At 42.7% G+C, this 72089-nt stretch overlaps 1 protein-coding gene across 1 annotated transcript; it reads left to right on the top strand.

Annotated features, from left to right (window-relative positions):
- Nucleotides 1-35041: 35041 nt before the first annotated feature.
- On the top strand, nucleotides 35042-70452 carry LOC138663017 (oocyte zinc finger protein XlCOF22-like). The gene is made up of 8 exons (XM_069749066.1): nucleotides 35042-35089; nucleotides 53820-53900; nucleotides 57093-57242; nucleotides 57372-57551; nucleotides 57634-57757; nucleotides 57841-57938; nucleotides 58137-58227; nucleotides 69058-70452. The coding sequence occupies exons 3-8, from the start codon at nucleotides 57165-57167 to the stop codon at nucleotides 70329-70331; spliced, it is 1845 nt and encodes a 614-aa protein (XP_069605167.1). The 5' UTR covers nucleotides 35042-35089; nucleotides 53820-53900; nucleotides 57093-57164; the 3' UTR covers nucleotides 70332-70452.
- Nucleotides 70453-72089: the final 1637 nt, after the last annotated feature.

Below are 72089 nucleotides of genomic sequence, written 5' to 3'. Positions count from 1 at the left end.
CTTGCTGTCAGGGACTGGAGCAATAGACATGCAGGATATTTCAGCTCAGAGAATGAATGATATGTTTACCTGTATGAAGAGAGAAGAGATGCTTGATTATATTCTGCCATGTTATAACTGCCGAGTACTTAGAAAAAAAAGTACTTTGAATAAAAAATACACGAATAACAGTGCACGAATGCACCCCTGCACGAATGCATCCCCAAGCTACATCTACATTTATAGAAGGCTAGCCCTTAGATCTCTTTTTTTTTTTTTTTTTGTGTTAAAGCTCGTTAGCAATCAATCTAACTCAGTTGAGACAACAGGACACATTAAATGTAGTGATCAGATAAACAAATGTCCAGGTCTACATGGATCATAAAGCACTTTGAAACAGTTATGTGATCTCTCTGAGTAAGGACATGCAAAAGTGAGTTAAATATCTATAAACACAAACAAACGCATAATAGGATGACTAACATATATAGATACATGCAGGATTCAATGCCGAAGATAGAATGACTCAGATACCATCCAAGCTGCTTGCTGTCAGGGACTGGAGCAATAGACATGCAGGATATTTCAGCTCAGAGAATGAATGATATGTTTACCATCCAAGCTGCTTGCTGTCAGGGACTGGAGCAATAGACATGCAGGATATTTCAGCTCAGAGAATGAATGATATGTTTACCATCCAAGCTGCTTGCTGTCAGGGACTGGAGCAATAGACATGCAGGATATTTCAGCTCAGAGAATGAATGATATGTTTACCTGTATGAAGAGAGAAGAGATGCTTGATTATATTCTGCCATGTTATAACTGCCGAGTACTTAGAAAAAAAAGTACTTTGAATAAAAAATACACGAATAACAGTGCACGAATGCACCCCTGCACGAATGCATCCCCAAGCTACATCTACATTTATAGAAGGCTAGCCCTTAGATCTCTTTTTTTTTTTTTTTTTTTGTGTTAAAGCTCGTTAGCAATCAATCTAACTCAGTTGAGACAACAGGACACATTAAATGTAGTGATCAGATAAACAAATGTCCAGGTCTACATGGATCATAAAGCACTTTGAAACAGTTATGTGATCTCTCTGAGTAAGGACATGCAAAAGTGAGTTAAATATCTATAAACACAAACAAACGCATAATAGGATGACTAACATATATAGATACATGCAGGATTCAATGCCGAAGATAGAATGACTCAGATACCATCCAAGCTGCTTGCTGTCAGGGACTGGAGCAATAGACATGCAGGATATTTCAGCTCAGAGAATGAATGATATGTTTACCTGTATGAAGAGAGAAGAGATGCTTGATTATATTCTGCCATGTTATAACTGCCGAGTACTTAGAAAAAAAAGTACTTTGAATAAAAAATACACGAATAACAGTGCACGAATGCACCCCTGCACGAATGCATCCCCAAGCTACATCTACATTTATAGAAGGCTAGCCCTTAGATCTCTTTTTTTTTTTTTTTTTTTGTGTTAAAGCTCGTTAGCAATCAATCTAACTCAGTTGAGACAACAGGACACATTAAATGTAGTGATCAGATAAACAAATGTCCAGGTCTACATGGATCATAAAGCACTTTGAAACAGTTATGTGATCTCTCTGAGTAAGGACATGCAAAAGTGAGTTAAATATCTATAAACACAAACAAACGCATAATAGGATGACTAACATATATAGATACATGCAGGATTCAATGCCGAAGATAGAATGACTCAGATACCATCCAAGCTGCTTGCTGTCAGGGACTGGAGCAATAGACATGCAGGATATTTCAGCTCAGAGAATGAATGATATGTTTACCTGTATGAAGAGAGAAGAGATGCTTGATTATATTCTGCCATGTTATAACTGCCGAGTACTTAGAAAAAAAAGTACTTTGAATAAAAAATACACGAATAACAGTGCACGAATGCACCCCTGCACGAATGCATCCCCAAGCTACATCTACATTTATAGAAGGCTAGCCCTTAGATCTCTTTTTTTTTTTTTTTTTTTGTGTTAAAGCTCGTTAGCAATCAATCTAACTCAGTTGAGACAACAGGACACATTAAATGTAGTGATCAGATAAACAAATGTCCAGGTCTACATGGATCATAAAGCACTTTGAAACAGTTATGTGATCTCTCTGAGTAAGGACATGCAAAAGTGAGTTAAATATCTATAAACACAAACAAACGCATAATAGGATGACTAACATATATAGATACATGCAGGATTCAATGCCGAAGATAGAATGACTCAGATACCATCCAAGCTGCTTGCTGTCAGGGACTGGAGCAATAGACATGCAGGATATTTCAGCTCAGAGAATGAATGATATGTTTACCATCCAAGCTGCTTGCTGTCAGGGACTGGAGCAATAGACATGCAGGATATTTCAGCTCAGAGAATGAATGATATGTTTACCATCCAAGCTGCTTGCTGTCAGGGACTGGAGCAATAGACATGCAGGATATTTCAGCTCAGAGAATGAATGATATGTTTACCTGTATGAAGAGAGAAGAGATGCTTGATTATATTCTGCCATGTTATAACTGCCGAGTACTTAGAAAAAAAAGTACTTTGAATAAAAAATACACGAATAACAGTGCACGAATGCACCCCTGCACGAATGCATCCCCAAGCTACATCTACATTTATAGAAGGCTAGCCCTTAGATCTCTTTTTTTTTTTTTTTTTTTTGTGTTAAAGCTCGTTAGCAATCAATCTAACTCAGTTGAGACAACAGGACACATTAAATGTAGTGATCAGATAAACAAATGTCCAGGTCTACATGGATCATAAAGCACTTTGAAACAGTTATGTGATCTCTCTGAGTAAGGACATGCAAAAGTGAGTTAAATATCTATAAACACAAACAAACGCATAATAGGATGACTAACATATATAGATACATGCAGGATTCAATGCCGAAGATAGAATGACTCAGATACCATCCAAGCTGCTTGCTGTCAGGGACTGGAGCAATAGACATGCAGGATATTTCAGCTCAGAGAATGAATGATATGTTTACCTGTATGAAGAGAGAAGAGATGCTTGATTATATTCTGCCATGTTATAACTGCCGAGTACTTAGAAAAAAAAGTACTTTGAATAAAAAATACACGAATAACAGTGCACGAATGCACCCCTGCACGAATGCATCCCCAAGCTACATCTACATTTATAGAAGGCTAGCCCTTAGATCTCTTTTTTTTTTTTTTTTTTTGTGTTAAAGCTCGTTAGCAATCAATCTAACTCAGTTGAGACAACAGGACACATTAAATGTAGTGATCAGATAAACAAATGTCCAGGTCTACATGGATCATAAAGCACTTTGAAACAGTTATGTGATCTCTCTGAGTAAGGACATGCAAAAGTGAGTTAAATATCTATAAACACAAACAAACGCATAATAGGATGACTAACATATATAGATACATGCAGGATTCAATGCCGAAGATAGAATGACTCAGATACCATCCAAGCTGCTTGCTGTCAGGGACTGGAGCAATAGACATGCAGGATATTTCAGCTCAGAGAATGAATGATATGTTTACCATCCAAGCTGCTTGCTGTCAGGGACTGGAGCAATAGACATGCAGGATATTTCAGCTCAGAGAATGAATGATATGTTTACCATCCAAGCTGCTTGCTGTCAGGGACTGGAGCAATAGACATGCAGGATATTTCAGCTCAGAGAATGAATGATATGTTTACCTGTATGAAGAGAGAAGAGATGCTTGATTATATTCTGCCATGTTATAACTGCCGAGTACTTAGAAAAAAAAGTACTTTGAATAAAAAATACACGAATAACAGTGCACGAATGCACCCCTGCACGAATGCATCCCCAAGCTACATCTACATTTATAGAAGGCTAGCCCTTAGATCTCTTTTTTTTTTTTTTTTTTGTGTTAAAGCTCGTTAGCAATCAATCTAACTCAGTTGAGACAACAGGACACATTAAATGTAGTGATCAGATAAACAAATGTCCAGGTCTACATGGATCATAAAGCACTTTGAAACAGTTATGTGATCTCTCTGAGTAAGGACATGCAAAAGTGAGTTAAATATCTATAAACACAAACAAACGCATAATAGGATGACTAACATATATAGATACATGCAGGATTCAATGCCGAAGATAGAATGACTCAGATACCATCCAAGCTGCTTGCTGTCAGGGACTGGAGCAATAGACATGCAGGATATTTCAGCTCAGAGAATGAATGATATGTTTACCATCCAAGCTGCTTGCTGTCAGGGACTGGAGCAATAGACATGCAGGATATTTCAGCTCAGAGAATGAATGATATGTTTACCATCCAAGCTGCTTGCTGTCAGGGACTGGAGCAATAGACATGCAGGATATTTCAGCTCAGAGAATGAATGATATGTTTACCATCCAAGCTGCTTGCTGTTAGGGACTGGAGCAATAGACATGCAGGATATTTCAGCTCAGAGAATGAATGATATGTTTACCATCCAAGCTGCTTGCTGTCAGGGACTGGAGCAATAGACATGCAGGATATTTCAGCTCAGAGAATGAATGATATGTTTACCATCCAAGCTGCTTGCTGTCAGGGACTGGAGCAATAGACATGCAGGATATTTCAGCTCAGAGAATGAATGATATGTTTACCATCCAAGCTGCTTGCTGTCAGGGACTGGAGCAATAGACATGCAGGATATTTCAGCTCAGAGAATGAATGATATGTTTACCTGTATGAAGAGAGAAGAGATGCTTGATTATATTCTGCCATGTTATAACTGCCGAGTACTTAGAAAAAAAAGTACTTTGAATAAAAAATACACGAATAACAGTGCACGAATGCACCCCTGCACGAATGCATCCCCAAGCTACATCTACATTTATAGAAGGCTAGCCCTTAGATCTCTTTTTTTTTTTTTTTTTTTTTGTGTTAAAGCTCGTTAGCAATCAATCTAACTCAGTTGAGACAACAGGACACATTAAATGTAGTGATCAGATAAACAAATGTCCAGGTCTACATGGATCATAAAGCACTTTGAAACAGTTATGTGATCTCTCTGAGTAAGGACATGCAAAAGTGAGTTAAATATCTATAAACACAAACAAACGCATAATAGGATGACTAACATATATAGATACATGCAGGATTCAATGCCGAAGATAGAATGACTCAGATACCATCCAAGCTGCTTGCTGTCAGGGACTGGAGCAATAGACATGCAGGATATTTCAGCTGAGAATGAATGATATGTTTACCATCCAAGCTGCTTGCTGTCAGGGACTGGAGCAATAGACATGCAGGATATTTCAGCTCAGAGAATGAATGATATGTTTACCATCCAAGCTGCTTGCTGTCAGGGACTGGAGCAATAGACATGCAGGATATTTCAGCTCAGAGAATGAATGATATGTTTACCATCCAAGCTGCTTGCTGTCAGGGACTGGAGCAATAGACATGCAGGATATTTCAGCTCAGAGAATGAATGATATGTTTACCATCCAAGCTGCTTGCTGTCAGGGACTGGAGCAATAGACATGCAGGATATTTCAGCTCAGAGAATGAATAATATGTTTACCATCCAAGCTGCTTGCTGTCAGGGACTGGAGCAATAGACATGCAGGATATTTCAGCTCAGAGAATGAATGATATGTTTACCATCCAAGCTGCTTGCTGTCAGGGACTGGAGCAATAGACATGCAGGATATTTCAGCTCAGAGAATGAATGATATGTTTACCATCCAAGCTGCTTGCTGTCAGGGACTGGAGCAATAGACATGCAGGATATTTCAGCTCAGAGAATGAATGATATGTTTACCATCCAAGCTGCTTGCTGTCAGGGACTGGAGCAATAGACATGCAGGATATTTCAGCTCAGAGAATGAATGATATGTTTACCATCCAAGCTGCTTGCTGTCAGGGACTGGAGCAATAGACATGCAGGATATTTCAGCTCAGAGAATGAATGATATGTTTACCATCCAAGCTGCTTGCTGTCAGGGACTGGAGCAATAGACATGCAGGATATTTCAGCTCAGAGAATGAATGATATGTTTACCATCCAAGCTGCTTGCTGTCAGGGACTGGAGCAATAGACATGCAGGATATTTCAGCTCAGAGAATGAATGATATGTTTACCATCCAAGCTGCTTGCTGTCAGGGACTGGAGCAATAGACATGCAGGATATTTCAGCTCAGAGAATGAATGATATGTTTACCATCCAAGCTGCTTGCTGTCAGGGACTGGAGCAATAGACATGCAGGATATTTCAGCTCAGAGAATGAATGATATGTTTACCATCCAAGCTGCTTGCTGTCAGGGACTGGAGCAATAGACATGCAGGATATTTCAGCTCAGAGAATGAATGATATGTTTACCATCCAAGCTGCTTGCTGTCAGGGACTGGAGCAATAGACATGCAGGATATTTCAGCTCAGAGAATGAATGATATGTTTACCATCCAAGCTGCTTGCTGTCAGGGACTGGAGCAATAGACATGCAGGATATTTCAGCTCAGAGAATGAATGATATGTTTACCATCCAAGCTGCTTGCTGTCAGGGACTGGAGCAATAGACATGCAGGATATTTCAGCTCAGAGAATGAATGATATGTTTACCTGTATGAAGAGAGAAGAGATGCTTGATTATATTCTGCCATGTTATAACTGCCGAGTACTTAGAAAAAAAAGTACTTTGAATAAAAAATACACGAATAACAGTGCACGAATGCACCCCTGCACGAATGCATCCCCAAGCTACATCTACATTTATAGAAGGCTAGCCCTTAGATCTCTTTTTTTTTTTTTTTTTTTTTGTGTTAAAGCTCGTTAGCAATCAATCTAACTCAGTTGAGACAACAGGACACATTAAATGTAGTGATCAGATAAACAAATGTCCAGGTCTACATGGATCATAAAGCACTTTGAAACAGTTATGTGATCTCTCTGAGTAAGGACATGCAAAAGTGAGTTAAATATCTATAAACACAAACAAACGCATAATAGGATGACTAACATATATAGATACATGCAGGATTCAATGCCGAAGATAGAATGACTCAGATACCATCCAAGCTGCTTGCTGTCAGGGACTGGAGCAATAGACATGCAGGATATTTCAGCTCAGAGAATGAATGATATGTTTACCATCCAAGCTGCTTGCTGTCAGGGACTGGAGCAATAGACATGCAGGATATTTCAGCTCAGAGAATGAATGATATGTTTACCATCCAAGCTGCTTGCTGTCAGGGACTGGAGCAATAGACATGCAGGATATTTCAGCTCAGAGAATGAATGATATGTTTACCATCCAAGCTGCTTGCTGTCAGGGACTGGAGCAATAGACATGCAGGATATTTCAGCTCAGAGAATGAATGATATGTTTACCATCCAAGCTGCTTGCTGTCAGGGACTGGAGCAATAGACATGCAGGATATTTCAGCTCAGAGAATGAATGATATGTTTACCATCCAAGCTGCTTGCTGTCAGGGACTGGAGCAATAGACATGCAGGATATTTCAGCTCAGAGAATGAATGATATGTTTACCATCCAAGCTGCTTGCTGTCAGGGACTGGAGCAATAGACATGCAGGATATTTCAGCTCAGAGAATGAATGATATGTTTACCATCCAAGCTGCTTGCTGTCAGGGACTGGAGCAATAGACATGCAGGATATTTCAGCTCAGAGAATGAATGATATGTTTACCATCCAAGCTGCTTGCTGTCAGGGACTGGAGCAATAGACATGCAGGATATTTCAGCTCAGAGAATGAATGATATGTTTACCATCCAAGCTGCTTGCTGTCAGGGACTGGAGCAATAGACATGCAGGATATTTCAGCTCAGAGAATGAATGATATGTTTACCTGTATGAAGAGAGAAGAGATGCTTGATTATATTCCGCCATGTTATAACTGCCGAGTACTTAGAAAAAAAAGTACTTTGAATAAAAAATACACGAATAACAGTGCACGAATGCACCCCTGCACGAATGCATCCCCAAGCTACATCTACATTTATAGAAGGCTAGCCCTTAGATCTCTTTTTTTTTTTTTTTTTTTGTGTTAAAGCTCGTTAGCAATCAATCTAACTCAGTTGAGACAACAGGACACATTAAATGTAGTGATCAGATAAACAAATGTCCAGGTCTACATGGATCATAAAGCACTTTGAAACAGTTATGTGATCTCTCTGAGTAAGGACATGCAAAAGTGAGTTAAATATCTATAAACACAAACAAACGCATAATAGGATGACTAACATATATAGATACATGCAGGATTCAATGCCGAAGATAGAATGACTCAGATACCATCCAAGCTGCTTGCTGTCAGGGACTGGAGCAATAGACATGCAGGATATTTCAGCTCAGAGAATGAATGATATGTTTACCTGTATGAAGAGAGAAGAGATGCTTGATTATATTCTGCCATGTTATAACTGCCGAGTACTTAGAAAAAAAAGTACTTTGAATAAAAAATACACGAATAACAGTGCACGAATGCACCCCTGCACGAATGCATCCCCAAGCTACATCTACATTTATAGAAGGCTAGCCCTTAGATCTCTTTTTTTTTTTTTTTTTTTGTGTTAAAGCTCGTTAGCAATCAATCTAACTCAGTTGAGACAACAGGACACATTAAATGTAGTGATCAGATAAACAAATGTCCAGGTCTACATGGATCATAAAGCACTTTGAAACAGTTATGTGATCTCTCTGAGTAAGGACATGCAAAAGTGAGTTAAATATCTATAAACACAAACAAACGCATAATAGGATGACTAACATATATAGATACATGCAGGATTCAATGCCGAAGATAGAATGACTCAGATACCATCCAAGCTGCTTGCTGTCAGGGACTGGAGCAATAGACATGCAGGATATTTCAGCTCAGAGAATGAATGATATGTTTACCATCCAAGCTGCTTGCTGTCAGGGACTGGAGCAATAGACATGCAGGATATTTCAGCTCAGAGAATGAATGATATGTTTACCATCCAAGCTGCTTGCTGTCAGGGACTGGAGCAATAGACATGCAGGATATTTCAGCTCAGAGAATGAATGATATGTTTACCTGTATGAAGAGAGAAGAGATGCTTGATTATATTCTGCCATGTTATAACTGCCGAGTACTTAGAAAAAAAAGTACTTTGAATAAAAAATACACGAATAACAGTGCACGAATGCACCCCTGCACGAATGCATCCCCAAGCTACATCTACATTTATAGAAGGCTAGCCCTTAGATCTCTTTTTTTTTTTTTTTTTTGTGTTAAAGCTCGTTAGCAATCAATCTAACTCAGTTGAGACAACAGGACACATTAAATGTAGTGATCAGATAAACAAATGTCCAGGTCTACATGGATCATAAAGCACTTTGAAACAGTTATGTGATCTCTCTGAGTAAGGACATGCAAAAGTGAGTTAAATATCTATAAACACAAACAAACGCATAATAGGATGACTAACATATATAGATACATGCAGGATTCAATGCCGAAGATAGAATGACTCAGATACCATCCAAGCTGCTTGCTGTCAGGGACTGGAGCAATAGACATGCAGGATATTTCAGCTCAGAGAATGAATGATATGTTTACCATCCAAGCTGCTTGCTGTCAGGGACTGGAGCAATAGACATGCAGGATATTTCAGCTCAGAGAATGAATGATATGTTTACCATCCAAGCTGCTTGCTGTCAGGGACTGGAGCAATAGACATGCAGGATATTTCAGCTCAGAGAATGAATGATATGTTTACCTGTATGAAGAGAGAAGAGATGCTTGATTATATTCTGCCATGTTATAACTGCCGAGTACTTAGAAAAAAAAGTACTTTGAATAAAAAATACACGAATAACAGTGCACGAATGCACCCCTGCACGAATGCATCCCCAAGCTACATCTACATTTATAGAAGGCTAGCCCTTAGATCTCTTTTTTTTTTTTTTTTTTTGTGTTAAAGCTCGTTAGCAATCAATCTAACTCAGTTGAGACAACAGGACACATTAAATGTAGTGATCAGATAAACAAATGTCCAGGTCTACATGGATCATAAAGCACTTTGAAACAGTTATGTGATCTCTCTGAGTAAGGACATGCAAAAGTGAGTTAAATATCTATAAACACAAACAAACGCATAATAGGATGACTAACATATATAGATACATGCAGGATTCAATGCCGAAGATAGAATGACTCAGATACCATCCAAGCTGCTTGCTGTCAGGGACTGGAGCAATAGACATGCAGGATATTTCAGCTCAGAGAATGAATGATATGTTTACCATCCAAGCTGCTTGCTGTCAGGGACTGGAGCAATAGACATGCAGGATATTTCAGCTCAGAGAATGAATGATATGTTTACCATCCAAGCTGCTTGCTGTCAGGGACTGGAGCAATAGACATGCAGGATATTTCAGCTCAGAGAATGAATGATATGTTTACCATCCAAGCTGCTTGCTGTTAGGGACTGGAGCAATAGACATGCAGGATATTTCAGCTCAGAGAATGAATGATATGTTTACCATCCAAGCTGCTTGCTGTCAGGGACTGGAGCAATAGACATGCAGGATATTTCAGCTCAGAGAATGAATGATATGTTTACCATCCAAGCTGCTTGCTGTCAGGGACTGGAGCAATAGACATGCAGGATATTTCAGCTCAGAGAATGAATGATATGTTTACCATCCAAGCTGCTTGCTGTCAGGGACTGGAGCAATAGACATGCAGGATATTTCAGCTCAGAGAATGAATGATATGTTTACCTGTATGAAGAGAGAAGAGATGCTTGATTATATTCTGCCATGTTATAACTGCCGAGTACTTAGAAAAAAAAGTACTTTGAATAAAAAATACACGAATAACAGTGCACGAATGCACCCCTGCATGAATGCATCCCCAAGCTACATCTACATTTATAGAAGGCTAGCCCTTAGATCTCTTTTTTTTTTTTTTTTTTTTGTGTTAAAGCTCGTTAGCAATCAATCTAACTCAGTTGAGACAACAGGACACATTAAATGTAGTGATCAGATAAACAAATGTCCAGGTCTACATGGATCATAAAGCACTTTGAAACAGTTATGTGATCTCTCTGAGTAAGGACATGCAAAAGTGAGTTAAATATCTATAAACACAAACAAACGCATAATAGGATGACTAACATATATAGATACATGCAGGATTCAATGCCGAAGATAGAATGACTCAGATACCATCCAAGCTGCTTGCTGTCAGGGACTGGAGCAATAGACATGCAGGATATTTCAGCTCAGAGAATGAATGATATGTTTACCATCCAAGCTGCTTGCTGTCAGGGACTGGAGCAATAGACATGCAGGATATTTCAGCTCAGAGAATGAATGATATGTTTACCATCCAAGCTGCTTGCTGTCAGGGACTGGAGCAATAGACATGCAGGATATTTCAGCTCAGAGAATGAATGATATGTTTACCTGTATGAAGAGAGAAGAGATGCTTGATTATATTCTGCCATGTTATAACTGCCGAGTACTTAGAAAAAAAAGTACTTTGAATAAAAAATACACGAATAACAGTGCACGAATGCACCCCTGCACGAATGCATCCCCAAGCTACATCTACATTTATAGAAGGCTAGCCCTTAGATCTCTTTTTTTTTTTTTTTTTTTTTGTGTTAAAGCTCGTTAGCAATCAATCTAACTCAGTTGAGACAACAGGACACATTAAATGTAGTGATCAGATAAACAAATGTCCAGGTCTACATGGATCATAAAGCACTTTGAAACAGTTATGTGATCTCTCTGAGTAAGGACATGCAAAAGTGAGTTAAATATCTATAAACACAAACAAACGCATAATAGGATGACTAACATATATAGATACATGCAGGATTCAATGCCGAAGATAGAATGACTCAGATACCATCCAAGCTGCTTGCTGTCAGGGACTGGAGCAATAGACATGCAGGATATTTCAGCTGAGAATGAATGATATGTTTACCATCCAAGCTGCTTGCTGTCAGGGACTGGAGCAATAGACATGCAGGATATTTCAGCTCAGAGAATGAATGATATGTTTACCATCCAAGCTGCTTGCTGTCAGGGACTGGAGCAATAGACATGCAGGATATTTCAGCTCAGAGAATGAATGATATGTTTACCATCCAAGCTGCTTGCTGTCAGGGACTGGAGCAATAGACATGCAGGATATTTCAGCTCAGAGAATGAATGATATGTTTACCATCCAAGCTGCTTGCTGTCAGGGACTGGAGCAATAGACATGCAGGATATTTCAGCTCAGAGAATGAATAATATGTTTACCATCCAAGCTGCTTGCTGTCAGGGACTGGAGCAATAGACATGCAGGATATTTCAGCTCAGAGAATGAATGATATGTTTACCATCCAAGCTGCTTGCTGTCAGGGACTGGAGCAATAGACATGCAGGATATTTCAGCTCAGAGAATGAATGATATGTTTACCATCCAAGCTGCTTGCTGTCAGGGACTGGAGCAATAGACATGCAGGATATTTCAGCTCAGAGAATGAATGATATGTTTACCATCCAAGCTGCTTGCTGTCAGGGACTGGAGCAATAGACATGCAGGATATTTCAGCTCAGAGAATGAATGATATGTTTACCATCCAAGCTGCTTGCTGTCAGGGACTGGAGCAATAGACATGCAGGATATTTCAGCTCAGAGAATGAATGATATGTTTACCATCCAAGCTGCTTGCTGTCAGGGACTGGAGCAATAGACATGCAGGATATTTCAGCTCAGAGAATGAATGATATGTTTACCATCCAAGCTGCTTGCTGTCAGGGACTGGAGCAATAGACATGCAGGATATTTCAGCTCAGAGAATGAATGATATGTTTACCATCCAAGCTGCTTGCTGTCAGGGACTGGAGCAATAGACATGCAGGATATTTCAGCTCAGAGAATGAATGATATGTTTACCATCCAAGCTGCTTGCTGTCAGGGACTGGAGCAATAGACATGCAGGATATTTCAGCTCAGAGAATGAATGATATGTTTACCATCCAAGCTGCTTGCTGTCAGGGACTGGAGCAATAGACATGCAGGATATTTCAGCTCAGAGAATGAATGATATGTTTACCTGTATGAAGAGAGAAGAGATGCTTGATTATATTCTGCCATGTTATAACTGCCGAGTACTTAGAAAAAAAAGTACTTTGAATAAAAAATACACGAATAACAGTGCACGAATGCACCCCTGCACGAATGCATCCCCAAGCTACATCTACATTTATAGAAGGCTAGCCCTTAGATCTCTTTTTTTTTTTTTTTTTTTGTGTTAAAGCTCGTTAGCAATCAATCTAACTCAGTTGAGACAACAGGACACATTAAATGTAGTGATCAGATAAACAAATGTCCAGGTCTACATGGATCATAAAGCACTTTGAAACAGTTATGTGATCTCTCTGAGTAAGGACATGCAAAAGTGAGTTAAATATCTATAAACACAAACAAACGCATAATAGGATGACTAACATATATAGATACATGCAGGATTCAATGCCGAAGATAGAATGACTCAGATACCATCCAAGCTGCTTGCTGTCAGGGACTGGAGCAATAGACATGCAGGATATTTCAGCTCAGAGAATGAATGATATGTTTACCTGTATGAAGAGAGAAGAGATGCTTGATTATATTCTGCCATGTTATAACTGCCGAGTACTTAGAAAAAAAAGTACTTTGAATAAAAAATACACGAATAACAGTGCACGAATGCACCCCTGCACGAATGCATCCCCAAGCTACATCTACATTTATAGAAGGCTAGCCCTTAGATCTCTTTTTTTTTTTTTTTTTTTGTGTTAAAGCTCGTTAGCAATCAATCTAACTCAGTTGAGACAACAGGACACATTAAATGTAGTGATCAGATAAACAAATGTCCAGGTCTACATGGATCATAAAGCACTTTGAAACAGTTATGTGATCTCTCTGAGTAAGGACATGCAAAAGTGAGTTAAATATCTATAAACACAAACAAACGCATAATAGGATGACTAACATATATAGATACATGCAGGATTCAATGCCGAAGATAGAATGACTCAGATACCATCCAAGCTGCTTGCTGTCAGGGACTGGAGCAATAGACATGCAGGATATTTCAGCTCAGAGAATGAATGATATGTTTACCATCCAAGCTGCTTGCTGTCAGGGACTGGAGCAATAGACATGCAGGATATTTCAGCTCAGAGAATGAATGATATGTTTACCTGTATGAAGAGAGAAGAGATGCTTGATTATATTCTGCCATGTTATAACTGCCGAGTACTTAGAAAAAAAAGTACTTTGAATAAAAAATACACGAATAACAGTGCACGAATGCACCCCTGCACGAATGCATCCCCAAGCTACATCTACATTTATAGAAGGCTAGCCCTTAGATCTCTTTTTTTTTTTTTTTTTTTTGTGTTAAAGCTCGTTAGCAATCAATCTAACTCAGTTGAGACAACAGGACACATTAAATGTAGTGATCAGATAAACAAATGTCCAGGTCTACATGGATCATAAAGCACTTTGAAACAGTTATGTGATCTCTCTGAGTAAGGACATGCAAAAGTGAGTTAAATATCTATAAACACAAACAAACGCATAATAGGATGACTAACATATATAGATACATGCAGGATTCAATGCCGAAGATAGAATGACTCAGATACCATCCAAGCTGCTTGCTGTCAGGGACTGGAGCAATAGACATGCAGGATATTTCAGCTCAGAGAATGAATGATATGTTTACCTGTATGAAGAGAGAAGAGATGCTTGATTATATTCTGCCATGTTATAACTGCCGAGTACTTAGAAAAAAAAGTACTTTGAATAAAAAATACACGAATAACAGTGCACGAATGCACCCCTGCACGAATGCATCCCCAAGCTACATCTACATTTATAGAAGGCTAGCCCTTAGATCTCTTTTTTTTTTTTTTTTTTTGTGTTAAAGCTCGTTAGCAATCAATCTAACTCAGTTGAGACAACAGGACACATTAAATGTAGTGATCAGATAAACAAATGTCCAGGTCTACATGGATCATAAAGCACTTTGAAACAGTTATGTGATCTCTCTGAGTAAGGACATGCAAAAGTGAGTTAAATATCTATAAACACAAACAAACGCATAATAGGATGACTAACATATATAGATACATGCAGGATTCAATGCCGAAGATAGAATGACTCAGATACCATCCAAGCTGCTTGCTGTCAGGGACTGGAGCAATAGACATGCAGGATATTTCAGCTCAGAGAATGAATGATATGTTTACCATCCAAGCTGCTTGCTGTCAGGGACTGGAGCAATAGACATGCAGGATATTTCAGCTCAGAGAATGAATGATATGTTTACCATCCAAGCTGCTTGCTGTCAGGGACTGGAGCAATAGACATGCAGGATATTTCAGCTCAGAGAATGAATGATATGTTTACCTGTATGAAGAGAGAAGAGATGCTTGATTATATTCTGCCATGTTATAACTGCCGAGTACTTAGAAAAAAAAGTACTTTGAATAAAAAATACACGAATAACAGTGCACGAATGCACCCCTGCACGAATGCATCCCCAAGCTACATCTACATTTATAGAAGGCTAGCCCTTAGATCTCTTTTTTTTTTTTTTTTTTTTGTGTTAAAGCTCGTTAGCAATCAATCTAACTCAGTTGAGACAACAGGACACATTAAATGTAGTGATCAGATAAACAAATGTCCAGGTCTACATGGATCATAAAGCACTTTGAAACAGTTATGTGATCTCTCTGAGTAAGGACATGCAAAAGTGAGTTAAATATCTATAAACACAAACAAACGCATAATAGGATGACTAACATATATAGATACATGCAGGATTCAATGCCGAAGATAGAATGACTCAGATACCATCCAAGCTGCTTGCTGTCAGGGACTGGAGCAATAGACATGCAGGATATTTCAGCTCAGAGAATGAATGATATGTTTACCTGTATGAAGAGAGAAGAGATGCTTGATTATATTCTGCCATGTTATAACTGCCGAGTACTTAGAAAAAAAAGTACTTTGAATAAAAAATACACGAATAACAGTGCACGAATGCACCCCTGCACGAATGCATCCCCAAGCTACATCTACATTTATAGAAGGCTAGCCCTTAGATCTCTTTTTTTTTTTTTTTTTTTTTTTGTGTTAAAGCTCGTTAGCAATCAATCTAACTCAGTTGAGACAACAGGACACATTAAATGTAGTGATCAGATAAACAAATGTCCAGGTCTACATGGATCATAAAGCACTTTGAAACAGTTATGTGATCTCTCTGAGTAAGGACATGCAAAAGTGAGTTAAATATCTATAAACACAAACAAACGCATAATAGGATGACTAACATATATAGATACATGCAGGATTCAATGCCGAAGATAGAATGACTCAGATACCATCCAAGCTGCTTGCTGTCAGGGACTGGAGCAATAGACATGCAGGATATTTCAGCTCAGAGAATGAATGATATGTTTACCATCCAAGCTGCTTGCTGTCAGGGACTGGAGCAATAGACATGCAGGATATTTCAGCTCAGAGAATGAATGATATGTTTACCATCCAAGCTGCTTGCTGTCAGGGACTGGAGCAATAGACATGCAGGATATTTCAGCTCAGAGAATGAATGATATGTTTACCATCCAAGCTGCTTGCTGTCAGGGACTGGAGCAATAGACATGCAGGATATTTCAGCTCAGAGAATGAATGATATGTTTACCATCCAAGCTGCTTGCTGTCAGGGACTGGAGCAATAGACATGCAGGATATTTCAGCTCAGAGAATGAATGATATGTTTACCTCTATGAAGAGAGAAGAGATGCTTGATTATATTCTGCCATGTTATAACTGCCGAGTACTTAGAAAAAAAAGTACTTTGAATAAAAAATACACGAATAACAGTGCACGAATGCACCCCTGCACGAATGCATCCCCAAGCTACATCTACATTTATAGAAGGCTAGCCCTTAGATCTCTTTTTTTTTTTTTTTTTTTTGTGTTAAAGCTCGTTAGCAATCAATCTAACTCAGTTGAGACAACAGGACACATTAAATGTAGTGATCAGATAAACAAATGTCCAGGTCTACATGGATCATAAAGCACTTTGAAACAGTTATGTGATCTCTCTGAGTAAGGACATGCAAAAGTGAGTTAAATATCTATAAACACAAACAAACGCATAATAGGATGACTAACATATATAGATACATGCAGGATTCAATGCCGAAGATAGAATGACTCAGATACCATCCAAGCTGCTTGCTGTCAGGGACTGGAGCAATAGACATGCAGGATATTTCAGCTCAGAGAATGAATGATATGTTTACCATCCAAGCTGCTTGCTGTCAGGGACTGGAGCAATAGACATGCAGGATATTTCAGCTCAGAGAATGAATGATATGTTTACCATCCAAGCTGCTTGCTGTCAGGGACTGGAGCAATAGACATGCAGGATATTTCAGCTCAGAGAATGAATGATATGTTTACCTGTATGAAGAGAGAAGAGATGCTTGATTATATTCTGCCATGTTATAACTGCCGAGTACTTAGAAAAAAAAGTACTTTGAATAAAAAATACACGAATAACAGTGCACGAATGCACCCCTGCACGAATGCATCCCCAAGCTACATCTACATTTATAGAAGGCTAGCCCTTAGATCTCTTTTTTTTTTTTTTTTTTTTGTGTTAAAGCTCGTTAGCAATCAATCTAACTCAGTTGAGACAACAGGACACATTAAATGTAGTGATCAGATAAACAAATGTCCAGGTCTACATGGATCATAAAGCACTTTGAAACAGTTATGTGATCTCTCTGAGTAAGGACATGCAAAAGTGAGTTAAATATCTATAAACACAAACAAACGCATAATAGGATGACTAACATATATAGATACATGCAGGATTCAATGCCGAAGATAGAATGACTCAGATACCATCCAAGCTGCTTGCTGTCAGGGACTGGAGCAATAGACATGCAGGATATTTCAGCTCAGAGAATGAATGATATGTTTACCATCCAAGCTGCTTGCTGTCAGGGACTGGAGCAATAGACATGCAGGATATTTCAGCTCAGAGAATGAATGATATGTTTACCATCCAAGCTGCTTGCTGTCAGGGACTGGAGCAATAGACATGCAGGATATTTCAGCTCAGAGAATGAATGATATGTTTACCATCCAAGCTGCTTGCTGTCAGGGACTGGAGCAATAGACATGCAGGATATTTCAGCTCAGAGAATGAATGATATGTTTACCATCCAAGCTGCTTGCTGTCAGGGACTGGAGCAATAGACATGCAGGATATTTCAGCTCAGAGAATGAATGATATGTTTACCATCCAAGCTGCTTGCTGTCAGGGACTGGAGCAATAGACATGCAGGATATTTCAGCTCAGAGAATGAATGATATGTTTACCTGTATGAAGAGAGAAGAGATGCTTGATTATATTCTGCCATGTTATAACTGCCGAGTACTTAGAAAAAAAAGTACTTTGAATAAAAAATACACGAATAACAGTGCACGAATGCACCCCTGCACGAATGCATCCCCAAGCTACATCTACATTTATAGAAGGCTAGCCCTTAGATCTCTTTTTTTTTTTTTTTTTTTTGTGTTAAAGCTCGTTAGCAATCAATCTAACTCAGTTGAGACAACAGGACACATTAAATGTAGTGATCAGATAAACAAATGTCCAGGTCTACATGGATCATAAAGCACTTTGAAACAGTTATGTGATCTCTCTGAGTAAGGACATGCAAAAGTGAGTTAAATATCTATAAACACAAACAAACGCATAATAGGATGACTAACATATATAGATACATGCAGGATTCAATGCCGAAGATAGAATGACTCAGATACCATCCAAGCTGCTTGCTGTCAGGGACTGGAGCAATAGACATGCAGGATATTTCAGCTCAGAGAATGAATGATATGTTTACCATCCAAGCTGCTTGCTGTCAGGGACTGGAGCAATAGACATGCAGGATATTTCAGCTCAGAGAATGAATGATATGTTTACCATCCAAGCTGCTTGCTGTCAGGGACTGGAGCAATAGACATGCAGGATATTTCAGCTCAGAGAATGAATGATCTGTTTACCATTCAAGCTGCTTGCTGTCAGGGACTGGAGCAATAGACATGCAGGATATTTCAGCTCAGAGAATGAATGATATGTTTACCATCCAAGCTGCTTGCTGTCAGGGACTGGAGCAATAGACATGCAGGATATTTCAGCTCAGAGAATGAATGATATGTTTACCATCCAAGCTGCTTGCTGTCAGGGACTGGAGCAATAGACATGCAGGATATTTCAGCTCAGAGAATGAATGATATGTTTACCTGTATGAAGAGAGAAGAGATGCTTGATTATATTCTGCCATGTTATAACTGCCGAGTACTTAGAAAAAAAAGTACTTTGAATAAAAAATACACGAATAACAGTGCACGAATGCACCCCTGCACTCTTTTGCATGTGATGCAACTTTTGTGCATGTGGCAATTTTTCCGCGTGTGTAAGGTTTGCGTGTGGCGAGTTTTCCATGAGGTGTGTTTTGCACATGTGGCGAGTTTTGCGTGAGCCTAGTTTTGCGTGGCGAGTTTTGAGCGGCGACTTTTGTGTTTCGACTTTTATGTGGCGAGGTTGGTGTATGCGTGGTGAAATGTGTGCTGAGGGTGGTATATGTGTTCAAGCACGTGGTAGTGTGTGGCGCATTTTGTGTTTGTGTTCATATCCCTGTGTGTGGTGAGTATCCCATGTCGGGGCCCCACCTTAGCAACTGTACGGTATATACTCTTTGGCGCCATCGCTCTCACACTTTAAGTCCCCCTTGTTCACATCTGGCAGCTGTCAATTTGCCTCCAACACTTTTCCTTTCACTTTTTCCCCCATTATGTAGATAGGGGCAAAATGGTTTGGTGAATTGGAACGCGCGAAGTTAAAATTTCGCATCACAACATAGCCTATGACGCTCTCGGGGTCCAGACGTGTGACTGTGCAAAATTTTGTGGCTGTAGCTGCGACGGTGCAGATGGCAATCCTGGACATACACACACACACACACGCACACACATTCAGTTTTATATATTAGATTCCTCTTTAGTAATGTAAGAAGTGTCTTGGGTTAAATTTTGGGGGCTCTAGCTATTAAATTAAAAGGTTAAATCGTGGAAAAAATTGGCGTGGGCTCCCGCACAATTTTCTCCGCCAGAGTGATAAAACCAGTGACTGAGGGCAGCTATTAATAGCCTGGAGAGGGTCCATGGTTATTGCCCCCCCCCCCCGCTAAAAACATCTGCCCCCAGCCACCCCAGAAAAGGCACATCTGGAGGATGCACCTATTCTGGCACTTAGCCACTCTCTTCCCACTCCCGTGTAGCGGTGGGATATGGGGTAATGAAGGGTTAATGCCACCTTGCTATTGTAAGGTGACATTAAGTCAGATTAATAATGGAGAGACGTCAATAAGACACCTATCCATTATTAATCCAATAGTAGTAGTAGTAGATGTGCCTTTTCTGGGGTGGCTGGGGGCAGATGTTTTTAGCCGGGGGGGGCCAATAACCATGGACCCTCTCCAGGCTATTAATATCTGCCCTCAGTCACTGGTTTTACTACTCTGGCGGAGAAAATTGTGCGGGAGCCCACGCCAATTTTTTCAGCGATTTAACCCTTTAATTTAATAGCTAGAGCCCCCAAAATTTAACCCAAGACACTTCTTACATTACTAAAGAGGAATATGTAATAAAAGAAGGGATATGAGATGGTTTACTGTATGTAATCATGTCTCATATCATGTCGGGTTTTGGAAGGAGATAGGAAAAGCCGGCAATTGAATTACCGGCTTTTCTGCTATCTAGCGCTGTATGAAATATTAATATATATATATCTCACTGACGGCCACAGTCCACAGTCCGATTAGCCCCTCCCCTACTCCCCTGCACTCACTGCCCGGCGCCCGCTCCATAATCCCCTCCACTCACCGCTTACACAGGGTTAATGGCAGCGGTAACGGCCCACGGTGTAACGCACTCCGTTACCGCTGCTATTAACCCTGTGTGTCCCCAACTATTTACTATTGATGCTGGATATCATCAATAGTAAAAATATGTCATGTTAAAAATAATAAAAAAAACAAAAAACCTGCTATACTCACCCTCCGCCGCCTTTCCCGCTCCTCGCCACGCTCCCGGGATCGCTCCATTGCAAGCGGCAGCTTCCGGTCCCAGGGCTGGTGTGCGACAAGGACCTGCCGTGACGTCACTGTCATGTGACCGCGACGTAATCATAGGTCCTGCTCACACCAGCCCTGGGAACGGAAGCTGCCGTTTGCAATGCAGCGGTCCCGGGAGCGTGGCGAGGAGCAGGAAAGGCGGCGGATGGTGAGTATAGCAGGACTTCAACGGGCTATAGGTGAGTATATGTTTTTTTTTAAGTCTCTATACTATGTGACTGGGCAATATACTATGTGGCTCTGTGCTGGGCAATATACTACGTGGCTGGGCAGTATACTATGTGGCTGGACAATATACTCCGTCGCTGGGCAATATACTACGTGGCCCTGCTACATACAATGTGGCTGGGCAATATACTACGTGACTGGGCAATATACCGTACTACGTGGCTCTGCTATATACTATGTGGCTGGGCAATATACTACGTCACTGGTCAATATACTACGTGGCTGGGCAATATCCTACGTTACTGGGCAACATACTACGTGACTGGGCAACATACTACGTGACTGGGCAATATACTATGTGGCTGGGCAATATACTACGTGGCTGGGCAACATACTACGTGACTGGGCAACATACTACGTGACTGGGCAACATACTACGTGGCTGGGCAATATACTACGTGGCTGGGCAATATACTACGTGGCTGGGCAATATACTACGTGGCTGGGCAATATACTACGTGGCTGGGCAATATACTACGTGGCTGGGCAATATACTACGTGGCTGGGCAATATACTACGTGACTGAACAATATACTACTTGACTGGGCAATATACTACGTGACTAGGCAATATACTACGTGGCTGGGCAATATACTATGTGACTGGGCAATATACTACGTGACTGGGCAATATACTACGTGACTGGGCAATATACTACGTGGCTGGCGAATATACTACGTGGCTGGGCAATATACTACGTGACTGGGCAATATACTACGTGACTGGGCAATATACTACGTCGCTGGGCAATATACTACGTGGACATGCATATTCTAGAATACCCAATGCGTTAGAATCGGGCCACTATCTAGTATATATATATATAGACAGTATATATGTTTTAACGAATATTTGAGCCCATGGATCTATTGTATGTCTGTTTGTCCATTTTGCAAGCCTGCAAGAAATTCTTGCAGTCCGGATGCCATACGGATTACATACGGATCACTATTTTGGGGACTATTCTGTGTATTACGGCCGTAAATAACGGACCGTATTTTTATACGCTGAGTGTGAGGACGGCCGAAGTCTGTAAAACCATTTATCTCCAGGTAATTGGCTAAACAGGTCAGGTGTAAGGGGTAAAGGATACTCTGAAGTCCCAGCATGGACGCCGCCCTCCATCCTATTATCAAAACCCCACAGCGACTGGAGAGGAGCATGGCCGTATATGACCCTTAGGGTTCATTTCAACTTGAGAGAAAAAAAACAGTCCGATTTACAGACCGAAAAAACGGATGTAACGTATGCGATTGACATGCGAGTGTCATGCGATTTTTTTATCGCAACATCCGTATGACATCCGTATTGCTGTCCAATTTTTACGCACCGGTGTCCTTTGAAAAGCCGGTAATTCAGCGCAGTGTACAGTAAAATCACACTGACAGGTTAGATTAGAGTAGATATATACACATAGAATAGGTATATATACATATATATATACAGTACAGACCAAAACTTTGGTATAGGTGTCTCCCTGACATATACAGTACAGACGTAAAGTTTGGACACACCTTCTCATTTAAAGATTTTTCTATATTTTCATGACAATGAAAATTGTAAATTCACACTGAAGGCATCAAAACTATGAATTAACACATGTGGAATTATATACTTAACAAAAAAGTGTGAAACAACTGAAATTATGTCTTATATTCTAGGTTCTTCAAAGTAGCCACCTTTTGCATTGATGACTGCTTTGCTCTTGGCATTCTCTTGAGGAGCTTCAAGAGGTAGTCACCGGGAATGGTTTTCACTTCACAGGTGTGCCCTGTCAGGTTTAATAAGTGGGATTTCTTGCCTTATAAATGGGGTTGGGACCATCAGTTGTGTTGAGCAGAAGTCTGGTGGATACACAGCTGATAGTCCTACTGAATAGACTGTTAGAATTTGTATTATGGCAAGAAAAAAGCAGCTAAGTAAAGAAAAAGGAGTGGCCATCATTACTTTAACAAATGAAGGTCAGTCCGAAAATTGGGAAAACTTTGAAAGTGTCCCCAAGTGCAGTTGCAAAAACCTTCAAGCGCTACAAAGACACTGGCTCACATGAGGACCGCCCCAGGAAAGGAAGACCAAGAGTCACCTCTGCTTCTGAGGAAAAGTTTATCCGAATCACCAGCCTCAGAAATCGCAGGTTAATAGCAGCTCAGATTAGAAACCAGGTCAATGCCACACAGAGTTCTAGCAGCAGACACATCTCTACAACAACATGGGCAGCACGGTGGCATGGTGGTTAGCACTGCAGCCTTGCAGCGCTGGAGTCCTGGGTTCTAATCCCACCCAGGACAACATCTGCAAAGAGTTTGTATGTTCTCTCCGTGTTTGCGTGGGTTTCCTCCGGGCACTCCGGTTTCCTCCCACATTCCAAAGACATACTGATAGGGATTCTAGATTGTGAGCCCCATCAGGGACAGCGATGATATTGTGTGCAAAACTGTAAAGCGCTGCGGAATATGTTAGCGCTATATAAAAATAAAGATTATTATTATTAAGAGGAGACTTTGTGCAGCAAGCCTTCATGGTAAAATAGCTGCTAGGAAACCACTGCTAAGGACAGGCAACAAGCAGAAGAGACTTTTTTGGGCTAAAGAACGCAAGGAATGGACATTAAACCAGTGGAAATCTGTGCTTTTGTCTGATGAGTCCAAATTTGAGATCTTTGGTTCCAACAACTGTGTCTTTGTGCGATGCAGAAAAGGTGAACGGATGGACTCTACATGCCTGGTTCCCACCGTAAAGCATGGAGGAGGAGGTGTGATGGTGTGGGGGTGTTTTGCTGGTGACACTGTTGGGGATTTATTCAAAATTGAAGACATACTGAACCAGCAGGGCTACCACAGCATCTTGCAGCGGCATGCTATTCCATCTGGTTTGCGTTTAGTTGGACCATCATTTATTTTTCAACAGGACAATGACCCCAAACACACCTCCAGGCTGTGTAAGGGCTATTTCACCAAGAAGGAGAGTGATGGGGTGCTACGCCAGACCTGAACCCAATCTAGATGGTTTGGGGTGAGCTGGACCGCAGAGTGAAGGCAAAAGGGCCAACAAGGGCTAAGCATCTCTGGGAACTCCTTCAGGATTGTTGGAAGACAATTTCCGGTGACTACCTCTTAAAGCTCATCAAGAGAATGCCAAGAGTGTGCAAAAGCAGTCATCAAAGCAAAAGGTGGGTACTTTGAAGAATCTAGAATATAAGACATATTTTCAGTTGTTTCACACTTTTTTTGTTAAGTATATAATTCCACATGTGTTAATTCATAGTTTTGACACCTTCAGTGTGAATGTACAATTTTTATAGTCATGAAAATACAGAAAAATCTTTAAATGAGAAGGTGTGTCCAAACTTTACGTCTGTACTGTATATGTAAGGGAGACACCTATATATATATATTTATATTTAATGCAGCGTGTTATGATCCGGTGACCTTGGAGCCGCATGAATAACTTTCACTGGAGTAGGTGGTAACTGTACTGACCTCAAATCCTGATCTAACACCGCAACTAGAAGTAGCCGTGGGGTGTGCCTAACAAACCCTAGACACCTCGTCACAGCCGGAGGACTAAATACCCCTATAGATGGAAATAGGAATAATAATAATCTTATAATAATAATCTTTATTTATATAGCGCCAACATATTCCGCAGCGCTTTACAGTTTAACAGTTTCAAACACAAAAGTCATAAGTAACAACATTAACAATACAATAATTAAAGCAAAATAAGACGACCCTGCTCGTGAGAGCTTACAATCTACAATGAGGTGGGGGAGATGCAAAGTACAGGTGTGAATTTACATTGATGTTTTTACAATGATGGTCCAGCCATCTTCAGGGGGTGGAGGATAGATGGAGATAGTGAATGGGCTACACACACAAACATAAAATGACTTTGATTAGTGAACGTGATAGGCTGCTCTGAACAAATGTGTTTTGAGCGAGCGCCTAAAACTATGCAAATTATGGATGGTTCTAATACTATCTTACCTCAGAGCAGAACCCCAAAGGATAGGCAGCCCCCCACGAATATTGACTGTGAGTAGGAGAGGAAAGACACACACAGGCAGAAAACAGGATTTAGCAAAAGAGGCCACTCTAGCTAAAATAGGAAAAGATAGGACAGAATACTGTGCGGTCAGTATTAAAACCCTTCCAAAAATATCCACAGCAGAGTATACAAAAAATTCCTCCATTTAACTAAAGACGTGGAACGTATATCTGCAACTCCAGAGAATCCTACACACAGAGCAGAAATACAATCAAAAATCCAGCACACAGCATGTGTGCCATAGAAAAAAAACAGACACTTATCTTTGCTGAATTGGCAGCTAAGCAGGAGAAACCAGACAGAGGTCCAACACCTCCTAAAAACCATTGACAACTGGCAAGGACTAATGAATCCTGCAAACCTAAATACCCCAGTCAGAATTGCAATCAGCAGATACACCTGACCATGACTGCAGCCAAGGGACAACTGCATTACCACCTACCACCACCGGAGGGAGCCCAAAAGCAGAATTCACAACAGTACCCCCCTTGAGGAGGGGTCACCGAACCCTCACCAGAGCCCCCAGGCCGATCAGGACGAGCCAGATGAAAGGCACGAATCAAATCAGCGGCATGGACATCAGAGGCAAAAACCCAAGAATTATGCTCCTGGCCATAACCCTTCCATTTGACAAGGTACTGAAGCCTCCACCTCGAAAAACGGGAATCCAAAATCTTCTCAACAACATATTCCAACTCCCCATCAACCAACACAGGGGCCGGAGGATCAACAGAGGGACCAATGGGCTCCACATATTTCCGCAATAAAGATCTATGGAAGACATTATGGATCGCAAAAGAGGCCGGAAGCGCCAGTCGAAAAGACACCGGATTAATAATCTCAGAAATCCTGCAAGGACCAATGAACCGAGGCTTAAACTTAGGAGAAGAAACCTTCATAGGAACATGACGGGAAGACAACCAGACCAGATCCCCAACCCGAAGCCGGGAACCAACACACCGACGACGGTTAGCAAAATGTTGAGCCTCCTCCTGAGACAACACCAAATTGTCCACCACATGAGCCCAAATCTGCTGCAACCTGTCAACCACAGAATCCACCCCAGGACAGTCAGAAGGCTCAACCTGCCCAGAAGAAAAACGAGGATGAAAACCAAAATTACAAAAGAAAGGCGAAACCAAAGTAGCCGAACTAGCCCGATTATTAGGGGCAAACTCGGCCAATGGCAAGAAAGCCACCCAATCATCCTGATCAGCAGACACAAAGCATCTCAAATAAGTCTCCAAAGTCTGATTAGTTCGCTCTGTCTGACCATTTGTCTGAGGATGAAACGCAGAAGAAAAAGACAAATCAATGCCCAGCCTAGCACAAAAGGCCCGCCAAAACCTAGAAACAAACTGGGAACCTCTGTCGGACACAATATTCTCCGGAATACCATGCAAATGAACCACATGCTGAAAAAACAACGGAACCAAATCTGAAGAGGAAGGCAATTTAGGCAAAGGCACCAAATGACATATCTTAGAGAACCGGTCACAAACAACCCAGATAACCAACATCCTCTGGGAAACCGGAAGATCAGAAATAAAATCCATAGAAATATGCGTCCAGGGCCTCTCAGGGACCGGCAATGGCAAAAACAACCCACTAGCACGGGAACAACAAGGCTTGGCCCGCGCACAAGTCCCACAGGACTGCACAAAAGAACGCACATCACGCGACAAAGAAGGCCACCAAAAGGACCTACCAACCAAGTCTCTGGTACCAAAAATGCCAGGATGACCAGCCAACACGGAACAGTGAACCTCAGAAATTACTCTACTAGTCCATCTGTCAGGAACAAACAGTTTCCCCACAGGACAGCGGTCAGGTTTGTCAGCCTGAAATTCCTGAAGAACCCGTCGTAAATCAGGGGAAATGGCAGAAAGGACCACCCCTTCTTTCAGAATACCGACCGGTTCCAAGACCTCAGGAGAATCAGGCAAAAAACTCCTAGAGAGGGCATCAGCCTTAATGTTCTTAGATCTTGGAAGGTACGAGACCACGAAATCAAAACGGGAAAAAAACAAGGACCATCGAGCCTGTCTAGGATTCAGCCGTTTGGCAGACTCGAGGTAAATCAAATTCTTATGATTGGTCAAGACCACAATACGATGCTTAGCTCCCTCAAGCCAATGTCGCCACTCCTCAAACGCCCACTTCATAGCCAACAATTCCCGATTGCCGACATCATAATTGCGTTCAGCAGGCGAAAACTTACGGGAAAAGAAGGCACATGGTTTCATTAAGGAACCAATAGGATCCCTCTGAGACAAAACGGCCCCTGCCCCAATCTCAGAAGCGTCAACCTCAACCTGAAACAAAAGAGAAACATCCAGTTGGCGCAACACCGGAGCAGAAGTAAATCGACGTTTAAGCTCCTGAAAGGCAGAGACAGCCGCAGAGGACCAATTCGCCACATCAGCGCCTTTCTTCGTCAAATCGGTCAAGGGTTTAACCACGCTGGAAAAATTAGCAATGAAACGGCGATAAAAATTTGCAAAACCCAAAAATTTCTGAAGGCTCTTCACGGATGTGGGCTGAATCCAATCATGAATGGCCTGAACCTTAACCGGATCCATCTCTATAGACAAGGGAGAAAAAATGAAGCCCAAAAAAGAAATCTTCTGCACCCCAAAGAGACACTTAGACCCTTTCACAAACAGGGCATTGTCACGAAGGATCTGAAATACCATCCTGACCTGTTCCACATGAGACTCCCAATCATTGGAAAAAATCAAAATATCGTCCAAATATACAATCAAGAACTTATCAATATAAGTCCGGAAGATATCATGCATGAAGGACTGAAAAACTGATGGAGCATTAGTGAGCCCGAATGGCATCACAAGGTATTCAAAATGGCCTTCGGGCGTGTTAAACCCAGTTTTCCATTTATCACCCTGCTTAATACGAACAAGATTATATGCCCCCCCGAAGGTCAATCTTCGTAAACCAACTAGCTCCCTTAATCCTAGCAAATAAATCGGTAAGCAAAGGTAAAGGGTATTGAAACTTGACCGTGATCTTATTCAAGAGGCGATAATCAATACAGGGTCTCAAGGAACCATCTTTTTTAGCAACAAAAAAGAACCCCGCTCCCAACGGTGAAGAAGATGGCCGAATATGCCTTTTCTCCAAAGACTCCTTAATATAGCTCCGCATGGCGGTATGTTCAGGCACAGACAGGTTGAAAAGTCGACCATTAGGAAACTTACAGCCTGGAATCAAGTCAATCGCACAATCGCAGTCCCTGTGTGGTGGAAGGAAGCTGGACTTGGGCTCATCGAATACATCCTGAAAATCAGACAAAAACTCTGGAATTTCAGAAGAGGAAGAAGAGGAGATTGACATCAAAGGAACATCATTATGAACCCCCTGACAACCCCAACTAGTCACAGACATGGACTTCCAATCCAACACAGGATTATGTACCTGCAACCACGGAAAACCCAGCACGATAACATCATGCAAATTATGCAACACCAGAAATCGACAATCTTCCTGATGGGCTGGCGCAATGTGCATGGTCACCTGTGTCCAAAACTGGGGCTTATTTTTAGCCAAGGGCGTAGCATCAATGCCCCTTAAAGGAATAGGGTTCTGCAACGGCTGCAAGGGAAAACCACAACGCCTTGCAAACTCAAAGTCCATTAAGTTCAAGGCGGCGCCTGAATCCACAAACGCCATGACAGAAAATGATGACAATGAGCAGATCAAGGACACAGATAACAGAAATTTAGGTTGTACAGTGCTGATGGTAAATGAACTAGCGATCCTCTTTGTCCGCTTAGGGCAGACTGAAATTACATGAGAAGCGTCGCCACAATAGTAACACAACCCCTTTTGACGTCTGAATCCTTGTCGTTCCATTCTAGACAGAATCCTATCACACTGCATTGGCTCAGGAATCTGCTCTGAGGACAACGCCACAGCGCGCACAGTTCTGCGCTCCCGCAAGCGCCGGTCAATCTGAATGGCCAGAGACATAGAATCACTCAGACCGGAAGGCGTGGGAAACCCCACCATAACATCTTTAACGGATTCCGAAAGACCCTTTCTGAAAATTGCCGCCAAAGCATCATTATTCCATTTAGTCAACACAGACCATTTTCTGAATTTCTGACAATACAATTCTGCTGCCTCTTGACCCTGAGACAGGGCCAACAAGGTCTTCTCAGCTTGATCCACAGAATTAGGTTCATCATATAATAATCCCAAAACCTGAAAAAAGGAGTCTACATTAAGCAAAGCCGGATTCCCAGATTCCAGGGAAAACGCCCAATCCTGCGGATCACCACGCAGCAGGGAGATGACGATTTTAAACTGCTGAATGGAATCACCGGAGGATCGAGGTCTCAGAGCAAAAAACAGTTTACAGTTGTTTTTAAAACTCAAAAATTTGGACCTGTCACCAAAAAACAAATCAGGAGTAGGAATCTTCGGTTCTAAAACAGGAGTCTGAACAATATAATCAGAAATACCCTATACACTAGCAGCAAGCTGGTCTACACGAGAAGCTAATTCCTGAACATCCATGCTAGCACAAGACTCCTCAGCCACCCAGAGATAAAGAGGGAAGAGAAGATGAAGAAGACTGCAGAGAAAAAAAAATGGCTCAACACCTTTCTTCCCTTCTTCTGAGATGCATTTAACTCATTATGGGCCAGTTGTACTGTTATGATCCGGTGACCTTGGAGCCGCATGAATAACTTTCACTGGAGTAGGTGGTAACTGTACTGACCGCAAATCCTGATCTAACACCGCAAATCCTGATCTAACACCGCAACTAGAAGTAGCCGTGGGGTGTACCTAACAAACCCTAGACACCTCGTCACAGCCGGAGGACTAAATACTCCTATAGATGGAAATAGGAATACTATCTTACCTCAGAGCAGAACCCCAAAGGATAGGCAGCCCCCCACGAATATTGACTGTGAGTAGGAGAAAAAAGACACACACATGCAGAATACAGGATTTAGCAAAAGAGGCCACTCTAGCTAAAATAGGAAAGGATAGGACAGAATTCTGTGCGGTCAGTATTAAAACCCTTCCAAAAATATCCACAGCAAATTATACAAAAAATTCCTCCATCTAACTAAAGACGTGGAACGTATATCTGCAACTCCAGAGAATCCTACACACAGAGCAGAAATACAATCAAAAATCCAGCACACAGCATGTGTGCCATAGAAAAAAAAACCAGACACTTATCTTTGCTGAATTGGCAGCTAAGCAGGAGAAACCAGACAGAATTCCAACACCTCCCAAAAACCATTGACAACTGGCAAGGACTAATGAATCCTGCAAACCTAAATACCCCAGTCAGAATTGCAATCAGCAGATACACCTGACCATGACTGCAGCCCAGGGACAACTGCATTACCACCTACCACCACCGGAGGGAGCCCAAAAGCAGAATTCACAACAGCAGTGCTACATAGCAGAAAAGCCAGTAATTCAATTGCCAATTTTTCCTATCTCCTTCACAAACCCGACATGATATGAGACATGATTGCATACAGTAAACCACCTCATATCCCCTTTTTTTTGCATATTCCACACTACTAATGTTAGTAGTGTGTATGTGCAAAATTTGGGCACTCTAGCTATTAAATTTAAGCGTTTAATCGCTGAAAAAATTGGCGTGGGCTCCCGCACAATTTTCTCTGCCAGAATGGTAAAGCCAGTGACTGAGGGCAGATATTATTAACCTGGAGAGGATCCATTGTTATTGCTCCCCCGGCTAAAAACATCTGCCCCCAGCCACCCCAGAAAAGGCACATCTGGAAGATGTGCCTATTCTGGCACTTGGCCACTCTCTTCCCATTCCTGTGTAGCGGTGGGATATGGGGTAATGAAGGGTTAATGTCACCTTGCTATTGTAAGGTGACATTAAGCCAGATTAATAATGGAGAGGCGTCAATTATGACACCTATCCATTATTAATCCAATAGTAGGAAATGGTTAATCACACACACACATTATTACAAAGTCTTTTAATGAAATAAATACACAGGTTGTTGGAATAATTTATTATACTGGTAATCCACCTGAAGACCCTCGTTCTGTAAAAAAGGTAAAATAAAAAAACAATATCCCATACCTTCTGATGATCAGTCTCGTCCCACGCTGTAAATCCATCTGAAGGGGTTAACTAATTTTACAAGCAGAAGCTCTGCTAATGCAGCTGTGCTCCTGCCTGTAAAACCCTGGGGAAGGAATGGAATGTAGGTCAATGACCTGTAGTTACCTTCAGTTGCGGTGATGCGCCCTCTGCTGGATGTCCTCATATGAACTCGAGCCTGGAAACTTTTCAGAATATTTACTGAAGGTAACTACAGGTCATTGACCTACATTTCATTCCTTCCCCGGGGTTTTACAGGCACGAGCACAGCTGCATTAGCAGAGCTTCTGCTTGTAAAATTAGTTAACCCCTTCAGATGGATTTACAGCGTGGGATGAGACTGATCATCGGAAGGTATGGGATATTGTTTTTTTATTTTACCTTTTTTACAGAACGAGGGTCTTCAGGTGGATTACCAGTATAATAAACTATTCCAACAACCTGTGTATTTATTTCATTAAAAGACTTTGTAATAATGTGTGTGTGTGTGTGTGTGTTTTTTAACCATTTCCTACTATTGGATTAATAATGGATAGGTGTCATAATTGACGCCTCTCCATTATTAATCTATCTTAATGTCACCTTACAATAGCAAGGTGACATTAACCCTTCAGTACCCCATATCCCACCGCTACACGGGAATGGGAAGAGAGTGGCCAAGTGCCAGAATAGGCGCATCTTCCAGATGTGCCTTTTCTGGGGTGGCTGGGGGCAGATGTTTTTAGCCGGGGGGGGGGGGGGGGGGGCTATAACCGTGGACCCTCTCCAGGCTATTAATATCTGCCCTCAGTCACTGGCTTTACTACTCTGGTGGAGAAAATTGCGCTGCAGCCCACACCAATTTTTCCGCAATTTAACCCTTAAATTTAATAGCTAGAGCGCCCAAATTTTGCACATACACACTACTAACATTAGTAGTGTGGAATATGTAAAAAAAAAGGGGGATATGAGATGGTTTACTGTATGTAACCATGTCTCATATCATGTCGGGTTTAGGAAGGAGATAGCAAAAGCCGGCAATTGAATTACAGGCTATTCTGCAATCTAGCGCTGCATTAAATATTAATATATATACATATATGTGTCTCACTGACATATATATGTACAGTGGGGCAAAAAAGTATTTAGTCAGTCAGCAATAGTGCAAGTTCCACCACTTAAAAAGATGAGAGGCGTCTGTAATTTACATCATAGGTAGACCTCAACTATGGGAGACAAACTGAGAAAAAAAAATCCAGAAAATCACATTGTCTGTTTTTTTATCATTTTATTTGCATATTATGGTGGAAAATAAGTATTTGGTCAGAAACAAAATTTCATCTCAATACTTTGTAATATATCCTTTGTTGGCAATGACAGAGGTCAAACGTTTTCTGTAAGTCTTCACAAGGTTGCCACACACTGTTGTTGGTATGTTGGCCCATTCCTCCATGCAGATCTCCTCTAGAGCAGTGATGTTTTTGGCTTTTCGCTTGGCAACACGGACTTTCAACTCCCTCCAAAGGTTTTCTATAGGGTTGAGATCTGGAGACTGGCTAGGCCACTCCAGGACCTTAAAATGCTTCTTACGAAGCCACTCCTTCGTTGCCCTGGCGGTGTGCTTTGGATCATTGTCATGTTGAAAGACCCAGCCACGTTTCATCTTCAATGCCCTTGCTGATGGAAGGAGGTTTGCACTCAAAATCTCACGATACATTGCCCCATTCATTCTTTCATGTACCCGGATCAGTCGTCCTGGCCCCTTTGCAGAGAAACAGCCCCAAAGCATGATGTTTCCACCACCATGCTTTACAGTAGGTATGGTGTTTGATGGAAGCAACTCAGTATTCTTTTTCCTCCAAACACGACAAGTTGTGTTTCTACCAAACAGTTCCAGTTTGGTTTCATCAGACCATAGGACATTCTCCCAAAACTCCTCTGGATCATCCAAATGCTCTCTAGCAAACTTCAGACGGGCCCGGACATGTACTGGCTTAAGCAGTGGGAAACGTCTGGCACTGCAGGATATGTGTCCATGGTGGCGTAGTGTGTTACTTATGGTAGGCCTTGTTACATTGGTCCCAGCTCTCTGCAGTTCATTCACTAGGTCCCCCCGCGTGGTTCTGGGATTTTTGCTCACCGTTCTTGTGATCATTCTGACCCCACGGGGTGGGATTTTGCGTGGAGCCCCAGATCGAGGGAGATTATGAGTGATCTTATATGTCTTCAATTTTCTAATTATTGCTCCCACTGTTGATTTCTTCACTCCAAGCTGGTTGGCTATTGCAGATTCAGTCTTCCCAGCCTGGTGCAGGGCTACAATTTTGTTTCTGGTGTCCTTTGACAGCTCTTTGGTCTTCACCATAGTGGAGTTTGGAGTCAGACTGTTTGAGGGTGTGCACAGGTGTCTTTTTATACTGATAACAAGTTTAAACAGGTGCCATTACTACAGGTAATGAGTGGAGGAAAGAGGAGACTCTTAAAGAAGAAGTTACAGGTCTGTGAGAGCCAGAAATCTTGATTGTTTGTTTCTGACCAAATACTTATTTTCCACCATAATATGCAAATAAAATGATAAAAAAACAGACAATGTGATTTTCTGGATTTTTTTTTCTCAGTTTGTCTCCCATAGTTGAGGTCTACCTATGATGTAAATTACAGACGCCTCTCATCTTTTTAAGTGGTGGAACTTGCACTATTGCTGACTGACTAAATACTTTTTTGCCCCACTGTATATATACCTATTCTATGTGTACATATCTACTCTAATCTAACCTGTCAGTGTGATTTTACTGTACACCGCGCTGAATTGCCGGCTTTTCAAAGGACACCGGTGCTGAAAAATCGGACAGCACTCGCATGATGCGAGTGCTGTGCGTTTTTTTTGTCGCACCCATTGACTTACATTGGCGAGTCTCATCCGAGAATTGCAGCAATACGCAACATGCTGCGATTTTTTTCTCAGTCTGATTTCAGCTGAGAAAAAAAAATCGCAAATGAAAAGACACCTATTGACTAACATTGGTCCGAGTGCAATCCGATTTTTTATCGGATTGCACTCGTCCATTTTCCTCGCAAGTGAAAAGGAGCCCTCAGCCGGACACTGGAAGGGGGTAAATAAGCGAGATTTCGGCATTTTAGCTCCCGGTGTGGAGGCGATAGCACAATCATATGCCGCCATATACTAGACGTCCGGTAACCGGTAATAATTCCCTCATGTGTGGGGTCTATTTGTCTCCAGAGAAATCACACGATACATTCCACACATAACATTGTGTAGAAAAGGCGGCGCGAGGTAATTGTGCCAGTAGTGAGGGCGAATAATGGCGGAAATGTCACTGACTGAGGAGAAGTCTCCATGTAGCGTCTTCACTGCAGATCACGTGACCCCTGACTCCTCCCCCCTGTGACCTCATCACAGGTCCTGTGCGCACAGAGCAGCCATATATGTGGAGTGCGGCTCTGCAGGTGGAGGTATGTGGAGATTCCCCATTACTGAGCGCGGGGACATTAACCCCTTCTGCACTGAGACTCTTTATAAGAATCATAACGTTGTTGTTCTGTTTCCTGTAATAGATACATACGAGCCAACTATGGAGGACAGGAAGTGAGGGAGCGGATTGTTCTCCTAGTACAGGGCCCCTTTCTTGGCCCCACACAGTGTAATGCCCCCATTATGCCCTGTAAGCAGGGTTCTGCCCCACACCCAGCTGCCTCGGGCACTTTACCATGAGCTGGTACCTCAGATTCTTCCCCGCACCCCTTTCCTTTGTTGGCGCCAAATCTGTTCTGCCTTTGGGGCTCCGGCCTTTATAATATCAGTAACTGCGTCATCAAGGTCTCCTGACCAGGTGCACCCTCTAGACTCTTCCCTCCGGAAACCCTCCCTCTTCCCATTGATGTCACATGGTCCCATCTGGACGGCAGATAGCAGTCTGTACAAATGCAGCACAGCCCTGAGGAGTCTTTTTTATGACTCTCCTTTTTACACCCCTTATGTAATATATATGATGTCGCTCACACAGTGTAATGTTTCCACAGTACTGGCATCTCTCGTAAAAAAGGTATTTTCACACTACCGCCATACCCCCCCACACAGTATAATGTTCTCATAGTACCGCCATACCCCCACACACAGTATAATGTTCTCATAGTACCGCCATACCCCCACACACAGTATAATGTTCTCATAGTACCGCCATACCCCCCACACACAGTATAATGCTCTCATAGTACCGCCATACCCCCCACACACAGTATAATGCTCTCATAGTACCGCCATACCCCCCCACACAGTATAATGTTCTCATAGTACCGCCATACCCCCACACACAGTATAATGTTCTCATAGTACCGCCATACCCCCACACACAGTATAATGTTCTCATAGTACCGCCATACCCCCACACACAGTATAATGTTCTCATAGTACCGCCATACCTCCACACACAGTATAATGTTCTCATAGTACCCCCATACCCCCCACACAGTATAATGTTCTCATAGTACCGCCATACCCCCACACACAGTATAATGTTCTCATAGTACCCCCATACCCCCACACACAGTATAATGTTCTCATAATACCGCTATACCACCACACACAGTATAATGTTCCTACAGTACCTCCATACCCCCCACACAGTATAATGTTCCTACAGTACCGCCATACCCCCACACACAGTATAATGTTCTCATAGTACCACCATACCCCCACACACAGTATAATGTTCTCATAGTACCGCCATACCCCCACACACAGTATAATGTTCTCATAGTACCGCCATACCCCCACACGGTATAGAGTACTCATAGTACCGCCATACCCCTACACACAGTATAATGTTCTCATAGTACTGCCATACCCCCACACAGTATAATGTTCTCATAGTACCGCCATACCCCCCACACAGTATAATGTTCTCATAGAAATGCCATACCCGCACCCAGTATAATGTTCTCATAGTACCACCATACCCCCACACACAGTATAATGTTCTCATAGTACCGCCATACCCCCACACACAGTATAATGTTCTCATATTACCGCCATACCCCCACACACAGTATAATGTTCTCATAGTACCGCCATACCCCCACACACAGTATAATGTTCCTACAGTACCACCATACCCCCACACACAGTATAATGTTCCTACAGTACCGCCATACCCCCACACACAGTATAATGTTCTCATAGTACCGCCATACCCCCACACACAGTATAATGTTCTCATAGTACCGCTATACCCCCACACACAGTATAATGTTCTCATAGTACCACCATACCCCCACACACAGTATAATGTTCTCATAGTACCGCCATACCCCCACACACAGTATAATGTTCTCATATTACCGCCATACCCCCACACACAGTATAATGTTCTCATAGTACCGCCATACCCCCACACACAGTATAATGTTCCTACAGTACCGCCATACCCCCACACACAGTATAATGTTCCTACAGTACCGCCATACCCCCACACACAGTATAATGTTCTCATAGTACCGCCATACCCCCACACACAGTATAATGTTCTCATAGTACCGCTATACCCCCACACACAGTATAATGTTCTCATAGTACCGCCATACCCCCACACACAGTATAATGTTCCTACAGTACAGCCATACCCCCACACACAGTATAATGTTCCTACAGTACCGCCATACCCCCACACACAATATAATCTTCTCATAGTACCGCCATACCTCCCCACACAGTATAATGTTCTCACAGTACCGCCATACCCCCACACACAGTATAATGTTCTCATACTACCGCCATACCCCCACACACAGTAAAATGTTCTCACAGTACCGCTATACCCCCCCACACAGCATAAAGTTCCCACAGTACCGCCATACCCCCACACACAGTATAATGTTCCTACAATAGTGGCTTCCGACAGACAAAGGATAGTGGCCCCACAGTTCTGCCATCCCCCCACTTTCTAATGTTCCCACAGTACTGCCCCCTACATGCACAATATGGTACCATCCACCTCACTGACTACCTCCGACCACCGACAATTAATAAATACTCACTTAGCCTCATTCTTGGTGCAGATACTAATGAACCCAGGATCTATGAGATATTTACCATACGATAGTTGGATAGTCAGGAGTGTATCATCCATAAAGGTCGCCCACTCGGTTGCTATGATGCCTATGAAGTGACAGGGCTCGGTGGGGTGTGGTATTGGTCACCCTCTCCTTCCCATCATCACAATGTCAGTGATATCCACATTCCTATGACGGTGATACCGCTGAATAGATTAGTGAATCAGGGAGTGGAAAGCTCCTGATCCACCATTCAGCCTTCACTTCTGAGGCCGGCGTCACACTAGCGAGTTTTACGGACGTATGAGCGCATAAAATACATCCGTAAAACTCGCCTAACAAACGTCCCAATTATTCTCTATGCCCCTGCTCCTATCTGCCGTATTTTACTGATCAGTATTATACGGCTTTCTACGGCCGTAGAAAATCGCAGCATGCTGCGATTGTCACCGTATTGCACACAAAAAAGCCAATGAAAGTCTATGGAAGCCCCAAAAATACGGATTACACACGGACCAGCAGTGTGACTTGCGAGAAATATGCAGCGCTGTTAGAGAGAATAGCCGGCAATTCAGTGCGGTCTACAGTAAAATCACACTGACAGCTGACATTAGAATAGGTAGAATAAATGTGTACACATAGAATAGGTATATATATATATATATATGTGTATATATATATATATATATATATATATATATATATGTCAGTAGACACATATATGTATATATCTTATTATTTGATACAGCGCTAAATAGCTTTAAAGCCGGTAATTCAATTACCGGCTTTTGCTATCTCCTTCCTAAAACCCGACATGATATGAGACATGGTTTACATACAGTAAACCATCTAATATCCCCATTTTTTTTGCATATTCCACACAACTAATGTTAGTAGTGTGTATATGCAAAATTTGGCCGTTCTAGCTATTAAAATAAAGGGTTAAATGGCGGAAAAAATTGGCGTGGGCTCCCGCGCAATTTTCTCAGCCAGAGTAGTAAAGCCAGTGACTGAGGGCAGATATTAATAGCCTGGAGAGGGTCCATGGTTATTGGCCCCCCCCCTGGCTAAAAACATCTGCCCCCAGCCACCCCAGAAAAGGCACATCTGGAAGATGCGCCTATTCTGGCACTTGGCCACTCTCTTCCCATTCCCGTGTAGCGGTGGGATATGGGGTAATGAAGGGTTAATGCCACCTTGCTATTGTAAGGTGACATTGAGCCAGATTAATAATGGAGAGGCGTCAATTATGACACCTATCCATTATTAATCCAATACTAGTAAAGGGTTAAAAAAAAACCACATTAAAAATTATTTTATTGAAATAAAAACAAAGGTTGTTGTAATAATTTATTCTACGCTCAATTCTTCTGAAGACCCTCGCTCTGTAACAAATAAAAAATAATATACCAACAATATACATACCTTCCGAAGATCTGTAAGGTCCCACGATGTAAATCCATCTGAAAGTGTTAAAACATTTTGCAGCCAGGAGCTCTGCTAATGCAGCGCTGCTCCTGCCTGCAAAACCCTGGAGAATGAAGGTAAAGTAGGTCAATGACCTATATTTACCTTCATTCGCGGTGATGCGCCCTCTGCTGGATGTCCTTCAAGCGTGGGAAAAAATCAGAAAAGTTCCCAGGCTCGAGTTCATATGAGGACAACCAGCAGAGGGCGCATCACCGCGACTGAAGGTAACTACAGGTGATTGACCTACTTTACATTCATTCGCTGGGGTTTTACAGCCAGGAGCACAGCTGCATTAGCAGAGCTCCTGCCTGTAATTTTTTTTTAACCCCTTCAGATGGATTTACATCGTGGGACGTGACAGATCATCGGAAGGTATGAGATATTGTTGTTTTTTTATTTTTTCTTTGTCACAGAGCGAGGGTCTTCAGGTGGATTACCAGGATAATAAAATATTTCAACAACCTGTGTTTTTATTTCATTAAAAGACTTTGTAATAACATAGTTAGTAAGGCCGAAAAGACATTTGTCCAACCAGTTCAGCCTATATTCCATCATAATAAATACCCAGATCTACGTCCTTCTACAGAACCTAATAATTGTATGATACAATATTGTTCTGCTCCAGGAAGACATCCAGGCCTCTCTTGAACCCCTCGACTGAGTTCGCCATCACCACCTCCTCAGGCAAGCAATTCCAGATTCTCACTGCCCTAACAGTAAAGAATCCTCTTCTATGTTGGTGGAAAAACCTTCTCTCCTCCAGACGCAAAGAATGCCCCCTTGTACCCGTCACCTTCCTTGGTATAAACAGATCCTCAGCGAGATATTTGTATTGTCCCCTTATATACTTATACATGGTTATTAGATCGCCCCTCAGTCGTCTTTTTTCTAGACTAAATAATCCTAATTTCGCTAATCTATCTGGGTATTGTAGTTCTCCCATCCCCTTTATTAATTTTGTTGCCCTCCTTTGTACTCTCTCTAGTTCCATTATATCCTTCCTGAGCACCGGTGCCCAAAACTGGACACAGTACTCCATGTGCGGTCTAACTAGGGATTTGTACAGAGGCAGTATAATGCTCTCATCATGTGTATCCAGACCTCTTTTCATGCACCCCATGATCCTGTTTGCCTTGGCAGCTGCTGCCTGGCACTGGCTGCTCCAGGTAAGTTTATCATTAACTAGGATCCCCAAGTCCTTCTCCCTGTCAGATTTACCCAGTGGTTTCCCGTTCAGTGTGTAATGGTGATATTGATTCCCTCTTCCCATGTGTATAACCTTACATTTATCATTGTTAAACCTCATCTGCCACCTTTCAGCCCAAGTTTCCAACTTATCCAGATCCATCTGTAGCAGAATACTATCTTCTCTTGTATTAACTGCTTTACATAGTTTTGTATCATCTGCAAATATCGATATTTTACTATGTAAACCTTCTACCAGATCATTAATGAATATGTTGAAGAGAACAGGTCCCAATACCGACCCCTGCGGTACCCCACTGGTCACAGCGACCCAGTTAGAGACTATACCATTTATAACCACCCTCTGCTTTCTATCACTAAGCCAGTTACTAACCCATTTACACACATTTTCCCCCAGACCAAGCATTCTCATTTTGTGTACCAACCTCTTGTGCGGCACGGTATCAAACGCTTTGGAAAAATCGAGATATACCACGTCCAATGACTCACCGTGGTCCAGCCTATAGCTTACCTCTTCATAAAAACTGATTAGATTGGTTTGACAGGAGTGATTTCTCATAAACCCATGCTGATATGGAGTTAAACAGTTATTCTCATTGAGATAATCCAGAATAACATCCCTCAGAAACCCTTCAAATATTTTACCAACAATAGAGGTTAGACTTACTGGCCTATAATTTCCAGGTTCACTTTTAGAGCCCTTTTTGAATATTGGCACCACATTTGCTATGCGCCAGTCCTGCGGAACAGACCCTGTCGCTATAGAGTCACTAAAAATAAGAAATAATGGTTTATCTATTACATTACTTAGTTCTCTTAGTACTCGTGGGTGTATGCCATCCGGACCCGGAGATTTATCTATTTTAATCTTATTTAGCCGGTTTCGCACCTCTTCTTGGGTTAGATTGGTGACCCTTAATATAGGGTTTTCATTGTTTCTTGGGATTTCACCTAGCATTTCATTTTCCACCGTAATAATGTGTTTGTGTTTTTTTTTAACCATTTCAGACTATTGGATTAATAATGGATAGGTGTCATAATTGACGCCTCTCCATTATTAATCTGGCTTAATGTCACCTTACAATAGCAAGGTAACATAGTAACATAGTAACATAGTTAGTAAGGCCGAAAAAAGACATTTGTCCATCCAGTTCAGCCTATATTCCATCATAATAAATACCCAGATCTACGTCCTTCTACAGAACCTAATAATTGTATGATACAATATTGTTCTGCTCCAGGAAGACATCCAGGCCTCTCTTGAACCCCTCGACTGAGTTCGCCATCACCACCTCCTCAGGCAAGCAATTCCAGATTCTCACTGCCCTAACAGTAAAGAATCCTCTTCTATGTTGGTGGAAAAACCTTCTCTCCTCCAGACGCAAAGAATGCCCCCTTGTGCCCGTCACCTTCCTTGGTATAAACAGATCCTCAGCGAGATATTTGTATTGTCCCCTTATATACTTATACATGGTTATTAGATCGCCCCTCAGTCGTCTTTTTTCTAGACTAAATAATCCTAATTTCGCTAATCTATCTGGGTATTGTAGTTCTCCCATCCCCTTTATTAATTTTGTTGCCCTCCTTTGTACTCTCTCTAGTTCCATTATATCCTTCCTGAGCACCGGTGCCCAAAACTGGACACAGTACTCCATGTGCGGTCTAACTAGGGATTTGTACAGAGGCAGTATAATGCTCTCATCATGTGTATCCAGACCTCTTTTAATGCACCCCATGATCCTGTTTGCCTTGGCAGCTGCTGCCTGGCACTGGCTGCTCCAGGTAAGTTTATCATTAACTAGGATCCCCAAGTCCTTCTCCCTGTCAGATTTACCCAGTGGTTTCCCGTTCAGTGTGTAATGGTGATATTGATTCCCTCTTCCCATGTGTATAACCTTACATTTATCATTGTTAACCCCTTCATGACCCAGCCTATTTTGACCTTAAAGACCTTGCCGTTTTTTGCAATTCTGACCAGTGTCCCTTCATAAGGTAATAACTCAGGAACGCTTCAATGGATCCTAGCGGTTCTGAGATTGTTTTTTCGTGACATATTGGGCTTCATGTTAGGGGTAAATTTAGGTCAATAAATTCTGAGTTTATTTGTGATAAAAACGGAAATTTGGCGAAAATTTTGAAAATTTCGCAATTTTCACATTTTGAATTTTTATTCTGTTAAACCAGAGAGTTATGTGACACAAAATAGTTAATAAATAACATTTCCCACACGTCTACTTTACATCAGCACAATTTTGGAAACAAAATTTTTTTTTGCTAGGAAGTTATAAGGGTTAAAATTTGACCAGCGATTTCTCATTTTTACAACGAAATTTACAAAACCATTTTTTTTAGGGACCACCTCACATTTGAAGTCAGTTTGAGGGGTCTATATGGCTGAAAATACCCAAAAGTGACACCATTCTAAAAACTGCACCCCTCAAGGTGCACAAAACCACATTCAAGAAGTTTATTAACCCTTCAGGTGCTTCACAGCAGCAGAAGCAACATGGAAGGAAAAAATGAACATTTAACTTTTTAGTCACAAAAATGATTTTTCAGCAACAATTTTTTTATTTTCCCAATGGTAAAAGGAGAAACTGAACCACGTACGTTGTTGTCCAATTTGTCCTGAGTACGCTGATACCTCATATGTGGGGGTAAACCACTGTTTGGGCGCACGGCAGGGCTTGGAAGGGAAGGAGCGCCATTTGACTTTTTGAATGAAAAATTGGCTGCACTCTTTAGCGGACACCATGTCACATTTGGAGAGCCCCCGTGTGCCTAAAAATTGGAGCTCCCCCACAAGTGACCCCATTTTGGAAACTAGACGCCCCAAGGAACTTATCTAGATGCATAGTGAGCCCTTTAAACCCCCAGGTGCTTCACAAATTGATCCGTAAAAATGAAAAAGTACTTTTTTTTCACAAAAAAATTCTTTTAGCCTCAATTTTTTCATTTTCACATGGACAACAGGATAAAATGGATCCTAAAATTTGTTTGGCAATTTCTCCTGAGTACACCGATACTTCACATGTGGGGGTAAACCACTGTTTGGGCACATGGTAAGGCTCGGAAGGGAAGGCGCGCCATTTGACTTTTTGAATGAAAAATTATCTCCATCGTTAGCTGACACCATGTCGCGTTTGGAGAGACCCTGTGTGCTTAAACATTGGAGCTCCCCCACAAGTGACCCCATTTTGGAAACTGGACCCCCCAAGGAACTTATCTAGATGCCTAGTGAGCACTTTAAACCCTCAGGTGCTTCACAAATTGATCCGTAAAAATGAAAAAGTACTTTTTTTTTCACAAAAAATTTATTTTCGCCTCAATTTTTTCATTTTCACATGGGCAATAGGATAAAATGGATCCTAAAATTTGTTGAGCAATTTCTCCCGAGTACGCCGATACCTCATATGTGGGGGTAAACCACTGTTTGGGCACACGGCAGGGCTCGGAAGGGAAGGCGCGCCTTTTAACTTTTTGAATGGAAAATTAGCTCCAATTGTTAGCGGACACCATGTCGCATTTGGAGAGCCCCTGTGTGCCTATGCAATGGAGCTCCCCCACAAGTGACCCCATTTTGGAAACTAGACCCCCCCAGGAACTTATCTAGATGCATACTGAGCACTTTAAACCCCCAGGTGCTTCACAGAAGTTTATAATGCAGAGCCATGAAAATAAAAAATAATTTTTCTTTTCTCAAAAATGATTTTTTAGCCTGGAATTTCCTATTTTGCCAATGGTAATAGGAGAAATTGGACCACAAATGTTGTTGTCCAGTTTGTCCTGAGTATGCAGATACCCCATATGTGGGGGTAAACCACTGTTTGGGCGCACGGCAGGGCTCAGAAGGGAAGGCACGCCATTTGGCTTTTTAAATGGAAAATTATCTCCAATCATTAGCGGACACCATGTCGCGTTTGGAGAGCCCCTGTGTGCCTAAACATTGGAGATCCCCCACAAATTACCCCATTTTGGAAACTAGACCCCCAAAGGAACTAATCTAGATGTGTAGTGAGCACTTTGATCCCTCAAGTGCTTCACAGAAGTTTATAACGCAGAGCCATGAAAATAAAAAAAAAAAATTATTTTCTCAAAAATGAATTTTAGCCCGCAATTTTTTATTTTCCCAAGGGTAACAGGAGAAATTTGACCCCAAAAGTTGTTGTCCAGTTTCTCCTGAGTACGCTGATACCCCATATGTGGGGGTAAACCACTGTTTAGGCACATGCTGGGGCTCGGAAGTGAAGTAGTGACGTTTTGAAATGCAGACTTTGATGGAATGCTCTGTGGGCGTCACGTTGCGTTTGCAGAGCCCCTGATGTGGCTAAACAGTAGAAACCCCCCACAAGTGACCCCATTTTGGAAACTAGACCCCGAAAGGAACTTATCTAGATGTGAGGTGAGCACTTTGAACCCCCAAGTGCTTCACAGAAGTTCATAACACAGAGCAGTGAAAATAATAAATACGTTTTCTTTCCTCAAAAATAATTTTTTAGCCCAGAATTTTTTGTTTTCCCAAGGGTTACAGGAGAAATTGGACCACAAAAGTTGTTGTCCAGTTTCTCCTGAGTACGCTGATACCCCATGTGTGGGGGTAAACCACTGTTTGGGCACACGTGGGGGCTCAGAAGGGAAGTAGTGACTTTTGAAATGCAGACTTTGATGGAATGGTCTGCGGGCGTCACATTGCGTTTGCAGAGCCCCTGGTGTGCCTAAACAGTAGAAACCCCCCACAAGTGACCCCATTTTGGAAACTAGACCCCCAAAGGAACTTATCTAGATGTGTGGTGAGCACTTTCAACCCCCAAGTGCTTTACAGAAGTTTATAACGCAGAGCCGTGAAAATAATAAATACGTTTTCTTTCCTCAAAAATAATTTTTTAGCCCAGAATTTTTTATTTTCCCAAGGGTTACAGGAGAAATTGGACCACAAAAGTTGTTGTCCAGTTTCTCCTGAGTACGCTGATGCCCCATGTGTGGGGGTAAACCACTGTTTGGGCACACGTGGGGGCTCAGAAGGGAAGTAGTGACTTTTGAAATGCAGACTTTGATGGAATGGTCTGCGGGCGTCACGTTGCGTTTGCAGAGCCCCTGGTGTGCCTAAACAGTAGAAACCCCCCACAAGTGACCCCATTTTGGAAACTAGACCCCCCAAGGAACTTATCTAGATATGTGGTGAGCACTTTGAACCCCCAAGTGCTTCACAGACGTTTACAACGCAGAGCCGTGAAAATAAAAAATCATTTTTCTTTCCTCAAAAATGATGTTTTAGCAAGCAATTTTTTATTTTCTCAAGGGTAACAGGAGAAATTGGACCCCAGTAATTGTTGCGCAGTTTGTCCTGAGTATGCTGGTACCCCATATGTGGGGGTAAACCACTGTTTGGGCACACGTCGGAGTTCGGAAGTGAGGGAGCACCATTTGAATTTTTGAATACAAGATTCGCTGGAATCAATGGTGGCGCCATGTTGCGTTTGGAGACCCCCTGAAGTGCCTAAACAGTGGAAACCCCTCAATTCTACCTCCAACACACCCCTAACCCTTATCCCAACTGTAGCCGTAACCCTAATCACAACCCTAACCCCAACACACCCCTAACCACAACCCTAACTCCAACACACCCCTAACCCTAACCACAACCCTAATTCCAACCCAACTCTAAGGCTATGTGCCAACGTTGCGGATTCGTATGAGATTTTTCAGCATCATTTTTGAAAAATCCGCGGGTAAAAGGCACTGCGTTTTACCTGTGGATTTACCGTGGATTTCCAGTGTTTTTTGTGCGGATTTCACCTGTGGATTCCTATTGAGGAACAGGTGTAAAACGCTGCGGAATCCGCACAAAGAATTGGCATGCTGCGGAAAATACAACGCAGCGTTCCCGCGCGGTATTTTCTGCACCATGGGCACAGCGGATTTGGTTTTCCATATGTTTACATGGTACTGTAAACCTGATGGAACACTGCTGCGGATCCGCAGCGGCCAATCCGCACCGTGTGCACATAGCCTAATTCTAAAGGTATGTGCACACGCTGCGGAAAACGCTGCGGATCCGCAGCAGTTTCCCATGAGTTTACAGTTCAATGTAAACCTATGGGAACCAAAAATCGCTGTACACATGCTGCGGAAAAACTGCACGGAAACGCAGCGGTTTACATTCCGCAGCATGTCACTTCTTTCTGCGGATTCCGCAGCGGTTTTACAACTGCTCCAATAGAAAATCGCAGTTGTAAAACCGCAGTGAAATGCGCAGAAAAACCGCGGTAAATCCACGATAAATCGGCAGCGGTTTAGCACTGTGGATTTTTCAAATCCGCTGCGGAAAAATCCGCATAGGACCAGAATACGTGTGCACATACCGAAACCCTAACCCTAGCCCTAACCCTAGCCCTAACCCTACCCCTAACCCTACCCCTAACCCTAGCCCTAACCCTACCCCTAACCCTACCCCTACCCCTAACCCTACCCCTAACCCTACCCCTAACCCTAACCCTAGTTCTTACCCCAACCTTAGTGAAAAAAAAAAAATTCTTTATTTTTTTTATTGTCCCTATCTATGGGGGTGACAAGGGGGGGGGTCATTTACTATTTTTTTTATTTTGATCACTGAGATAGGTTATATCTCAGTGATCAAAATTCACTCTGGAACGAATCTGCCGGCCGGCAGATTCGGCGGGCGCACTGCACATGCGCCCGCCATTTTGGAAGATGGCGGCGCCCAGGAAAGAAGACGGACGGACCTCGGGCGGCCAGGTAAGTATAAGGGGGGGGAGATCAGGGCACGGGGGGGCGTCGGAGCACGGGGGGGTGGATCGGATCATGGGGGGGGTGGATCGGAACACGGGAGGGAGGATTGGAGCACGGGGAAGGATTGGAGCACGGGGTGAGGGATCGCTGTGCGGGGGGGGTGGATCGGAGCACGGGGGGGTCGCTGTGTGCGGGGGGGGGGATCGGAGTGCGGGGGGGTTTGATTGGAGCGCGGGGGGTGTGATTGGTGCACGGGCAAGCGGACAGGAGGACGGGGGAGCGGAGCACAGGACGGAGGGGAGCGGACCACAGATCGGGGGGCTGGGGGGGCGATCGGAGGAGTGGGGTGGGTGCACATAAGTGTTTCCAGCCATGGCCGATGATATTGCAGCATCGGCCATGGCTGGATTGTAATATTTCACCAGTTTTTTAGGTGAAATATTACAAATCGCTCTGATTGGCAGTTTCACTTTCAACAGCCAATCAGAGCGATCATAGCCACGAGGGGGTGAAGCCACCCCCCCTGGGCTAAACTACCACTCCCCCTGTCCCTGCAGATCGGGTGAAATGGGAGTTAACCCTTTCACCCGGCCTGCAGGGACGCGATCTTTCCATGACGCATATGCTGCGTCATGGGTCGGAATGGCACCGACTTTCATGACGCAGCGTATGCGTCAAAGGTCGGGAAGGGGTTAAACCTCATCTGCCACCTTTCAGCCCAAGTTTCCAACTTATCCAGATCCATCTGTAGCAGAATACTATCTTCTCTTGTATTAACTGCTTTACATAGTTTTGTATCATCTGCAAATATCGATATTTTACTGTGTAAACCTTCTACCAGATCATTAATGAATATGTTGAAGAGAACAGGTCCCAATACTGACCCCTGCGGTACCCCACTGGTCACTTCGACCCAGTTAGAGACTATACCATTTATAACCACCCTCTGCTTTCTATCACTAAGCCAGTTACTAACCCATTTACACACATTTTCCCCCAGACCAAGCATTCTCATTTTGTGTACCAACCTCTTGTGCGGCACGGTATCAAAGGTGACATTAACCCTTCATTACCCCATATCCCACCGCTACACGGGAATGGGAAGAGAGTGGCCAAGTGCCAGAAATAGGCGCATCTTCCAGATGTGCCTTTTCTGGGGTGGCTGGGGGCAGATGTTTTTAGCCGGGGGGGGGGGCAAATACCATGGACCCTCTCCAGGCTATTAATATCTTCCCTCAGTCACTGGCTTTACTACTCTGGCGGAGAAAATTGCGCGGGAGCCCACGTCAATTTTTTCCGCGATTTAACCCTTAAATATAATAGAGCGCCCAAATTTTGCACATACACACTACTAACATTAGTAGTGTGGAATATGCAAAAAAAAAAGGGGATATGAGATGGTTTACTGTATGTAACCATGTCTCATATCATGTCGGGTTTAGGTAGGAGATAGCAAAAGCCGGCAATTGAATTACCGGCTTTTCTGCTATCTAGCGCTGCATTAAATATATATATATATATATATATATATATATATATATATATATATATATATATATATAGGTGTCTCCCTGACATATGTATATGTATATATACCTATTCTATGTGTATATATCTACTCTAATCTAACCTGTCAGTGTGATTTTACTTTACACTGCGCTGAATTACTGGCTTTTCAAAGGAGACCCATGCGTAAAAATCGGACAGCAATACGGATGTCATACGGATGTTGCGATAAAAAAAATCGCATCACACTCGAATGACACTCGCAGACGTTACATCCGTTTTTTCGGTCCGTAATTCGGACCGGTTTTTTTTTCTCAAGTGGAAAGGGGCACTAAGAGGAGAGCTGTTGGGACTCTCATACTGAATGTGTGGCTGGTAGGGGCCATTATACTGGGGTTGTGGTGGACTGTAAATGCCTCCATACTGAGTGGGGTGTTTTATTTTGTATAGCAGGTTGTGGTGGCTATAATTAGAGATGACCAATAAAACAAAAAGAAAAAAAGTAGCTGCACAGCTGCAGAATCCAAAGAGATATTGAATGGAGACTTTCAGTAAGTGGTAATCCAATAGGTAAACAGAGGTGCTCGCGTGAAAATGAGAGATCAAATCATGGTAAATCATAGAACAAACGCGGCAGCACTCACCGGTCCTGTAGTCAGAAGTTCCTTTATTCAAATATAGACAAACATCTTCACGGCTCAGGGGAACAGGGCAGTGAGAGGAGTGTGCAGGAGGAGACGATGGCCGTTTCGCGCTTGAAACAGCGTAGAAGCACACTCCTCTCACTGCCCTGTTCCTCCGAGCCGTGAAGATGTTTATCTATATTTGAATAAAGGAACTTCTGACTACAGGACCGGTGAGTGCTGCCGCGTTTGTTCTATGATTTACCATAATTAGAGATGAGCTAATATGTTCGGAAAGCGATAGCCAAACATAAATTCGGCACGAATATGGTGCATTCGGATTCATGATCGGTAACATGAGCATTTTTCTTAAGATCGGAAAAAGTCGGTAACATTCGGTAAAATACGTAATAGAAGCCGGCAATACATATGTCACTTTTAGTAAAATCACAGCCACCAATGTTGGAGACTGGGGTTCAAATCCTGGCTCTGCCCTGTTGGGCATAATATACCAGTAGTGGTCCATAACACTATGGTGCCTACCTCAATAAACATGAGTGTCATGATCAAAGAGAGTCATGCCGGCTCAGACGTCACCTGGATTTACAAGGTCCACGTCAGATGTCGAGGAACCAGGACAATCTGATGATACATGGGCTACTGGACCAAACCATGCATGGACAAGGCAAGAGAACCTGGATCTGATGAAATGCTACTATATCAGCAGACCAAATGGGAGAGGATGTATGAAGCGTATGAGAAACTCTGGATGGATACAAGACCTGCATGTCCACTAACTGAGAAACAAGTAGTCACACAAAGTTTCAATATCATAAAGAGAAAGCTATAATCACAACTTGAGATGGATCAACTGCACTGCAGATCCACCCCACATGAAGACCTGGAAGAACAACATGCGCAACCCCTTGAAGATCCTGATCCAACTCTGCAACTAGAGAGCACTGCAGCTGATCTGAAACAGAAGATCTTAGAAGAACTAAATACTTTCAAAACCAGATAATGCCTGCCAAGGCTCAGCAAAGAAACACCACCATACAGTATGCTAGAGGATGCCAATAGAGCAGCTCTTGCATCAATACCTATCACCACAACTCAAACTAATAACCTGATCTATGCTACTGCCTCAGCAATCATGGAAATGCTTGGCTATACAACCAGCAGGAATCTACCACACAAGACAAGACCCAAGGTGCAGACTATGCAAAGAAACCTCAGAAACTGTCTAACGCATAGTGGCAGGATGCAAAATGCAAGCACGAACAGCGTATACTGAATGCCACAAACAAGTAGCGGGAATTGTATACAGGAACATCTGCACAGCATATGGGCTAATTCCCCCTAAGTCCAGGTGGGAGACCCCAGAAAAAGTGGTGGAGAATGAAAGGGCTAAAATCCTGTGGGACTTCAAGATCCAGATGGATAAGCAGGTGTTGGCTAACCAACCAGACATTGTGACAGTAGACAAGTATCAGAAGACAGCAATGATCATAGATGTGGCAGTGCCAAGTGACAGCAACATCAAAGAGAAGGAATATGAGATGGAGAAATACCAGAGCCTCAAAGGAGAACTGGAGAAGATGTGGAAGGTGAAGGCAACAGTGATTCCAGTGGTGATAGGAGAACTTGGAGCAGTGACCCCTAAGTGGGAAGAATGGCTACGACAGATCCCAGGAGCAACATCTGAGCTCTCTGTCCAGAAAAGCGCAATGCTGGGAACAACTAAGATCCTGCTCAAGAACCCTCAAACTCCCAGGCCTCTGGTAGAGGACCCGAGAATGAGGAAGGACAACAAAGTCCACCTCCATTGGTGGTGAGAAGGAAGTTTTTTTTAATAGATGTCAGTGACATAGTGCATATATATTACATGGATCGATAGAAGAAAAGCCGGTAATTCTGAAGCTGCGGCAGTGTAACATCACTACAGGAGCCGACAGGATAGAAGACATGGATTACATATAGTAAATAGAATAGATAGATATATAGATGTCAGTGACAAACATGTATTTAATTAATAAAAGATCATTTTTCTGAAAAAAATGGTGTGGGCTCTGTGAGATTCCCGCTAGCAACGTGAGGAAGTCGCAACATGCAGAGGCGAGTTCACCGGGAGAATTTCACTGCTGTGAATTTCAACTCTCCTCTGCACTGTGCGACTTTCTCATGGTGCTAGCGGGGATCTCACTGAGGTCTCCGTAGTTCAGCCCGGCTGGGAGCGCAGCCTCAGTGACGTCACCGCTAGTCACTGATGCTGCGTTCCCAGCAGCTCATTCACGAGTGGTTCTCAGCCTGGATGGTCACATCTTGGCACCGTCCAGGTTGAAAACTGTTTCTCCCCCAGACATGGATCACGGCGTGGGACAGAATGACAGGCAGGTATGGTATATTGTTGTTTTTATATTTTAGTTTTAGTACAGGAGATCGAGGGCTTTGGTGGAATTAGGCGAGGTCGTAAGTATGGTTTAATTGAGATTATTAAATAAGTTGATGTAATTTTTTCAATTCACTTTATTCTTGCTGTGTCTTTGAGTCACCCGCCAGGGCCGTGGGGTCCTCAGTACCGGGTCCGGTACTTAAAAGGGATGTCACGGTGGTTGCGACCCCGTCCATGGCCCTGGGCGCTTAAAGGGCCACTGTCACCCCCCTCCAGCCGTTATAAACTAAAAGAGCCACCTTGTGCAGCAGTAATGCTGCACTCTAACAAGGTGGCTCTTTTAGTTTTTGTTTCTGTTATTGCCACAATAAATGTATTTATAATTCTGCTGAAATACCTGTCTTTGTCCATGGAGGCGGGTCTGAAGCCTCCTCTTAGAAGCGCCCAACTGCCGTCAGTCATCTGTTGGGTTGATTTTCGCCGCCCCCTCAGCGCTGTTATTGTGTGAAATCCGGCGCCTGCGCTCTGCTCTTCTGCCTTGCGCAGGCGCATAGAGCATTATCCGTCCGAGCGCTGATGCCGGGTTCCTTTCTGCGCCTGTGCGGTCAGTGCGGCCAGCCTGTTACTGAATCCCCGCCCCGCACTGTGTTATGCAGTATGCACAGTGCGGGGCTGGGATTCCTTGGCATGCGCACTGCACTTGTCAGACGCTCCACAGGTCCCCCACCTTCCAGCGTTGTTCTGTGCGGCTGTTCCAGACGCCGGCAAGGATACCTGTATATTCCGGCAACGCTGAAAGGCGGGGGACCTGGGGAGCGTCTGAGAAGCGCAGTGTGCATGCCCAGGAATCCCAGCCCCGCACTGTGCATAATGCATAACACAGTGCGGGGTGGGGATTCAGTAACAGGGTGGCCGCACTGCCCGCACAGGCGCAGAACGGAACCCGGCACCAACGCTAGGACGGCAAATGCTCTATGCGCCTGCGCAAGGCAGAAGAGCAGAGCGCAGGCACCGGAATTCACACAATAACAACGCTGAGGGGGCGGCGAAAATCTACACAAGAGATGAGTGACGGCAGTTGGGCGCTTCTAAGAGGAGGCTTCAGACCCGCCTCCATGGACAAAGACAGGTATTTCAGCAGAATTATAAATACATTTATTGTGGGAATAACAGAAACAAAAACTAAAAGAGCCACCTTGTTAGAATGCAGCATTACTGCTGCACAAGGTGGCTCTTTTAGTTTATAACGGCTGGAGGGGGGTGACAGTGGTCCTTTAATCAAAGGAAAAGTCTTTTAGGGGTTTTATGATTAAAGCTTGTGACGCCAACTGAGGTACTCGGTCAATAGGAACCGACGCTGTTTAAAGGGCCCCTCTGGGGGTGATGGTATGGCAGCTAGATGGTATGACTTCCCACAGGTGAAGTAGGTCCCCCGGACTCCTGATGTATAGGTGAAGATAGTGAATGGTGCAATGAAGAACGAGGACACAGGTTTGCTGTCTCTTTACCTGGTTTACTAAAGGCTTCAGGCAACCGCAGTCCAGGGCACCAGACAACAGGTACAGGCAGGGTCCGGCCAGCTTGGAAGCGAATCCGGAGTCTCTCTTACCAGGTGGAGATCAAAGCCTTCCTTCATGTGCAATGGTGTTGTAGTCCCTTACTGCCTAAGGCTTCCAATAAGGTCCTCACAGTTCCTCTCTGTCCCCCCATAAAGGTTAGGACACAACCTGTATTACAGGTGAACTGGGCCTTTTTATAGGGTCTCTATCTGAAGGTGCCTTTTAAGGCCTAAATGGTGATTTATCTATCTATTTATAGTTTGTTTCTTTCTTCACCACTGCTCTTAAGTACTGTATATTGTTTTCCCACCTATATTGAGAGGGATATTGTAGGGAAGAAAGGAATAGCCTGCGTTGAGCGAGGGCGCCAAAAAATCGTTTCTTGGGGTGCCAACCTCCACAGCAAGGCAGGTGTGAGAAGTAGGATTTATTTAGGACCTTAATAGGTGGTTAATTTGGTGATATATTTTTTTTTTCTTTATCATATATGGTATCTACCCAAGCTCTTTTATTCTGGGTCTGGGTTTTATATTGTATAAATTAAATGTGAAGTTTTAAAGGGATTATATGTACGTACTTTGATTTACTAATTCTTACTATATTTTGTTTTTTGGTGCACACCTGTGAAGTGAAAACCATTTCCGGTAACTACCTCTTGAAGCTCATCAAGAGAATGCCAAGAGTGTGCAAAGCAGTCATCAAAGCAAAAGGTGGCTACTTTGAAGAACCTTGAATATAAGACATATTTTCAGTTGTTTCACATGTGTTAATTCATAGCTTTGATGCCTTCAGTGTGAAAAATCTTTAAATGAGAAAGTGTGTCCAAACTTTTGGTCAGTACTGTATATACTCAAAGAAATAAAGGGAACATTTAAACAACAGAATATAACTCCAAGTAAATCAAACTTCTGTGAAATCAAACTGTCCACTTAGGAAGCAAGACTGATTGACAAATCAATTTCATATGCTGTTGTGCAAATGGACTAGACAACACATGGAAATTATTGGCAATTATCAAGACCCCCTCAATAAAGGAGTGACTCTGCAGGTGGGGACCACAGACCATATCTCAGTACCAATGCTTTCTGGCTTATGTTTTGGTCACTTTTGAATGGTGGTTGTGCTTTCATACTCATGGTAGATGGACTCTACGGCCCACACAAGTGGCTCAGGTAGTGCAGCTCATCTGGGATGGCACATCAGTGTGAGCTGTGGCAAGAAGGTTTGCTGTGTCTGTCAGCGTAGTGTCCAGAGGCTGGAGGTGCTACCAGAAGACAGGCCAGTCCACCAGGAGACGTGGAGGGGGCCATAGGAGGGCAACAACCCAACAGTAAAACCGCTACTTCAGCCTTTGTCCAAGGAAGAACAGGTGGAGCACTGCCAGAGCCCTGCAAAATGACCTCCAGCAGGCCACAAATGTGCATGTGTCTACACAAACGGTTAGAAACCGACTCCATGAGGATGGTCTGAGTGCCCAACGTCCACAGATGGGGGTTGTGCTCACAGCCCAACAACGTGCAGGATGCTCAGCATTTGCCACAGAACACCAGGATTGGCAAATTCACCACTGGCGCCCTGTGCTCTTCACAGATGAAAACAGGTTCACACTGAGCACATGTGACACACGTGACAGAGTCTGGAGACACCGTGGAGAGCGATCTGCTGCCTGCAACATCCTTCAGCATGACCGCTTTGGCAGTGGATCAGTAATGGTGTGGGGTGGCATTTCTTTGCAGGGCCGCACAGCCCTCCATGTGCTTGCCAGGGGTAGCCTGACTGCCATTAGGTCCCGAGATGAGATCCTCAGATTCCTTGTGAGACCATATGCTGGTGCGGTTGGCCCTGGGTTCCTCCTAATGCAGGACAATGCCAGACTTCATGTGGCTGGAGTGTGTCAGCAGTTCCTGCAAGATGAAAGCATTGAAGCTATGGACTGGCCCGCCCGTTCCCCAGACCTGAATCAGATTGAACACATCTGGGACATCATGTCTCGCACCATCCACCAATGTCACGTTGCACCACATACTGTACAGAAATTGGCAGATGATTTAGTCCAGGTCTGGGAGGCGATCAGTCCGATCATCCGCCGCATCAGGAGACTGCCCAGGCATTGTAGGGAGGTCATACAGGCACGTGGAGGCCAGACACACTACTGAGCATCATTTCCTTGTTTTGAGGAATTTCCACAGAAGTTTGATCAGCCTGCAATTTGATTTTCCACTTTGATTTTGAGTATCGCTCCAAATTCAGGCCTCCATTGGTTAATAAATTTGATTTCCATTGATGATTTTTGTGTGATTTTGTTGAATATATTATATTATATATTATATTATATATATATATATATATATATACACACTAGCTGAAGAGCCCGACCCGGCACTGCCCGGGCATAGTAACTAACTGTGGTTAGTTATAACAAATTATAATGATTATCCTCCATCCCATAGTCCAGTGCCCATATACTACTATTATTATTATTATTTATATGGCACCATTGATTTCATGGTCCATATATTACTACTGGCCCCTGTGTGCCCCCATATATTACTGCTGGCCCCTGTGTGCCCCCATATATTACTACTGGCCCCTGTGTGCCCCCCATATATTACTACTAGCCCCTGTGTGCCCCCATATATTACTACTGGCCCCTGTGTGCCCCCATATATTACTACTGGCCCCTGTGCAACCCCATATATTACTACTGGCCCCTGTGTGCGCCATATATCACTGCTGGCCCCTGTGTGCCCCCATATATTACTACTGGCCCCTGTGTGCCCCCATATATTAGTAATGTCCCCTGTGTGTCCCCATATATTAGTACTGGCCCCTGTGTGCCCCCATATATTACTCCTGGCCCCTGTGTGCCCCCATATATTACTACTGGCCCCTGTGTACCCCCATATATTACTACTGGCCCCTATATGCCCCCATATATTAGTAATGTCCCCTATGTGTCCCAATATATTAATGTCCCCTATGTTCTCCCATATATTAGTACTCTCCCCTGTGTCCCCATATATTAGTAATGTCCCCTGTGTGCCCCCAAATATTAGTTCTCCCCTATGTGTCCCCATATATTAGTAATGTCACCTTTGTGCCCAAATATATTAGTAATGTCCCCTATGTGCCCTCATATATTAGTAATGTCACCTATGTGCCCCCATATATTAGTATTCTCCCCTGTGTCCCCATATATTAGTAATGTCCCCTGTGTGTCCCCATATATTAGTACTGGCCCCTGTGTGCCCCCATATATTACTCCTGGCCCCTGTGTGCCCCCATATATTACTACTGGCCCCTGTGTACCCCCATATATTACTACTGGCACTATGGGGGCTACTATGTGCCCCCATATATTAGTATTCTCCTTTGTGTCCCCATATATTAGTAATGTCTCTAATGTGCTCCCATATATTAGTACTCTCCCCTGTGTCCCATGTTAGTAATGTCCCCTATGTGCCCCATGTATTACTAATGTTCCCTATGTGCCCCCATATATTAGTACTATCCCCTATGTGTTCCCATATATTAGTAATGTCACTTGTGTGCCCCCATATATTAGTAATGTCTCCTACGTGCCCCCATATATTAGTACTCTACCCTATGTGTCCCCATATATTAGTAATGTCACCTCTGTGCCCCCATATATTAGTATTCTCCCCTGTGTCCCCATGTTAGTAATGTCCCCTATGTTCCCCATGTATTACTAATGTCCCCTATGTGCCCCATATATTAGTACTCTCCCCTATGTGTTCCCATATATTAGTAATGTCACCTGTGTGCCCCCATATATTAGTACTCTACCCTATGTGTCCCCATATATTAGTAATGTCCAAAATGTGCCCCCATATATTACAATGGATTTTTATGATGTTACATCGGCTCATCTTCTCATTCAGGTCTCTACAATATCGGATCCTCTCAGTGAAGATCTTCTACAAAAGAAAATTTCCCTAATTTACCCATCAAGGATGGATATGGACAGAGACAAGATGGCGGAGAGGATATTACACCTCACCCTAGAGATCCTCTTCCGGCTTACTGGAGAGGTGAGAGATTCTGATGACGTCACATTACATCATTCTTATCTATGGGAATAACAGATGGACAGAACTGGAGAGGTGAGGACTCTGGAAATGTCTGTAGTGAGATTTATTAATGTGTCTCTCCATTACCAGGATTACACAGTGGTGAAGAAGACCTCTAGTGATCGCTGTCAGGACCTTGTGTCTGAGGGATGGGGAAGACCCCTGAGCCCAATCACGGGGCCTCCACCTCACCCCCTGATCCATGAGGACATCAATGACCAGAAGATCCTAGAACTCATCCACAAGATGATTGAGCTGCTGACTGGAGAGGTGACACTGCTGAGAATGCTGGGACATTATACAGTAACACTATGAAGGGATCGGGGGATGACGGTATCATTATATGTGTCAGGTTCCTATAAGGTGTCAGGATGTCTCTGTCTATTTCTCCATGGAGGAGTGGGAGTATTTAGAAGGACACAGAGATCTGTACAAGAACGTCATAATGGAGGTTTCCCAGCCCCTCACATCTCCAGGTAATAGACAGAACTAAATACACACGGCCTATAATTATCTGTATGTAAAGAATGAATTCACTCCCTGTATGTGTTTCCTCCAGATCTACCCAGTAAGAGGACAACACCAGAGAGATGTCCCCGTCCTCTTCTTCCACAGGACTGTAACCAAGAAGATCCCAATGCTCCTCAGGATCATCAGGTAGATGGAGAGAAGGTGTCAGGAGATCTCCCCTATCATGTGTAGACGCCGGTGAAGGTCTTGTGCTCAGTCTTGTTTTATCCACCAGCATTATATGTTTTATACTTGTGTAATGAGAACGGTGGAGATGGCAGGATTAGAGCTGATCATAGATGGGACTTCTCCATCTGTCGGTGACTTTTACAATATTTGTTTCAGGGTGAAGATCTGACCCATATTAATACTACAGAGACATATGTGAGGGGGGATGAGCGGTGTAAAGAGGAGATTCCCACATATGGCTACCCAGGTGAGTAGTGACCACTAAATGCAGAGAAGTCACAGATTCTTCTCATCACCGGCTGTGGCTGCTTTATCGGTGGTGTAGTCCGGCCGTATTACCATGATCACCATTTTGTCTCTAGACAACAACATTCTCCTGCACCCAAAACTGTTCAAATGACTTTGGGCATTGAAAGCCCTTTTCTATAGAACTTACAACCTGGTAGATCCACCTACCCCCTGGGTTTAGGAGACGCTGTTACCTGCCCAGATCTGTAAACTATAAAGCCAAATGACAGCGTACGTAGAATGTGCTGACAAGATAGAAAATCACTTGAAGAAAAATATGATGATGGGCCTGTAAGAGAAAGCGGAGGGTAATGATGCTGTTGGCTTCCTAGAACCCTGAGATCTTATCGGATGAATCTCTCTTCTCTAAAGGGTGTACGTTTTAATATTGGCACGCTATACTGGATTCTCTTTTGTGGTTATTGATATTCATCAGTTTTTGTGCCCTGGTTAGTTGAGTGGGTTTTTGTAATGACCCCATTTTTACATAATGCATATAATAGTGTTGATATTATTGTTGATAATGCCTATAATATTGTGGCTATTGGGAGGCTTAGAAAAAAAATACATCGAGCAAAATGTCACCAGCGGCGCCTGTCCAGTAGCATCTACGATATCTCTTAATTTTAGATGCTACTACGCAGGCGCCGCCATCACCGGTGACATTTTGCTGGATGTAATTTTTTTTTCAGAGCACCACATAAAGCCCCGCCCACAGCCCCGCCCCAGAGCACCACATAAAGCCCCGCCCACAGCCCCGCCCCAGAGCATGAGAATCTTATTAACTGAAACCTACAAATACAGATTAAACAACAACGACAAGACGGATTTCATCACCAGGTATCGGTGTAATCAGTATAACGGCACCGACCTGACAGTGTCTGTAGTCACTGAGCACAATCCTGTTGACAGGTTCCCTTTAAGACATCTCCGCTCTGCACTATTATACACAGTTATGTTTAATAGATTATGAAGTCACCGAGCCCCGTGCTCTAATTACCCCAGAGAGCTTTCACCACTAGCTGCTCATTTATTACTGATGGAGACTGTTCAGTTTGAGCATTTCAGTAGATGTTATTGTCTATAGTCAGTTTGTGATTACAGTAGTGTCCAGAATCCTCTGATTTATCCTCTTCCTGCAGCCAGTTTTGTGTTCTTAATCCAGCCCCACTTTTACAATCTGACGTGTGTCACTTTATGTGGTGATAACTTTGGAATTATTCACAAAGGATAATAGAAAACAAATGGATCTTACAAATTATTTTCCATCTTCTCACAATACCCTACATACGATTGTACACTACTCTCTGGGCACATGGCCGTGTTCAGAAGGAAAGAAGCGCCATTTAGCTGTTTGAATGCAGATCTAGCTGGAATAGTTTGCAGACACAATGTATTGGGAGCACTGTTCGTGGTCAACTGGCAGCTCAAAAGATCTCCACCATGAACATGCTTGGCACTATCTTCTCTGCTTTCCATAACCCAAGGATTGCCTTGCTCATCGCCCCTTAACACCATTACATGGATCTGGACTTACACTGGGACCCCTATGCTTGGACCATGGTGTTACCTGCGATTCTGTGGTATTAGATGGCAAGAAGAATAGTCAGGTAGCTGGGTCAGAACCAGAAGGACAGAATACAGAATCAGAAGACACAAGAGTAGTCAGTAAACGGGCCACGGTCACACAGTAAACAAATACACAAGCTGAGCACAGAGGACTGAACCAGAGGAGAACAACGCTGTTTCTGGCAGATTCTGGCCATGTGCTTAGAGCTTTAGTAGGGTGTGGTACTTTCCTATTGGCTGAAGTAGGGAGCAGATTACTCCAGCTGGACAGCAGGAACAGATCCCAGATGAGATTGGACACACCATATGCAGAAGCCCTAATATGACTAAATGACAGAAAACCATAAGAGTAGAAATCTTCATAAAGTGATTCAATTTTATAAATTAACTAGATGGTGGCCCGATTCTAATGCATCGGGTATTCTTGAATATCTATGTAGTCTATTTATGAAGATTTTAGAATAATACAATGAATACACAGGATTAGGCTGGCCGGGCGCGACCAATTAGCGAAGCGTGGTTCAAATCCCGCGCCAATTCGCGGCCGGACTGCGACTGTCGCTGATTGTTTGTGGCCGGCCACGTAGTATATAGCACAGCCGACGTAGCATATACCAGCTCACATAGCATATAACACAGCCCACGTAGTATATAGCACATCCACGTAGTATATAACAGCCCACGTAGTATATAGCACAGCCATGTAGTATATAGCACAGCCACGTAGTATATAGCACAGCACACATAGTATATAACACAGCCCATGCAGTATATAGCACAGCCCACGGACTATATAGCACAGCCACGTAGTAAATAGCACAGCAGCGTAGTATATAACAGCCCACATAGCATATAACAGTCACATAGCATATAACACAGCTCACGTAGTATATAACAGCCAACGCAGAATATAACACAGCCCACGTAGTGTATAACATAGCCCACATAGTGTATAACACAGCCCACGTAGTATATAGCACAGCCACGTAGTATATAGCACAGCCAAGTAGCGTAATACTGCCCACGTAGTATATTGCACAGCCACATAGTATATAACAGCCCACGCAGTATATTACACAGCCACGTAGTATATTACACAACCCATGTAGCATATTGCACAGCCATGTAGTATATAGCACAGCCAACGTAGTGTATAACACAGCCCACGTAGTATATAGCACAGCCACATAGTATACAGCACAGCCAAGTAGCATAACACAGCCTACGTAGTATATTGCACAGCCCACGTAGTATATTGCATGGTCCACGTAGTATATTGCACAGCCACGCATATTGCACAGCCCACATATTATATAGCACAGCCACATAGTATATTACAGCCCACGTAGTATATAGCACAGCCCACGTAGTATATAACACAGCCGACGCAGTATATAGCACAGCCACTTGGTATATTACACAGCCCATGCAGTATATAGCAACCCACGCATTATATAACATAGGCCACGCTGTATATAACACAGCCACGTAGTATATTGCACAGCCACGTATTATATTGCACAGCCCATGTAGTATATTGCACAGCCCACGTAGTATATAGCACAGCCCACATAGTATATTACACAGCCGACGTAGTATATAACAACCCACGTAGTATATAGCAATGTGGGCACCATATCCCTGTTAAAAAAAAAAAAGAATTAAAGAAAAAATAGTTATACACTCACCCTCCGACGGCCCCCGGATCGAGCCCAGGCCTTTCGCGCTCCTCGCGCGCCGCTCAAGTCCCAAGGATGCATTGCGGCAATAACACGTGATAATGTAGCGGTCTCGCGAGACTTCTACGTCATCTCCGGTCATTGCCGCAATGCAATAGAGATAGCAATGGCGTGCACTCAGGTCAATGCGGGTAAGTGCAGGCTGAACCTGGATGACATCCCGTAGAATCACAAATAAGTAAGAAACAGCCGCACTCAAATTTTTGTAGTTTTTTCAAATGCAAAGGAGAAATTTATTATTTTCACCACAGTGATATACTGAAGCTGAGGTCACCACAATAATATAGAGATGCTGAGGTAATGTTTCGGCCCCGCTGTGGGCCTTTGTCAAACCTCACTTGTAGAAATAAAAGTGGAAGGTAACCCGCATTTACGGGACAGATAATTGTGTAAAGCAGGCTCCAGAGTAGAGCAATTGGCGTTAATGCAGAGAGAATGAGGATCAGGGAAGGGGGAGCGCTCCCAGTCCGTGCTACAGGTGTGGTGTGCTAGCGTCCCTGTGGTGATGTGTGACCTGGTGTGTATCACACTCAACATGGACCAGAAGAAGCAAAGGAAAGAGTTTTCTCGGGAGATTAGAAAAAATTATAGACAAACATGTTAAAGGTAAAAGTTATAAGACATCTCCAAGCAGCTTGATATTCCTGTGACTACAGTTGCACTTATTATTCAGAAATGTAAGATCCATGGGACTGTAGAGAACCTCCCTGGACGTGGCCGTAGGAGGAAAATTGATGACAAATCAAAAAGATGGATAATAAGAATAGTAACAAAAGAGCCCAGAAAAACTTCTAAACAGATTAAAGGTGAACTTCAAGCTCAAGGAACATCAGTGTCAGATCGCACCATCTGTCGTTGTATGAGCCAAAGTGGACTTCATGTGAGACAACCAAGGAGGACACCATTGTTGAAAAAAAATCATAAAAAAGCCAGATTGGAATTTGCCATACTACATGTTGACAAGCCACAACGCATCTGGGAGAATGTCCTATGGATAGATGAGGCAAAAATGGAACTTTTTGGCAAGGCACATCAGCTCTATGTTCACAGACGGAAAAATGAAGCATATCAAGACAAGAACACTGTCCCTACAGAGAAACATGGAGGAGGCTCTGTTATGTTCTGGGGCTACTTTGCTGCATCTGTCACAGGGTGTCTAGAATCTGTGCAGGGTACAATGAAATCCTAAGACTATCAAGGGATTCTAGAGAGAAATGTGCTGCCCAGTGTCAGAAAGCTTGGTCTCAGTCGCAGGTCATAGGTCTTGCAAAAGGATAATGACCCAAAACACACAGCTAAAATCACCCATGAATGGCTAAGAGGGAAACATTGGACTAGTCTAAAGTGGCCTTCTATGAGCCCTGACCTAAATCCTATTGAGCATCTTTGGAAAGAGCTGAAACATGCCGTCTGGAAAAGGCAACCTTCAAACACGAGACAACTGGAGCAGTTTGCTCTTGAGGAGTGGCCAAAATACCTGTCGAGAGGTGCAGAAGTCTCATTGACAGTTACAGGAATCGTTTGATTGCAGTGATTGCCTCTAAAGGTTGTGCAACAAAATATTAACCCTTTGGCGCTAGAGCCTGTTTTTGCCTTCGTGACCGGGCCAATTTTTTCAATTCTGACCAGTGTCACAACTCTAAAACGATTCAACGAATCCTGGTGATTCTGAGATGTTTTCTTGTGACATATTGTAGTTTATGATAGTGATAAAATTTCTCTGATAGAACTTCATTTATTTGTTAAAAAAAGGAAATTTGGCGAAAATTTTGCACTTTTCAAAATTTAAATATTTCATGCTCTTAAATCAGGGAGTCATATCACACAAAACAGCTAATAAATAACATTTCCAAAATGTCTACTTTACATCAGCACAATTTTGGAAACAATTTTATTTTGTTAGGAAGTTATAAGGGTTAAAAGTTGATTAGCAATTTCTCATTTTAACAAAAAAATTTACTAAACCATTTTTTTAGGGACCACATCACAGTTGAAGTGAGTTTGAGGGGTCAATATGACAGAAAATACTCAAAAGTGACACCATTCTAAAAACTGTACCCCTCAAGGTGCTCAAAACCACATTCAAGAAGTTTATTAACCCTTCTGGTGCTTCACAGGAATGAATAGAAAGTGGAAGGAAAAATAAACATTTAGTTTTCTTTCACAAAAAATTTCCTTTAGACCCAATTTTTTTTACTTTCATAAGGGTAACAGGAGAAAATGGACTATACCGTTTGTTTTGCAATTTCTCCTGAGCACGCAGATACCGCATATTTGGGGGAAATCTACTGTTTGGGCGCACGGCAGGGATCTGAAGGGAAGGTGCGCCATGTGACTTTTTTAATGTAAAATATGTTGGAATAATTAGCGTTTGCCATGTCGCGTTTGGAGAGCCCCTGATGTGCCTAAACAGTGGAAACACCCCACAAGTGACACCATTTTGGAAACTTGACCCATTGCGGAACTTATCTGGATGTGTATTGAGCACCATGAACCCAGAGGTTTTTCACAGAAGTTTATAATGTAGAGCCGTTGAAATAAAATTTTTCACAAATCAATCTTTTTAGCTCCATATTTTGCATTTTTGTAAGGGTAACAGGAGAAATTGCTCCATGCAATTTGTTGTGCAATTTTTCCTGAGCACGCCGATACCCTGCGTGGCAGATCTTGGAAGGGAAGGAGCGTCATATTGGAGAACAGATTTTGCTGGAATTGTTTGTGGGTGACATGTCACATTGTCAGAGCCCCTGAGGTGCCAGAACAGCATAAGCCCCCAAAAGCGACTGCATTTTACAAAATACCTCCCTGAATGATTTCTTCTAGTGGTGCAGTGAGCATACTGACACCACAGCTGTTCCATAGAAAATTACACCATTGGGCAGTGAAGAAGTAATAATTAAATTTTTACCACTAAAATGTTGTTTTAACCCCAGATCTTACATTGGAAAATAGGTAGATAGGTAAATGGTCACTACACCCATAGATGAATTCACAGAGGGGTGTCATTTCCAAAATGGGGTCACTTCGGGGGGATTCTGCTGTTATGGCACTTTGGAGAGCCGCAAAGTGCCAGAACAACCGAATCACTCCTGAAGTGACCCCGTTTTGGAAATGACACCCCTCAGGGAATTCATCTTTGGATATAGTGACCATGTTTACTACACGGATGATTTCCAGTTTCTAGTGGAAGTTTTAGAGCAAAAATTACAAAAATGTCATTGTAGTGCCCAATATAATGTGCCCAGCTTGTGTCTCTGGAGACATCCCCCCACCTACCCCCGGAAATTGTTATCCGCTCTACTCAGATGTGTCTGTCACTAAATAAACCAAATGCTTGAATGTCAAAACAGTTTAAAAACGTGGTTCTGTGTGGAAGATTATAAATCAGTCATGGAGGCATAAGGCCGGCAATGATGGGCATTGTGGGCAATAATAGCGGGTATCATGCCTCATTCCTCTCTTGGAACATACACGACATCTCTGGAGGTTGTTTCTTGTTTCAGTTGCTTGAATGAGTGCAATATAATGTCGCTCAGTGAGTCTTCTGACATCTTCAGAGTCTAAAGGATTGGCGGAGACAACATTTTCAAAAACAAGAATTTCAATAACCTTTTCCTGATAATCAAAGAAAGTATCTGCATTTCCGGCTTTTTTGTATAACTCAAAAGAATTATATGAGGCCACCTGAAACAAATAAATAAATGACTAACTTTTTATACCAGGTATATGATTTTCTTGATACCTGGTATGGCTGTAGAACCTGGTCTACAAGGTCCACACCCCCCATATGGCAGGCATTGACTATTGTCAATAAAATGCCGAAATCTCATGAGCATTTCATAATGTGTCCTAGGAAGAACAGCAGAAAACATTGGCTTGAACAGGGCAGTTGGACCAATAGGACCAAATGCCCGCTTTTTTTTAACAAGCCCCATTGCAAATGTAAATCCTAAATTTCTTTTAATTTCTAGGACATTAGTTGGTGTCCATAAATTTGACCTAGCATAATAGGATAATGGATTCTGCCTGATGAATTGGGACACATATATAATCTTTTTTTCTTTCTTTTCTTTATTTTTTTTTTATATAGCGCTAACATATTCCGCAGCGCTTTACAGTTCTGCACACATTATAATCACTGTCCCTGATGGGGCTCACAATCTAGAATCCCTATCAGTATGTCTTTGGAATGTGGGAGGAAACCGGAGTGCCCGGAGGAAACCCACGCAAACACGGAGAGAACATACAAACTCTTTGCAGATGTTGTCCTGGGTGGGATTAGAACCCAGGACTCCAGCGCTGCAAGGCTGCAGTGCTAACCACTGCGCCACCGTGCTGCCCATATAATTGTTTGTAGGACAGTATGCTCTAGCAAGCTATCTAGCTTTATTAAAAAAAAATAAAGATTATCTGTCAGAAACAAATTAAAAAAATTAGCTGGTCCAAAATTTTCCACCTCCACATTTATACCAGGAATGGCATTAAAATTAGGGATGACTGGAGTAGCCGAATCCGAAGCCTCCCATCTGGGAAATACTACATCAAGAGGCAAAGCCCCTTGGACATTGGTTTGCGCCAATTCACGAGCACTAGGGGCAGCGCTAGTACTGGGCATTGTTCCCTGAGTTGGAGACATTTCTCCAGAAGCGCTATTTGTCCTTGTTGTTGTACTGGTCCTTGTGTGCGAGGATGGACCAGAATCACTGCTCATTTCTGAGCTATCACTGTCACTGCTAATATTATAGTAGGTCCAATACCCCTCCACATAGAGAGAGAATTTGAGTCCAAGAAGAGGTTTTTACATGTACCCATTCAGATGGAGACGTTTATTCTCAGTGAGGTAGGTCAAGCGTAGGACCTCGTATAAGAGAGATGCCTTAACGTGGCTACGAGGTACACATAAAATTGGCCATTTTTGTGCGCTAAAAGCTCTCATTTTTCATATTTCTAGTGCAGTAATGCAGTTCAAATTTCGTTTTTTCAAGTTTGCATGTTTTGGCGCTGCAGTGTGCCGCCCTATTTATTTAACTATATACGAGTTGGCGACTCTGGGTTCAGCACCTGTTCACACTCAGTCTATGTTTGGATGTGCAGGTCAGGTTTTTGAAATGTATTCTCTAGCCTTCTGATCGTGCACTCCCCGCCTCCTAGCTTCAGGTGTTTTAATTATAGTAGGTCCAATACCCCTCCACATAGAGAGAGAATTTGAGTCCAAGAAGAGGTTTTTACATGTACCCATTCAGATGGAGACGTTTATTCTCAGTGAGGTAGGTCAAGCGTAGGACCTCGTATAAGAGAGATGCCTTAACGTGGCTACGAGGTACACATAAAATTGGCCATTTTTGTGCGCTAAAAGCTCTCATTTTTCATATTTCTAGTGCAGTAATGCAGTTCAAATTTCGTTTTTTCAAGTTTGCATGTTTTGGCGCTGCAGTGTGCTGCCCTATTTATTTAACTATATACGAGTTGGCGACTCTGGGTTCAGCACCTGTTCACACTCAGTCTATGTTTGGATGTGCAGGTCAGGTTTTTGAAATGTGTTGTCACTGCTAATAAAGCCCTCGAAATCCACATCGCCATCTGACACTGCACTTTCTTCACTGTCAGAACATAAAAGAGCATAAGCCTCCTCCCGGCTATAATACTGACGTGTCATTTTATTCATTTTTCTTTTTCCGGGAATAGAAAACTCTGATGTGACTGACATGACCAAATTATTGGAAGACAATTGAGAAAAGCCTAATTCTTTAGCCTAACCCTAACTTTAGAATAAACCCTAACTTTAGCCTAAAGGTACCTTCACACTCAGCGACGCTGCAGCAATACCGACAACGATGTCGATCGCTGCAGCGTCGCTGTTTGGTCGCTGGAGAGCTGTCACACAGACAGCTCTCCAGCGACCAACGATGACGAGGTCCCCGGGTAACCAGGGTAAACATCGGGTTACTAAGTGCAGGGCCGTGCTTAGTAACCCGATGTTTACCCTGGTTACCAGCGTAAAAGTAAAAAAAACAAACACTACATACTTACCTACCGCTGTCTGTCCCCGGCGCTCTGCTTCTCTGCACTCCTCCTGCACTGACTGTGAGCACAGCAGCCGGAAAGCAGAGCGGTGACGTCACCGCTCTGCTTTCCGGCTGACCGACGCTCACAGCCAGTGCAGGAGGAGTGCAGAGAAGCAGAGCGCTGGGGACAGACAGCGGTAGGTAAGTATGTAGTGTTTGTTTTTTTTACTTTTACGCTGGTAACCAGGGTAAACATCGGGTTACTAAGCGCGGCCCTGCGTTTAGTAACCCGATGTTTACCCTGGTTACCAGTGAAGACATCGCTGGATCGGTGTCACACACGCCGATCCAGCGATGTCTGCAGGGAGTCCAGCGACGAAATAAAGTTCTGGACTTTCCTCAGCGACCAACGATCTCCCAGCAGGGGCCTGATCGTTGGTCGCTGTCACACAGAACGATTTCCTTAACGATATCGTTGCTACGTCACAAAAAGCAACGATATCGTTAACGATATCGTTATGTGTGAAGGTACCTTTAGAGTAAAGTTAACTTTACTCTAACAGCAACCCTAACTTTAGCCCCAACACTAACCCTAGCCTGCCTTGTCTGTTTTTTTTTTACTTTATAACAAGATCGCTGACTCACAGCTGTTGCCAGCAGCTCTTGTACTGTAATACTGTTTGTCCTCTAATCTCTTACTGACAGGAGATCTGAGGAGAAACAGCGTTTTTATGAGGTAGATCGCCCGGGAAAGTTTGTTGCTATAACAAACTTTCCTAGTGATTTGTGTCATTGGCTAGTGTGATGCTGACGTCATCAGCACCTTAACCAATCAGGGCTCGATGAGGTCAGGGGTCACAGGAAGCGTTGTGCTCCGGAATCCCCTCGTTACAAGGTACGTCGGGTTCCGATGAGCAGTGGATGTTGGAGAGTGAAAATTACAATTTGCCATTTTATTACCCAGCACATAGTGCCCAGATTGTGCTCCATGAGACACACACCGGAAATTAAGTGGATTCTTCTCACTATAATATTGCTAAATACAGAGATCCTAAATGTTGTTTGAGCACACTGCAAGACTCAGAAGTGTGAGCGGATTTTGCTGGATTGGTTTATGGAAACTGTTGCTTTTCAACAGCCTTTGAGCCACTAATAGTGTGGGAACCTCTGTTTTTTCATTGACAGATGATGGACATGAGTGGGGACTTGTTTTTTGTGAGATGAGAATTGGCATTATTTTCACCTACATAACATTGATTGGTTTCTTTTTATTCGATATTTGGGAGGCAGAATGAACAGTTGAACACCACACACTACTGGTTCATCCAACAAGGTTTTCTATTAGTCTGAACTGTCATTATCTTGATAAATATTTTTTTTTACATAGCTTGCCATTTTTATGGACAGTTTAAGTAGAAATGTTCAATAACATAAAACTCAAGGATATTTTATTAAAAAATGTTTTTATCTTAGCAGATGACTGTACCAGGAGATCAGAGGGACAGATGACATCTTCAGTTTTTAAATCTGATGATTTTGAGATCCTACACAATACAACTGAAGTGATTGCTGTTACTCCAGATATATCATCATCCATTCACAGCAAAGATCTGTCATCTGATCCTATGAAAGAGGCCTCATCTTCTGCTTCATTACTGACGACTAAGGAAAATCAAAGTCACAAACGAGGCATTAAAAAACAAACTGCTCCTAAAGCAAAGAAGTCATTTTCATGTTCAGAATGTGGGAAATGTTTTAAACAGAAATCACACTTTGATAGCCACCAGAGAATTCACACAGGGGAGAAGCCTTTTTCATGTTCAGAATGTGGAAAATGTTTTAGCCATAAATCAAATTGTGTTAAGCACCAGATAACTCACACAGGTGAGAAGCCTTTTTCTTGTTCGGAATGTGGGAAATGTTTTACCATCAAGAAGGTTCTTGTTAGACACCAAAGAACTCACACGGGGGAGAAGCCTTTTTCATGTTCAGAATGTGGGAAATGTTTTACCTACAAATGGAATCTTGATAAACATCAAAGAACCCACACAGGGGAGAAGCCTTTTTCCTGTTCAGAATGTGGGAAATGTTTTAGCCAGAAATCAGATTTGGTTAACCACCGTAGAACTCACACAGGGGAAAAGCCTTTTTCATGTTCAGAATGTAAGATATGTTTTAAATGGAAAATAGATCTTGATATCCATCAAAGAACCCACACAGGGGAGAAGCCTTTTTCCTGTTCAGAATGTGGGAAATGTTTTAACCAGAAAGGGACTTTTGTTAGTCACCAGAGAACTCACACAGGGGAGAAGCCTTTTTTATGTCCAGAATGTGGGAAATGTTTTACCCACAAAGAGAATCTTGTTAGACACCAAATAACTCACACAGAGGAGAACCCTTTTTCATGTCCAGAATGTGGGAAATGTTTTACCCACAAAGGGAGTCTAGTTACACACCAAAGAACCCACACAGGGGAGAAGCCTTTTTCCTGTTCAGAATGTGGGAAATGTTTTAACCAGAAAGGGCATCTTGTTAGTCACCATAGAACTCACACAGGGGAGAAGCCTTTTTCCTGTTCAGAATGTGGGAAATGTTTTAACCAGATAGGGAGTCTTGTTACACACCAAAGAACCCACACAGGAGAGAAGCCTTTTTCATGTTCAGAATGTGGGAAATATTTTAAATGGAAACCGCTTCTTGTTAGACATCAGTGCAGTCACACAGAGGAGAAGCCTTTTTCATTTTCTTAATGTGGGAAATATTTTACTTGGAAATCAACTGTTAATAAACATCAGAGACGTCACATAAGGGAGAATCCTTTTTTATGTTCATAATGTTGGAATAGTTTTAACCAAAATTTAATCTTCTTAAATGGGTTGTCTCTTGTCATTCCTCATGTTTGCTGACAAAAGGATAAAACTAAACTTTATAAATTCCAAATGTAAAACTATGCCCATAATTTACTCCCCTGAAGGTTAGTTAGTAGGTGACTAATAGAAAAAACATGTATCCCACAGTTCAGTACATAGGGTGAGGTGACGTATACACACTCACTCTCCAAGCATCTCATTTCTACGGGTTTCATCGTCCTCACCAAAGGCGACTCATCAGGAGACTATTTAATATTGACCTATAGCCAAGCGAGACTAGACAAAAAAAAACCTAAAGTCATGTATCATGTTATCCGAAACAGTCAGAAATCCAGCCACATATTGGCAGATCCCAGACCTCAAACTATATACTTTGTAAGTTTATAAGCCACTCCAGTGTCTGGAATAGATAGTATGGGACAATATAGTATAATTCTTGTGTTTTTCTCCTATAGGGACTGCCCTAGTTTGGTAATGTAAGAGCTGTTAATTAGTAGTGCAGACAAATTGTCCTGGACTAAACTCAGTTTTCAGATGGCCCAATATATACCACTCAGGGAAAACTTACCTGCTCCAAAGATCAATAGCAGCTTCTAACTAATGGCCATGCTGCGGTCTGTCAAGGAATGAGTGTAATATCGTTATAAAGACTAGGGATGTGTGCAACCATAATGTCTGGAAGATCTGTGCCATTATTTAGTATGAATATGGAAATTGTATCAGGAGCAGTTAAGTGTTCCCTGAGCGGTATATACTGTATTGTCACATACTATGTATTCCTGACACTGGAGTGGTTTATAAACTTATGAAGTATACTAGATGGTGGCCTGATTCTAACGCATCGGGTATTCTAGAATATGCATGTCCACGTAGTATATTGCCCAGTCACGTAGTATATTGCCCAGCCACGTAGTATATTGCCCAGCCACGTAGTATATTGCCCAGCCACGTAGTATATTGCCCAGCCACGTAGTATATTGCACAGTTACGTAGTATATTGCCCAGCCACGTAGTATATTGCCCAGCCACGTAGTATATTGCCCAGCCACGTAGTATATTGCCCAGCCACGTAGTATATTGCCCAGCCACGTAGTATATTGCCCAGCCACGTAGTATATTGCCCAGCCACGTAGTATATTGCCCAGCCACGTAGTATATTGCCCAGCGACGTAGTATATTGCCCAGCGACGTAGTATATTGCCCAGTGATGTAGTATATTGCCCAGCCACGTAGTATATTGTCCAGCCTCATAGTATATTGCTGTTATGATGCGGTGGTTTAGGAGCAACATGGAACGAGCTCTGAAGGAAGTGGTATCTGTACTGACCGCAGTCCCTAAGCTCAACACCACACTAGAAGTAGCCGTGGGATGTACCTGTCACTCCCTAGACATCTCGACACAGCCTAAGAGCTAACTACCCCTAAAGATAGAAGCAGGAAAACTATCTTGCCTAAGAGAAAATCCCCAAAGGATAGATTAGCCCCCCACAAATAATGACTGTGAGTGGAGAGGGAAAAGACATACACAGAATGAAACCAGAATGAGCACAGGAGGCCAGTCTAGCTAGATAGATAGGACAGAATGGAATACTGTGCGGTCAGTATAAAACACTACAAAAATCTACGCAGAGTTTACTA

Source organism: Ranitomeya imitator, chromosome 2 (assembly GCF_032444005.1).
Source record: "Ranitomeya imitator isolate aRanImi1 chromosome 2, aRanImi1.pri, whole genome shotgun sequence".
Classification (NCBI taxonomy): domain Eukaryota; kingdom Metazoa; phylum Chordata; class Amphibia; order Anura; family Dendrobatidae; genus Ranitomeya; species Ranitomeya imitator.
Note: the sequence above shows the minus strand (reverse complement) of the source record. Positions and strands in the feature narration are given on the sequence as shown.

Coding starts and splice junctions, on each gene's coding strand:
- LOC138663017 (XM_069749066.1), top strand. CDS start 57,165: ATGGATATGGACAGAGACAAGATGGCGGAGAGGATATTACACCTCACC. Junction 57,243..57,371: donor TCTTCCGGCTTACTGGAGAG/GTGAGAGATTCT, acceptor CTCCATTACCAG/GATTACACAGTGGTGAAGAA. Junction 58,228..69,057: donor TCCCACATATGGCTACCCAG/GTGAGTAGTGAC, acceptor TTATCTTAGCAG/ATGACTGTACCAGGAGATCA.